At 44.8% G+C, this 71,629-nt stretch overlaps 3 protein-coding genes across 3 annotated transcripts in view; all 3 read right to left on the bottom strand.

Annotated features, from left to right (window-relative positions):
* Positions 1 to 15,598: 15,598 nt before the first annotated feature.
* SLC39A2 (solute carrier family 39 member 2) lies at positions 15,599 to 29,394 on the bottom strand. Its single transcript, XM_053265608.1, has 4 exons — positions 29,280 to 29,394; positions 22,483 to 22,613; positions 21,507 to 21,557; positions 15,599 to 16,195 (listed from the first exon to the last, which is right to left on the bottom strand). The coding sequence occupies exons 1-4, from the start codon at positions 29,392 to 29,394 to the stop codon at positions 15,599 to 15,601; spliced, it is 894 nt and encodes a 297-aa protein (XP_053121583.1).
* Positions 29,395 to 33,742: 4,348 nt separating this feature from the next.
* On the bottom strand, positions 33,743 to 56,631 carry METTL17 (methyltransferase like 17). Its single transcript, XM_053263718.1, has 14 exons — positions 56,331 to 56,631; positions 54,235 to 54,388; positions 53,772 to 53,918; positions 52,655 to 52,754; positions 51,847 to 51,928; positions 48,181 to 48,254; positions 47,547 to 47,641; positions 46,159 to 46,223; positions 44,456 to 44,563; positions 42,830 to 42,898; positions 40,831 to 40,881; positions 39,204 to 39,296; positions 36,829 to 37,013; positions 33,743 to 36,700 (listed from the first exon to the last, which is right to left on the bottom strand). The coding sequence occupies exons 1-14, from the start codon at positions 56,397 to 56,399 to the stop codon at positions 36,583 to 36,585; spliced, it is 1,410 nt and encodes a 469-aa protein (XP_053119693.1). The 5' UTR covers positions 56,400 to 56,631; the 3' UTR covers positions 33,743 to 36,582.
* A 14,730-nt stretch (positions 56,632 to 71,361) lies between these two features.
* The window catches only part of LOC128332075 (ribonuclease-like), a 4,880-nt gene continuing 4,612 nt past the window's right edge, over positions 71,362 to 71,629 (bottom strand). Inside the window, exon 2 of the mRNA XM_053266333.1 lies at positions 71,362 to 71,629. This exon is cut by the window's right edge and continues 1,094 nt beyond it. The gene's annotated coding sequence lies outside the window, so the exon portion shown is untranslated.

Below are 71,629 nucleotides of genomic sequence, written 5' to 3'. Positions count from 1 at the left end.
TGACTTTCTATATCAAAATCTCCTTAGTTTTCCTGAGAACGATAGACCAGAAGCCCCTTTGCCTGCCTCTGTTCGCTAACACATTTGAGTTCATTCCTTCTTGCATTCCTCAGGAAACCCATCAACCATCCTGATCTCTCAGGATTGCTTAGACCCACGACAAACAAAAGAGCCATCTTCCAGTCCAGCTGGGCGATTGTTCCAGCAGGAAAGCCCCAACACCTGCCAGGTGCCAAACTTGGCACATTCACATGTTCTTTACTTAATTCAATTCTACTTTGTCCTGACCCCCAGATTGTAGGGATCCTCTGGAATTTTCCAGACACATAGTTTTTGCCTTGTTTTAGGGGGCTGCATTCTCTCTCTGTCTCTCTCTTCAGTCCTGACCCCAGGTTTGTGACTTCATGAACATTTGTTTTCAATATCCCTTTATAAAATGTATTTATTGGACTTCTTCTATGCCTCTCATTGTCTCAAACAAAACTGCCCTCCCTCCCCATAGGCGAGGGGAACATACACCCCACAACAGGAAATCCTTCATAACAGGAGATCTGTGAAAATCCCCCTGCTCCCTGCTCTGTGAGTCTCTGAGCTTCAGAAGCAGAGCCATTCACAGTGTGCGTCGTTTTGTGGTTTTTTGTTTGGTGGGTTGGTTTGTTTTTGCTGCACATTCACACTATTACTGGGGATGTCAGCCATCAAGAATACCAATGCCAATGCCAGTGCTTGACATTCAAAGCACTGAAGCACCAGTGGAGTGAGAGAGCAGCTAACACAACTTCCCAAACTACTCTCCCATGCAGCATCCATTGATGCCCTCCCTTTGATGCCCTCCCCTTCCCCAGGAAGCCATCGGTGCCATCTGAAAATATGTCCTTGAGGGCTGCAGGAACAGTTGCTTCAGCTGTTCTCTTGCTGCCTTGGTGCACCTTTGCTCTGTGTGTCAGCCAACAATAACGGCAATAATACAAATTAGCTCCTACTTTCACCAATGATTATACAAAAATTAAGAATTAAACATGCCACCAGCAGTCTTACCCAGTTGATTTGAAATCCTTGCTTTGGGGCACTGACTGCAATCGTAGCAACACACCTGCTCCCCGAGACGAACCATCTTGCTGTATCCAGGGTGGCAACTCTCGACACATGTGGATTGGGGCAGGGTCTAACAATAACCAGAAGAAAAAGTTTGGGGCGGAGATCAGCTGATTTCTCCTATAATTTTCAACTATATCTAAGGACTGAACCTGAAAACCTGGCTATGTCATGCTTTTGTGTACTATCGCTGAGCAATGACCTTTCCCTCTTGTCATGCTGGCGATGTCATTTATCTCATCCTCTATCTGGCCTTTATTTGTCATCCTGGTGCTGTCAATTCAGGTGGTGAACTAGAAAAATTGATTGTCATATACCCTGGTTTCTTAACTCTTGTTCTTGTGACAGAAGGGAATGTCTGCAGGACAGGGAGGAAGAGGTTCTGAGTATATGGGGAACAAAGGGCAGAAGAAATTGAATGAGAGTTGTGCATAAAACAAAAGGAGGCTATGATATAAAAGGTGGGGATGCACAAAGCATTTCTACGCTGAACCATTTTGACTTGAAATGGGCTGTTTTGGAACTCTGGTAAAAACTACAAAAGGGCACCAGGTCCACATCTAGGTCATGACATCTTTTTACAGTAGTGCTTTGGTTGTAAGGTATTAATACTCAGCACATGCAGCAGAGATTCTCAGACATGGGTCCCCAGATGTTGTTGGACTACAAAGTTCTCATCTTTCCTGACCACAATGCCTGGAGGGATGATGGGAGTTGTAGTCCAACAGCATCTGGGGACTCATGTTTAAGAACCCTGGATTTAGAGAGTCAATTTCAAACACTGAAAACTCTTCACATACTTGACTTCAATAATCCTCTCAGTAGCCATGTAATGTAGGTTAGTATTATAATCTTCATATTAGATTTGGTGGGAGGAACTGAAATACAGAGAATGGCACTATTCCCATATTTCATGCTGGCATTCTTGCACAAAACTTCCCTTTAAAATAAATGAAGCATGCTGCACAAGTTCTCACGTGAACATGCTTGCAGTAGTACAACAGTAGTCTATTGTCTCTATCCAGCCCTAGCACAACATCCCTCCTGTGGCTGTTGCTGATGTCTATCTTATGTTTCTTTTAAGATTGTGAGCCCTTTGGGGGCAGTGAAGCATATTTCTTTAATTCTATCTATCTATCTATCTATCTATCTATCTATCTATCTATCTATCTATCTATCTACCCACCCTATGTAAAATGCTTTGAGAACATTGATGAAAAGTGATATATGAATGTAGTTGTAGTCTGGGGTGCAAGTTTCAGACTTAACACAAGTAGCTAGTGCAACAGCTTGGCACTAGCACAACGTCTTCCTGCTGGTAGTCAGTTTGGATGACTGCTGTGCAATACTGTGAGCCAGTATTTCTCTGATCTTCTGCAATGGTGGAACCCATAGTTTGGGGTGGGTGGGGGTGGAATGCAATCATTATTGCCACCTGGTTAAATCTGTGGTTCCACACAATGGCACTCCCATTGATGGTGAACTCTTCTCCTGAAGGAGCCTGAGGGTCTATCCTTCCAACACATATTCGAAGGATGGAGTGGTTGGGGAATGTGACTGTGTTGATGATATCGTGTCCTGATGCCAGGTCTCCATTGTCATCAAAATAGATTTCTTCCCCAGCACTACTGTTGAAGCGGATGCTTCAAGTATGGTCTGTTTTTAATTTTATGGCTGTTTTTAAATGGTTGCATTGTTTTAACTTGTATATGTGTTTTAGTTGTTTTTATGTTAACCGCCCCAAGACGAAAGTTCGGGCGGTATAGAAGTTTAAATAAATAAATAAATAAATAAATAAATACCTAGGGCAAGCACAGCACATAGATGTCCGCCACTATGATGGAAGGATACTTAGTGAATAAATCTTTCAAAATTAACAGGGTTCTGAGGATTAATCTGTGCCAGAGATTACAAGCATTTGTTCCCAGAAACAGTAGCCAACATCAAGATTCAATTCAGCATCAGTCACTAATGAATGGAATGCTGCCTCTGAGTGTCTATAAAGGTGAAGTGTGCCGTCGAGTCGGTGTCAACTCCTGGCGCCCACAGAGCCCTGTGGTTGTCTTTGGTAGAATACAGGAGGGGTTGACCATTGCCTCCTCCCGCCCAGTATGAGACGATGCCTTTCAGCAGCTTCCTGTATTGCTGCTGCCTGATATAGTAGCAGCAGGGATTCAAACTGGCAACCTTCTGCTGGTTAGTCAAGCATTTCCCCACTGTGCCACTTAAGGTGACTCTGAATTTCTATAGCATGCCATAAATGTACCATGATGGCCAAGTAAGTAATGAGAATATCATCCCATGACTGCCCACTCTTATTTGAAATCATAACTACTGGTTTTGCTTTATGCCATGTGATGTCATAAATGTGTATAATAAGCTTGAACAAACCCTCTTCCCTTCATAGCAGCCCAAAGTTTGATAAACAGCCTTTTTTGCCTTGGTCTGAGAAAATAAGGTATTTCCCAAGCACTCATTTGGCAAAAACTCATGGTTCTGGTGCTGGATGCACTTTGGCCACAACTTAGGGAACATAGGAAACACTAGAAGCTGCCATATACCAAGTCAGACCATTGGTCCATCTAGCTCAGTATTGTCTACACTGACTGGCAGCAACTTTCCAAGGTTGCAGGCAGGAATTTCACTCCTGCTTGGAGATGCCAGGGAGTAAACCTGGGACTTTCTGCATGCATGGAGATGCTCCTTAAAGTACCTTAAAGCATTCACATTTAGTCACCCATTGAAATGCAAACCATGGTGGACCCTGCTTAACAAGGGGAACATTCATGCTTGCTACCACAAGACCACCTCTCTTCCCCAGGAGTAGGGGGTGTGCACAGGGCATGACCCAAGCCATGCAGAAGCCCATTGCTCAGGCATGGCAGCCTCCAAAATGGCCACGACACTGGCGGGGAGGCCTGAATGGGCCGTAGAATGGCTGAACAGGCCGATTTGGGACCGAAGCGAGGTTGGTGGGGGGGGAGGGGGAACCCATTTTTAAATTTTTTAAAAAACCTCGCAACCCCCACAAACAGGCTGGTGGGGTGGAGTTTAGTCTGGAGTCAGACCAAATGGGTGGTTCGGTTTGATCCCAAACCATCAAACTGAACTGGTTCGACGTTGAACGTCTTTGCACATCCCTACCCAGGAGATTCTTTGTACAAAAACGTTGCAGAATACAGTATTCTTTCCCCCCCCCCACTCCTCAAATAAACACCTTTCAGAAATTAAGAAAATTAGTTTTAGGCAAGCATAAATCCTAGCTTTATCAGGGGAAAGGCCCAGCCAATGGGAGCTAATTTGTGTCTTGAGAAGTGCATTTTGTTAGAGAATGATTAGAGACTCCTACTTGCCACGGATGAGAATTCAGAATGGACTGAGGGACTCTGTCTCCCATTGCTTTCTGTTTGACTCTTGATGAACTCAGGGTATGGAGAGCCTGTGCTACAGCATGAAGAGCATTGTAGATACAGTAGCTCTGGCCAGACATTTCCCATTTCAAACACGGTTCCAGGGAGGTCCCTCAACTTCTCTCTCCCAGTGCAGATTTTTGTGACTCGTTTATTCTCGCTATATGGAATGAATGTACAAACAAATGCAGTGGACCAGAATCGCTGGATGTAATACAGCACAGACCAATGAGGATGTATTGACTCAACAAAATCTTCATAGCCTTCTACAGCATTTGTATGGAGTGTGAATGATAAGGTGCCATTGAAGGATATAGGTGGGAATAGACGTTGATTTATTACTGTTGCAAAATCCCACTGAGAAGTGATGATCCAGACCCTCTCTATTGGGTGCCTTAGGAAAACTTCAGTGTACAATAAAATATATTGTAAGCCTTCCAGATACTGTAAATCCCCATTAACCAGAATTATATTGCTTTGGGTCAATGAGAGAATAGAAACCATTCTGTCCATATGATTGTCAAAGGCCTTTGTTCGCCTCCATAATGCTGTGTGAATAATTGGAATAATTTCTTTAAAAGCAATGCAAATATTGCTCTCATGAAGCATAGGCATGAGAGTCCGCAGGAAGGTGTCTCCAATGTAATCATCTGATACAAGGAGGCCAATCCAGGTCCATCCAAAATGCTTAAGTAGACCAACAATCCCATCATACTTAGGATTTTCATTTGAGACCATCCGATAAAGAGAAGGGAACTGAGTTTTATCACTCAGTGCAGGATCAAAAGAGTTGTAACTGAGCTAAGATAAAACAAACAGATTTATTTTGAGCTGACAAAAAACTCCCATTTAAATAATGTCTTACAAAGGTTTGGCAGAATAGGAGGGTGAGGAGAATTGTTTTTATCAACCATTCAGAAATCTATTAGTCCTCTGGCCAGATACATAATACATAACAGAACACACCAGTAGTGACAGTTTAATTAACAGGGGTTCCCAACCAGTGGTACTCCAGATAGTGCTGGACTAGAGATCCCATCATCCCCAGCTTCAATTTATTGTGGCTGAGGATGATGGAAGTTGTAGTTCAACAACATCTGGAGTACCACAGGTTGGGAACTCCTGGGTAAATATACAAGGATATATTTCAACCTACTCTCATTATAAGACCTGATCATTCTATTATAATAAAATCTAAATCTTCTGTCCTAGCTGCCTGATCATTTGCAGACATCAACTGGGATATCAACTAAGTGATAAGTGAAACCACTCTTCCAAATATGGTGCAGATCTGATAGAAAATGACTGAGATAGAGCAATTTAAAAATCATTCCCTAAACTCTGAAATCCTGCTTTCTCTCATCATAGTCCATGGGAGCACATGGGGCTTCCTTGATCCTGACTAACCTTTTGAGTAGGATCCTTGTGATTTTGAGAATGCAGTCAGGAACTCACTATTGCAAAGAACTGCAATGGAAGGGCAGAATCTTTATTCAACCAGGATGCCCTTGAAAAGGCTCTTGAACCTCACCAGGGAAGAACCTTTCTATATGTCAGCACTGTTAAACATCTCAGATAAGGAGTACAATCATGAGAAACAAACCATGGACCAGCAGTGAACAGAGACAATGGAATAGGGCAAGCAAGCTCTCTTTATCTATATCTATAGGGTTGGACCTACGTTCCCCACTCCCTGATGATCACAGATCCGCTGGTGGTGTGTGGCTTGCATGTCCACATGATCCATGGCTGTGCTGTTCTGAGTAGCATGGATCTCTGTAGGCTCAGGCTGGGAAAGTGAAGCCCAGCCTCCAGATAGCCCTTAATATACTGTGCGAGGAGCGTGGTGCAGTGAGGGATTACCCCTCAAGCTTAGTGGTCCACCTGTAGCCCAAACAGACACACAGCCCTGGACCTGGGCAATGCCTGCTGCTCGTGTTAACAGCCTTTTAATTATTTCCCCGATTTCCCCATCTCCAGATGATTAAAACACCCAACACTATTTTTTGAATCCTACAGACAGGGTTTTTTTTAAAAGGGGGAAACCTCATTTTCTACTGCAAATCCCACTCTCCTGAAACCATTTTAGAAAAAAGGAGGAGGAAGAAGACACCATCATGGCATTCCCATATATCATACTGGTTTTCAACCAGTATATAAATACAGTAGTATTTCAAAAAATGGTCTCAAAGTGCTTTACACAGAAAAATTATAAGGATAAGATGATTACTTGTCTAGGGCTCACAGACTACAAAGAAACACTGAGTAGAAACACCAGCAACAGGCACTGGAGGGTTGCTGTACTGTGCTGTGCTCAATAGCCTTGGGGTTGTTTTTAATGAAAGGCAGTATATAAATTCAACAATCAATTAATCAATCAATCAATCAATCGGGTCACTTGCTCCCTCCCTGCTTCCTCTAAAGATAATCACCACTTTGAACGGCGCCTTTTTGCTCACTTAGTAGGGGTATGCAGCAGCTACTTGTGGAAAGGGTCATGGAGTCTGTCATTCTTAACTATCATGGCTGCACTTCTACATACACTTTTCATCTCACATACCTGTGCAATCTTGAATGTATGTAAAATGTGGGGCATCTGGATGGTGTTTTGAGGGATAAGCCCTCCAATAACAGCCATCAACGTCTTCTTCCTACCACAGTGGTAATTAAGAGGATTCCCTTTTCCGGTGAAGAGGAGATCCATAGTACCTGAAGAAGTTCCAAGGGCGTTCTCATCACTTTCATAGGTTTTCAATGTCAGTGTGCTGTTGGGTAGGAGTTTGGCATTCCTCTTGATCTCATTCATGGCAAATTCAAAGGCAAGTACTTGGTGGTAGTTCTTAGGCAATAGGCTGCAATGATATTTTCACTTTATTTTCAATGAAGAAACGATGCTTTTTTATTGTTAGATGGCACTGTAAACATTCTATACGATGGCAAAGCATAAATATTGCAAATGTGCATCCTTTAAATGATTATTAAATGGCAATCCTTCTTTGCCTTATGTTGTTTTCCATTATGCTTCTAATTTCCCAGTAAGACTATGGCCTCTTTGAGAACTGTGATTCCTTGGCTGTGTATGTTTGAGCTTGAGATTAAAGGATAAAGCAGACTTTAAAAGCTATAACTAGATAAATACATAAACTGTCTTTTTTGCAGCTCTAACTTCCTGACCAGTCTTCTGAAACATCTGTATCTTCTCGTCTCTTAAGGCTACTAGGGGTGTAACAAGGTTGGAATGGGCCCTGGAACATGAATTGAAGATGGGTTCCACCTACCTTCCTATGTCTTTTCTGCAGAGCAACTGTAAAGACATGAGGAAAAACAAATCAGTCTCAGCACACCTTTTTCCTTGCTTCTATGCAAATAATATCACACAGTCCCCATGCACAACAGCAAAGAGTGAGCTGTTGCCAGAAAGCATGTCCCCCTCCCTCAGAGGCCCGAGGGACATCTGTCTCACCCCGTTTAACTATAGCTACACCCCTGAAGCCCTGATCTCAGTGAGTGAGTAAACCTGAGGTTTGGCCATACCACTTCCATCTACAGGTGGGGGAATCACGTGACTGAATGATTCTCCATGCCAACATTCTGCACACAGAAAACCTGCACATTAAGAAAAACTGCTTTAGCCCAGTGTGGCCTCTGGCATTTTTTAAAATAAAGGAGTAGTCCGTCACCCAGCAGTTTATGTCATCAGTAGTGGTACAGCCTGTAACACTCTGTACATGGTTGGAACCTATTTCTGTGTTCATGCAGCCCTGACTCACATAAGCGCTCAGCTTGTAATACATATCTGCCCCTGTAGCTGTCATAGATCTCCATAGATCTATCATAGATCAGCGAGATCTTCAGGCAATGCACCACCAGAATCCATGACTGAAAGCTCCTACAAAATATCATGAAAATATAGCCCTTTATCAGAAGTTTTCCAGTATCAGTTCATTGAGCTTATCTGATTGATTGATTGATGATTGATTGATTGATTAAGTGCTGTCAAGTCAGTGTCGACTCTTAGCGACCACATTCTCTCCAGGATGATCTGTCTTAAACTTGGCCTTTAAGGTCTCTCAGGGGTGCATTCATTGCTGTCATAATCGAGCCCCTCCACCTTGCTTTGTTGGTCGTCCTCTTCTTCTCTTTCCTTCAACTTTTCCCAGCATTATGGACTTCTCAGGGGAGTTGAGTTTTCACATAATGTGTCTGAAGTATGATAATCTAAGCCTAGTTATTTGTGCCTTGAGCTTATCTAGGCATATGCCAACCAAAAGGTTTTGTCGGTATTTATAATAGGATTTTTATCATTGGGCCAACTTAATCCTTCCAACTTAATCCTTTCAAAGAGGATCTTGGGAATATTGGTCCATTTAGCTCAGTATTGTCTACTCTGACAGGCAGTGGGTCTCCAAGGTTTCAGGCAGGAGTCTCTCCCAGCCCTACCTGGAGATGCTGCCAGGATTGAACCTAGGACCTTCTGCATGCGAAGCAGGTGTTCTGCCACTGAGCTGAGGCCCCATCATAAGAGAACTGAAAGCATTAATCCTACCTACCGGACTTTAAATGACACAGTTGGCATTTCATTGAAGGGGAGCTCATTAAATTCATAAAGGAGGAGAGAGAGAAATCCACCAACAAAAAGTTCATCTGTGGAGCCATGGACGTTCTTTGGAATTGCCAGCTGCAACCCTGATCTAGAGTCACAGTTGTTGCTGACAAGATGAGACAGTTGCAGAAGAAAAAGGAGAAGCCACAATGACATCTCTCTGCCTACCGGAATATTATGGCATCTGTCCCACCCACAGCTGGATACCTCCATAATGACACATACATACATCACCAGCACTATTTCCTCAACACTTTTCCAGCCCTGTTTACTGGATCTACATGGCACAAGTTGTTATGAAGGATGAGAGGAGGCATATTGTCAGTTCCTGGGCTGTTTTTGATGTGAATTTCTCAATCGGCCTCTGCTGACCCGTTGAGCATAATGAAAATGATTATGATAATTACAGGGGGAATAAATTGCCTTCTCCAACTTTTTCAAATATATGGAAGGCTAAAGAAAATAAGTTTGATCCATAGCCAGTTGATAGTCATCACCACAGAAGTAAATATATTAAAATAGCAAATAACCTTTCATTTGAGATGACAGTTGGGCTGCTTAACAATGTTCAGATATGCTCTAAAAGGTATGGAAATTGTGAGTTAAGGTTCTCATCTTAACTTCTGTGATCTAAAGACAGTATAATTTTTAGAGCATTTATACAAAGACTTTGTATAGTATTTGTAAAATGTGCTATAAAGTTTGTATAGTCTCACATTCTGTGTTGGTATTTGAAATAAGGCTCCATACACTCATAGTTTACCTTGGCCTAGAGATGTGCATGAATTTCAGTCAAATCAATTCACATAGATTTGGCCGAATCATATTAATTTCAAGTAGTTTCAAATTGATTCAAATTCGATTTGAGTTTGAATCAATTTGACCAAAATTTGTGCACATCCCTACCTTGGCCTTTCAGCTCAATATTAAGCAGGAAAGAGATGAATCCATCAAGAAATTTAACAGGTGCAGCTTCTCCAATCGATTTGTTTAGATCCATCTGAAGATTTTCTGCCTGATGCATCCCTACAGGTCACAGTGCTTCCCACAAAAGCCACCTACTGTAGCAAATGCCCAGGCAGAAATTGGCACTTCAACAGCTTCAACTATCATTTCTCTAGTGACCCTTTCTCCCTGCTCTACTGAAACTGATGGCAATGTAAGATATTGCTTGCTCCTCCCTGCCCCCCAGGCCTGCCTGCCCACTTCCCTCTCCACACAGGGATGAAGCTGTAGCTCAGAAGTAGAGCATTTGCTTTTCATGCAGAAGATCTCAAATTCAATACCTGGTATTTCCAGGTAGGTCTAGGAAAGACCCTGATTGAACCCTGGAGAGCTGGTGCTAGTTAGTGCCAATGATACTGAACTGGATGGACCAGTGGTCTGGGGATAAGGCTGTAGCTCAGTGGTAGAACATCTGCTTGAAGTCTCAGGTTCAGCCCCTGGCATCTCCAGATAGGGCTGAGAAAAATTCTTGCCTGAAGCCCAGGAGAGCCACTGCCAGGCAGAGCAGAAAATACTGAGCTAGATAGACTAATGGCTTGACTCAGTAGATAGCAGCTTCCAGGGGTGTGCATTTTGGAATTTTCTTGTTTTGATTTGTATCCAAATCGAAACACCCCCATTTTGTTTTGTACCCAAATTTTCTGAATTTGAATCAGTCCTGTTTTATTTTGTAGCTGAATTTTCCAAATCCGAATCTGAATCGATTTGGATTTTTAAAAAGGGTACCAGGGCAAAAAGAGTGGGTGGTGCTGGTAGTGTCCAATGGGTGGAAGCTACCACCCAAGTTTCAAAGGAATTAGGCAAAGGGCTGATTTTTTTGTGAATTTTTTAAGTTTACACATCTTTAAGAATTTTCCCATAGGGAATAATGGGGATTCCAGCAAATGTATCGCTTCAAATCAAGGGGAAAGGGATGACCCAGAGTGGAGTGTGGTGGGTGGTAGTGCCCAAAGGGGGCAAGGAAACTTCCAGAATTATCTCAAAAGAATTAGGAACATAGGAAACTGCCATATACTGAGTCAGACCATTGGTCTATCTAGCTCAGTATTGTCTTCACAGACTGGCAGCGGCTTCTCCAAGGTTGCAGGCAGGAATCTCTCTCAGCCCTATCTTGGAGAAGCCAGGGAGGGAACTTGAAACCTTCTGCTCTTCCCAGAGCGGCTTCATCCCAAGAGGGGAATATCTTGCAGTGCTCACACATCAAGTCTCCCATTCATATGCAACCAGGGCAGATCCTGCTTAGCTATGGAGACAAGTCATGCTCAACCACAAGTCCAGTTCTCCTCTCCATTGGGCAAAGGGCTGATCTTTTGTGAATTGTTGAAGTTTACGTGTCTTTTAAGATTTCTCCCATAGGGAATAATGGAGGTTTCAGCAGCCCCATAATTCCACTCGGGGGGCACTGGGGTTTCCCAGAGCGAGGGGTTGTGTAGTGCACATAGGGTGCCAACCACCTCCATACCCACAAGCCCTTGGGGTACTGGGTTTTGTGTTTCTGAGGTGTTCATTGTAGATTCTCTGGTAGTATATGAGATTTTCAGTGAAAAACAAGAATCCACTCTCATATGCTACCAGAGAATCTACACTCAGAACACCACAGAAACAACAGAACCCAGCACCCCATGAGTTAGCAACCCTTCCCCTGGCCAATGTGGGGTCAGTAAAGAGTGGGAAGAAGCAAAAGAGCCAATGGGGAACAAGGAGGGAATTGTCAGCAGGTCAGCCCATGATTTAGGTCACCGATCAGAAGGCTGGAAGGGTGGGAAATTCAAAGAGATGTCAAACACAAAATGGAGACTGACTCAGAGATCACCACAAAATGGAGGTCCAAAACAACAAAACGTTTTGTAGCCGAAACAGGGACGTTTTGTTTTGTATACAAAACTTTTGGATCTGGAAAATGGGTGTTTTGTTTTGTCTACAAAACACCTGAAACATGCTGTTTTGGGTACAAAACGTTTTGTATCCAAAACGTTTCGCACATCCCTAGCAGCTTCCTACGGACTCAGTAGATAGCCAGTGAAGTTTGGACTGGAATTGAAGTGGGGCAAGGCGAGGTGGGCCAGAGGGAGTGCGACAGTGTTGACAGAGAAAAGCAGGCAGGGGTGCAAGAAAGCAAGAGAGCCCACCAAAGATCAGGGGCCTTGGTCAAACCTCTCCAAGACCAAATTATCCAGGCAGAGTTACCCTCTCTAGACATCCTAGCCTCATGGTCTCATGAGAATAGTATTTATTGCTCATGTTAACTATACTGGGATCATAGTTCACATTTTGGGCTCTGCTTTCCGAGTGGAAGACAATTGACATGAATAAGGCCCATTCACCCATTCCAGATCAGGTAGGAGGAGTGCCTAGCCCAAGTAGCAGAGCTGGGCGCCCCTTCAATTGGTGGTTGTATAAACGCAAACAACAAGATAGGAGGAGGGGACCGTGATTGTGCTAACCCCTGCTAACTGGGCAAAGAGGCACCTTTTAAATGGGGTGGTTCTCTTTATTTAGCAGGGGGAGAGTAACTGGCCCTATCCACCCCCAGCACAGTACCTCCAGTGATGGTTGCTGGTGTCTATCTGCATGGTGTAGTGGTTAGAGTGCTGGACTAGGACAAGGGAGACCCAAGTTCAAATCACCATTCACCCATTATACTTGCTGGGTGACTCTGGGCCAGTCACTTCTCTCTCAGCCTAACCTACTTCACAGGGTTGTTGTGAGGAGAAACTTAATATTATGTACACCACTATAGGCTATTTGAAGGAAGAGCAGAATATAAATATAAAATGTAAAGTTTCTTTTTAGATTGTGAGCCCTTTGGGGACAGGGATCTTTCTTTCTTTCTTTCTTTCTTTCTTTCTTTCTTTCTTTCTTTCTTTCTTTCTTTCTTTCCTTCCTTCCTTCCTTCCTTCCTTCCCCTCTCTCTCTTTCTCTCTCTCTCTCTTTGTAAACTGCTTTGGAAACTATTGTTGCAAAGCAGTATATAAATATTTGTTGTGAGAGAAGCAGGAAATGGGTAGGATGGCTTTTCATCCACCCTCAGTAAAACACTGGGGAAATTATCTGGGTAGGGTGTGCCCATCCTATCCAGTTCCCATCTCCCACATGATCACTCTCCTCTCCCCCTACCTTGTTGTTTGGGCTTAGATGAACACTGTTTGGAAGCACACCTGGATCTCCTACCCTGGCTAGGTGCTTTATCCTGATTAGTATTGTGAGAATGAGCCTCTATGTTCCTTTCTGTGCCCCTTTCTGTTTATTGGACAGCCAGGGAAGGTTTCTTGTGTTCTCCAGCAAACAGTATTTGCCATCATGTTCTCTGTTGCTCTTTCTACTGTGTTAGCCCAAAACATTACTGTGGTTGTGGCCTTCATGGCCACCAAGCTGGGAAACAGCATGAGGAAATGGATGGGGAAGAGGCTGACAATATGGGTCATCATTCTCTGTTCTCTTATTCAAACTATCGTTTGTGCCGTGTGGTTGGCAACCTCTCCTCCCTTCCCAGAGCTGGACATGCATTCCCAGAAGAGTCAGATCATTGTGCAGTATAATGAAGGTGCAGCTTTTATGTTTCAATGAAGCCAAGCTGATCACCTTCAGCATGTTGGTCTTCTGCAGAGTTTGGGTGGCTTTCCTCCCAAGCTACCTGAGCACCAAAGGGAAATACATGGAGATCTTCTCCATCTTGGTCTCTAGTGCAGGATTGCTAGGTTGTATCTTTCTTCCCAAATTGTACATTATAGTCTTGAGGCTGAGCTGAACACCAGGGAACAGCTAGTAAGGGAGAAAAAGTTGGCTGCCTGACCATATGCATCTTTTCTTTTCAATTCTTATCTCTCTTCCCCTTTCTATTCTGCCTGACTTGTCATCTTATAGAATACTAGTAAAGGTTCTTGCAATTTCCAAGCATATTAATGTCTTATCTCTACTCTAGACAGTAAAGATCAGTAGAAAATACCGTAGTATTTTTGTAGCTCTATGAGATCTCATTCCCCACGTTTGCCAATGGGAGAGGGCTTTTTAAGATTTTCCAAAATAGTAACGATTCTGTGTGTGTGTGTGTGTGTTGTGCATGAGGTGGGGTGTTGGTACTCTTAGAGAGGTCTGGAACCCATCTACAAAAATGACTTTTTATCTATGGCTCATGTTTCTGTCTGGGATTCCATGTCAGCCAGTGAGTGAATTAGTGAGGGCTTGCACTTTGCAAGTCCATAAACTCTTTCTCTGTCTGTGACTCTAGGCTTTTCCTCACTCAGTCAGGTCTCATTACCCATGTTTTTCAACAGGAGAGTTTTCCCAGATTTTCTGGGAAAGTAGTACATTTTCCTGATTTTTGGGAGGCTTTTTTTGGTCATTGGAGCAAGGTCTGGAACCTACCTGAAAAAATGGCATGTGTCTATCTTTTGTGTTTTGGTCTGGGTGTTTTCTGTCAGTCAGTGAGTCAGTCAGGCAGTAAGGCCCAAGCTTTATATTATGGACATAGCAAAGTGTTTGAAGTTTGCAAGCTGGCCTCCAGGCATTAGCGTTTCTGTGTGTTGTGTCTGCATTTGTGTGAGTTTCTGAATTAATGTTGTATGCATGTGTTTCTGTAGTGGTGATGAGTGTGTTTGTGTCATGTGCATTGTGTTTGTGAATTTGTGTGTTGTATCACACTTTCTGCGTTGCATTTGTTTTTGTGTTTCGCATTTAGCATCTGTGTTTGTGTGTATGTGAGTGTGTGTTGCAAAAGAACCAATGTCCAGTCACTCTCCTGACCCCTCAGCTCAGCCTAAAAGCCAGACAAGACAATACCTTGAGCTTTTATTTTCATCCATACAAAAACGCTATAAGTGCTTTATATCCCATTCACCCAAAGTTCCTTGCAGGAAGGCTCTCTATATTGTATATTGACCCTCAACATAATGGTAACAAACTCAACGGAAAACATGATTGCATATGGAGATCTTTTGGTCCTGCTGCTGCTGACATTGTGCTGGCCATTATAGACTTCCAGTAGCTTAGAGGAAGATGGTAATGTAACCCACTATGTTCTTGCCTCTCAACTATGTGGTCTTCAAAGGGGGAGAGCAACTGTCCATATTCAGCCCGACACAGTCAGTGTGTCTCTCAGGGCTGTTGTTGATTTCTCCCTGGTGTTTCTCTTTAGGCTGGAGCCCCTTTCAGACAGATAACTGCTTTCTTCATTTTTTGGCTATGCCTGGAGTTCCCAACCTGTGTTACTTCAGATGTTGCTGAACTATAACTCCAATCATCCGAACGCGTTATTGCAGTTATAGTTCAGCAACATATGGAATAGCCCAAATTGGGACCTCATGGGCTATGCAATCCATTTTGCAAACTGCTTTTGCATTATTGAAAAGCAGTATATAAATATGAATAATCCTTGGAGTAATAGGAAATGGGCATTTTCTCTTGGGCTTTTTGCCCAGACAACTGCAGTTATTTAGGCCATGACTATCTCGTGGGTCACCATGACGATCATAGCACCTCCAACCCTTTAGGCCCAAATGGCGATGATGGCCATGATGGAGAAGCCAAGGCTGATGAAGAAGAGCTTGGCGAGGGGACTTTCATGAGACTGCAGCTCATAGGGTAGGATCTCCAGGAAGGTGACATAGAGAAAGGTCCCTGTGGCTACGGCTTCCAGCACAGCCTGAGCCAAGCCAGTCCCATCGCTCTTGGTCAGCGATATGCCGATGCCCACACCAATGCCAGCAGGGGACATCAGAGCGAAGAACACCAAATACAGCAGCCTCCACCGGGCGGGAGTACCACTCTGCACCAACTTCATGGACAAGCTGAAGACCACAATGGCTTTGTGGATGAGCACCGCCAGGCAAAGCTGAATGGCATCCGCTTTCTCCTTCTGCACACCAATGGCCAGGCCCTCGAAGACGGAGTGGAAGGAGAGTGAAAGAAAGAGCACAAATGCCCGGAAAGAGCTGTGGGATTCTGGCATGCCCTTGTGATCATCGTGGCTTTCGTGGTCACCGTGTGCATGTACAGCCCGAGGGCAACAGTGGAGCACAAAACTTTCGATAAAAAATACCAGGAAAAAACCAAAAGAAATGATGAGTTCCCCAAATGGGTATACCTGCATTTGGATATGGAGGGGAGAGTGAAAAGACAGGAGGGGGGAGAAAACGAAGGAGAGATCATTAGAAGTGGTACCTGCAACAAAAATGATGCAGCAGATCTGAAATGTTCTAACTCCCTCCCACACCTCCTTCTCTCAATTATTGCTCTCACTTTCCTCCCTGAAAACTTCCAGGTCTTTTGGCTGTGCCTTGTTGATTGACAGGAGCAGCAGGACCTCCTTTTGGAACCTTTGTGTGAGCATTCTGTGGATTCATGTGTATGTGTTCTCTGTTTCTTTGGAGGTGGTTCTTATTTGGGGGGAGGGCAACATACAGGCTATCCCCAAAACTGACCTTACAGGGCATGCCTTGTGGTCCCTTCCCAACAACCCCAAATGCATCCCCCCATTAATAGAAGCTTGCAGCAGCTCTGTGCCTATCCACACACTCCGCTAGCAGACAGCAATATATTAAGAGATTAGATTCAGTTTTCCCCTTGCTGCTCGAGGAGAGCTGGTCTTGTGGTAGCAAGCATGACTTGTCCCCTTAGCTAAGCAGGGTCCACCCTGGTTGCATTTGAATGGGAGACTACATGTGATGTGAGCACTGCAAGATCTTCCCCTCAGGGGATGGAGCCGCTCTGGGAAGAGCAGAAGGTTCCAAGTTCCCTCCCTGACAGCATCTCCAAGATAGGGCTGAGAGAGATTCCTGCCTGCAGCCTTGGAGAAGCCGCTGCCCATCTGTGAGGACAATACTGAGCTAGATAGACCAATGGTCTGACTCAGTATATGGCAGCTTCCTATGTTCCTATGCTAGCCCTGGGCCTCAGAGAGACAGAAATGCTTGTCCACTCACTCACATGGCTGCCATACCGTCCAGAGAGCTGCAAACTCAGCAGAGCGTTGGACATGTGTCCTATGGGGTGTGGCTTCCACACCCCATGACAAATAGCCATGTAATGCCACAACTAGACAGGACACCACATCATTCACCCTGGGGTTCTTGCCTTTTATTGTATAAAGAGCATGGATCTGATCCATGGTAGGGAGCAGGAAGACGTTAACTCTGGATCTGTCTCATGTGCAAGCTATTCTGACAAAGAAAGAACTCCTTGGAGTCAAACCTCCTTTTTCTTGTGGGAGAATATGTTCATGCAGGAAGGGGATCCAGAAAAGAGACAGCTGTCTTCTACTGAGACCATTGGTGCATCTAGCCCAATATCACCTAGTCAGACTGGCAGCAACTCTCCAGGGTTTCAGGCAGGAGTCTCAGCCCTACCTGGAGTGAACTTGGGACCTTTTGCACACAGAACAGATGTCCAACCACTGATCACTTTCCCTATGGGGTCATGGGAGACAGGGTGTAAAGCCCCCCATGCCCCACCATGGATCTGATCTGGAACAACCTGCCTGCACATGCTACTTACCCAAGAACTTCTTTTCCTGTCATCCTCAGGAGAGGAGAGCTGGTCTTGTGGTAGCAGGTATGACTTGTCCCCTTAGCTAAGCAGGCTCTGCCCTGGTTGCATATGAATGGGAGACTTGATGTGTGAACACTGTAAGATATTCCCCTTAGGGGGATGGAGCCACTCTGGGAAGAGCAGAAGATTAAAAGTTCCCTCCCTGGCTTCTCCAAGATAGGGCTGAGAGAGATTCCTGCCTGAAACCTTGGAGAAGCCACTGCCAGTCTGAGTAGAAAATACTGAGCTAGATGGACCTATGGTCTGACTCAGTATATGGCAGCTTCCTATGTCCCTAACAGGCAAAGACAGCAGAGCTAATCACATGACTGTCGTCATGCTTCATTTAGCCCTAAGACCACTCAAGTTTCAGTCCCCACTTATTGTGCAGTGTGTGTGTGTGTGGGGGGGGTGCGGTGTGTTTTTGTCGGTGTCATCCTTTTCACACTTTATGTCCAACACTCATACAATCCCTGTGCAGTGTACACAGGTACAGATCTGAACACAGATAAAGTTCTTCACATGCTATTTTGAATGAATATACTTCATTCAATATAACCCTGAATGAAGTCTATTCATTCAGTGTTAGGAAGTACATTCAGCAGTATACTTCCTATCTGTAGTCTGCATTTCAGGAGGCTTGGACCCAGGTTCACAAAGGAACACAGGTATAGTCATGCAAACACATTTGAATCACAGAATGTCTGAATAGGGATTCTATGTGTGCTTTTTTAAAAAACTTCAATTTTTGTTTTTGCTCTCAATTAATGCAAAAGCGTTAACTGAAACTAACAACTTTGGAAGTCTTCAAAGGAAATATTCACCGTTAGTTTTTAAAGGTTTGTAGGTAGCTATTCTAAAGCTGCACCAGCAGGTGGCAATCAAGAGCCCCCAGAGGATTTTTCCCCCCTTGATAGGCAGGAGGAGGTCCTGATGATGGCAACTCATTCTTAGGGTTACCTACATACACAGAAGTGCAACCTGAGGTGAATATGCGCCTCCCCATTCTCTGAAATTTCCCTGAAATTCTGAGAAATTTCTACTGGGCTTTCAAATATTTTCTGAAAAACTGTCATGCCTTTATTTTCAGAAATACGCCCCCCAACATCATCCTCATTCTGGGGAAGAAAATGAAGAAACTGTTTGGCAGATATGGCCTGTGCACGTTCAGAAAATTTGGACTCCGATTAGAACCGATCATACATCGAGGTTTTGATTCTATGGGCTCTGGTGTTGCCTAATATGGAATCAGATTCAGAATCTGAATTATGATTTAAATTCAATTTTTTCCCATAGTGGTCATTGGGAAAATTAAAAAAAAATCAAAGCTCACTGGTTGCTAATATATCTTTGAAAGTTTCCCAAAAAATGTGAGGAAGGAAGTTACGGGCCCCTTTAGTGAATTTGAAAAGAATTAGTCAGTTTCCTGATTATTGGTGAATTTTGAATGTTTTTAACGAGTGGCTAAAAATTGTGAAATTTGGCTTGCTCCAAACCAGAACTTTGCAAATGCTTCTGAAACTGAAGACCTTCCTTGGAGCATCATTCCACTAGCATGTGGAGGCATCTGCCTTCATGAAAGGGGGTAACAGCATGCCCCCCCCCTTTATAATGGTTGGGCAATATAATTATGAAATCTGGCACAAATCGAGTCCACATTGGCGAGAGAGAGAGTTTCAAAGCTATGGGTCAAAGCTCTTCTGATTTTTTGGTGAATTCTTGAAATTTCTTTTTAAAAAGCTAAAAAGGGTGAACTGTTTTGAAAAGCCAGAACTTTTTGAAGTTTTGGATCTGAAACCCCTCCTTGGACCACCACTCCACCCCCCATGTGGAGGGAAAAGGACATTCGATTCCTTTGATTTTAAATTATTTTCCCCCATTGTTTTATATTATTTATATTATTTTCCCCCATTGGCAGACATTTTAAAAGGAATTGCACACTTTTTAATCCCTTATAGGCTACAAGGGGAAGTTAGAAATTCTTTCTAACAACCCCCCCCCCGCCTCCGAAACATTCAAAGGACTTTCACTTTTATGGACTGTGTGCTTTTGCAATGGGGAAGGGGGGGGACCCTCCTTCCCCTCATGTGTGGCATGTTTCAAGGACCAATCTAGGGCCAATCTATGATTTTTGGTGAGTTTCCCCATTCACCTCTACAGGGGAAAATGGCATCAGTTTGAGAATTCTGAAATTCTGGAGTATTTCTGAAATTAATTTTGATATTTCAGAATTAATTCTGACTTTACCAATCTGATTTTTTAAAAAATAGTTTCAGACTGTACCCATTTTTATCGATTCGGGGCAATTTCAGATAAAATCCAAATTTTTGAATCTGAATTTGGATAGGCCTAGCAGATGGCCCAGTTTCTGCTTGAAAACTTCTGGTAATAGAGAGCTCACCACCATACAAGGCTGAGTGTTCCACTGTCAAACAGCTCTAACTATTTGGAAATTCATCATAATGTCTAGGCCAGAGGTTCCCAACCTGCGGTGCTCCAGATGTTGCTGACCTAGAACCCCCGTCATCCCCAGCTACAATTTATTGTCACTGGCAAGGAAGGGAGCTGTGGTTCAGCAACATCTGTTTCCTTGTAATTTCAACCCCTTGTTTCTAGTCCTGTCTCTGGGATCAACATTTTTGCATTTCTATCTCATCCATTTGCCAAGGAACCCAGAGTGGTGTGGATGGTTATTTTTATCCTGACAACAACTCTGTGAGGTAGATTACGCCAAGAGATTGGCAGCTGGCCCATAGTCACACAGTGGGTTTCATGGCTGAATGAGGATTGTTAAATCAGTGTCTCCCCCTGGTCCTAGTCCAGTTTTCTTGTTTTGGACAGAACACAAGCAACACACAGAATGTGGTGTTTTCAATTTCACAAGTGTGTGTGTGTGTGTGTGTGTGTGTGTGTGCGCGCGCACAAATGAATAACAGAGAGACCATTTGTAACTGTATTCTCATCTTCATGGACTAGTCTGGTTCATTAATGCTAACCATTACATGGATGTAGGTGTGAAGATTCTGTAGTCTGGGCATGCTGAGATTAATTGAAAAAAAAACCCCAAAATTTTACTTTTGAATCAGGCACGCAAAGGAGACTGTCTCACAGGAGATATTTTACTGGAGACACTGAGAAAGAAGAGACAGTGCTAACAGGTGCTAAATAGCTGGTAATCAACCTCCTACTGATGTGTAAAGTTAGCAGGTCCCATGAAAGGATAACCTTTACATCTGCAAATGAAGCTTCTATAGAAACACCACAGAAGCAGTTTTGGGCCCTGAAGGGATATGAATTGAATTTTTTCTTGTCAAAAACTTGATGGGCGAGAAAGACTTAATGGTGGATTAATTCTTGTCACAATTATTTCCTGAACTGTTTCAAGAATTAATCTGTCATTAAGTAATTCTCGCCCATCAAGTTCTGGAAAAAGATGGATTCAAGTGACCAGAGTAGCCCAAACTACTGTGGGGCCTGGAGCCAGGCTTTCCCCCCATTGCCCTGATGTGGGCCAGCCCCCTTTCAAAACCAGCCTTTGAAAGTGGCTCAGAGGCTGGGGAAGAGATAAGGTTGCCAGCAACCTTCTCTTCTCTCTTTGTGCTTATCAAACTTTGCAAGGAATATGAGGTTCTCCTTGCAAAGCTTTCAAGGGCCAGATCAGGACCAAAATTTTATGTATTACATATCTATGCAGCCAGTTTATAAAAGTTCATGGTGGTTTACAATTTTTTTTAAAAAAAACAGAGTTGCTTCAATAGTAGCAACTAGAGTATCTTGCCACCCTGCTGACATCCCAGTCATCTACCATCTGAGGCAACTGCCTCATCAGCCTCATGAGAGAACCGCTCCTACAAGAGACCAACACTCACCTCGGAATCATCATCTTTAGAAGTACTATTCTGCTTCGGGACAAAACCTCCCTGCATGTAAACAAAACCACAGAGTTGGAAACAGTTCAAGGGAAAGCATGGTAGGACCAAGGAGCCTAATGCACACATGAGTCCAAAGTTCACACCAAAATTTGCAGCACAATGAAGGAGGGGATGGGCTCCTGAGACCACTGAGCAGAAGGTGCACCACTGGCTGTCTCTCAGACCCCATCAGGGAGGTATAGCATGGGTGTGTGTGCTTGGGGGTGACAGGTATGTACTGCTGTGGTGGCTCCACTGAAGATATTTCCCCTTGTAGTGGCACCCTAGCTTTCAAGGCCCACCACAGTGACCCTTCCGATTATCACTAGCAATGAGTGAGCTCAGCCATTTTCATGGCTAGTTGATTTGGCAAGTGAACTGTGACACGGCCAATGGGTTGTAAACAAAGTGCATCCTGACGAAGCACCAATCCAATGAGACAAGTTCATTGTGACAACCTCAAGTCTCATCTGTTTCAATGGACTTTAGTAGTTCACTTTTCTTTAGGCCCAACCCAATTGCTATTGTGGAAGTGAAATAGAGCTACGAACCAATTCGCCCCAGTTTGGCACACCCTTCATTACAATTTGAACACAGCTTTTAAAGTTGACTTCAGCTGCTCCAAGGAGTAATGTACCATAGAGGCAGGGTATAACTATTTATAAGAACAACAACACTTTAAAAATGGAACCTTTTTGCCTGTTACTGTTGACATTTACTTTTGAAGAGTGGATGTTTAATAAAAGAGTAGATTTTTGAAGAGTGGATGTTTAATAATAAAAAGGCCCCCTTTATTGAGGGGTTTTCTTACCCACTGTCCCCTTTGGTGGAATAGCATCTTTAACTATAGAGAAGATGGGGGGAGGGGGCAGATTTTGATAGCATCTAAATGGCAGGCAATTAAACTGAGAAGGCATCTAGTGCAAGCATTCACCTGTAGTTGTCGCTTTTTTAATTCCTCCTGAATATCTCCCAGAGCATCAGCCATCATGTGCATAATGCAAGCCCCAAGGAATACGCCGGCTGCAAAGCAGCCAATGAAACTGAGAATGCGCCGGTGCTTGCCTAGAAGAGGTAGGGGAGAAAGATGAAATGGGGAAAGGGTTGTTTCAGTTATATAAATATACAAAGAGTTCAGTGAAGCCAGAGTCAATTTCCTAAAAGGGAGAATTTACCCATAACTCAGTGACCCCATCAACATCAAAGATATACACTGGACGTGTGATGGAGAGCCCTGCCCCAGTCCAGCACCATGGACAGAGTTCTTCCCTTCTTTTTGTGCTGCTCAGTGAAATGCAAATTTTTTCACTTTTGGTGGGTCATACATTCAGGTTAGGGAGGAACAAGATATAAATGCTTAAGTGGGCAAACTTGGCCCTCCAGCTGCTGTTGAACGACAACTCCCAGTTTCCCAGCCACAATAAACTGTGGCTGAGGATGATGAGAGTTGTAGCTCAACAACAGAGAGGAGAGGAGAGCTGGTCTTGTGGTAGGAGGCATGACTTGTCCTTTTAGCTAAGCATGGTCTGCCCTGGTTTGCATATGAATGGGAGACTAGAAGTGTGAGCACTGTAAGATATTAAGGGGATGGAGCCGCTCTGGAAAGAGCATCTAGGTTCCAAGTTCCCTCCCTGGCTTCTCCAAGATAGGGCTGAGAGAGATTCCTGCCAGCAACCTTGGACAGCCGCTGCCAGTCTGTGAAGCCAATACTGAGCTCGATAGACCAATGGTCTGACTCAGTATATGGCAGCTTCCTATGTTCTTCTGTAACAGCTGGAGGGCCAGGTTTACCCACCTCTGGCCTAGGTCAATCAATCTTGTGTGCAGTGGCTGAGGTGCAGTGCCTCAGGCCCCTAGAAGCTCCAGCTGGGCTGCAGTCCTCTCTGGGCAAACATGGAAGCCAACCTTGCCCTTAAAGGTGTGCAGCCCACTTGGAGATGTCACTGAGCCCACTGCACTCACCCAAGCAAAATGCATAGTCCAGCTGCTGCAGTGGGAGCCATGCTCTGGGGCCAGCCACGGTGGAGAGCCTCCAGGAAGAAATCTCTGCATCCCGCATCCTCTGAGCAGCCACCATCGCTGCTTCTTTTTTGCCAGGATTACATGACTTGGAGAGCCCCAGATGTGGGGGGAGTGATGCCGTGGGGTTGGGATAATGTGGGGGTGTGGGGCCTGGGCCAATTACCCCAATCCCCTCAAAAAAGGACAGGTTTGAATGGAAGTGTAATACATCACTGCGCTCACCACATCAACTGAATGACATCTGTGAACATCTCCTCCTGTACCATTAAGATTGAAACCATCTGCTTAGCATCAGTCATCACATGAAACGGATGGCCAAGAAACTTAGGATGGACAAAAAGGAAGGACCTTTTCATACAACATATAATTAACCTATGGGATTCTCTGCCATAGGATGTGGCAACAGCCACCAGCATGAATGGCTTAGACAAATTCATGGAGGACAGGTCTATCAATGGCTACTAGTCTGAGGGCTATTGGCTACCTTCAGCCTCAGAGGCAAATTATCTCTCAATACCAGTTGCAGGGGAGCAACAGAAGGAGAGAGGGCATGCCCTCACCTCTTGCCTGTGGACTTCCCAGGGGCATCTGGTGAGTCACTGTGTGAAACAGGATGCTGGACTAGATGGGCCTTGGGCCTGATCCAGCAAAGGTGTTCTTGTCAGATCCAAAGGGTTCTGTGTAACTTGAAAGCTCATACACTGTATTGTTAGAAATGGATGAGCCAATCAATGCATCATTTTTACTAGTCTTTTTAAAGTTTAAGTATTTGTTTTGGGGGAAAAGAGTATCTGTCCCCAATGTTTTGGAATTGGAGGACCATAAGTCTAAGATATGCAAGCAAGCAGGCAGGCTTTAATCTCTGAGCCTCAGTGCTTGCCCAGCTGTGAAATAGCACTTTGTGCTTAAGGGTGTGCTCACAGTGGGCAGCTTCACATGACACACCAAAAGTGGAACCTCTGGTTCCTGGTTTGTACACATTTCTTTTGCAAGCTGCAAGTTCTGGTCCTAGCGGGTCATCTGAACCTGCCAATGTTGGGTTGCTAAAGTTGGGTTCACTCTACTACCCAACACCTATAACCTACATTTTAAGTTGCGCAGCAGATGTCGGGTGGTGGAGAAACCCAACATTGCACCATTTTGGGTTGCCATTCAGAAGACACGCCAAGACTGGAACTTGTGAGTTGGGAGCACACGCTCACCAGGAATTGGCAGTTCTGTTTTTGATGTGTTGTGTGAAGCCACCCAACATGATGGTCTTTAAAACTGCAAGTACAGGAAAACCTCTTCTATACGTGGTTGTGCGCTAATTTACTTCTTGCTCACTTTCAAAGTTCCTATATATTGTGAGTTGGATTCGGTTACTTTTGACCATTGTGCAGCTCTGCTGGCCAGTTTCAAAGTTTTTATGATAGAATCTCTGAGCCATAGTACACCCAGATGTTGAGGCCGATCACACAGCCTCATATGAAAAACTGGAATCGAGCCCAATCCTGGTATTGCCCTGCCAGGTAGCCTAGGTTTTTGCCCTGGGCTATTACCAAGGTAAAAGGGCCTGTTTTCTTAGGCTTTTAAGTAATTAATTTTAAATTAGTTACTGGTGGATAACTGGCCCTATCCACCCCCAGCACAGTACCTCCAAAGACTGTTGCTGGTGTCTATCTTATGTTTCTTTTAGATTGTGAGCCCTTTGGGGACAGTGATCCATCTTATTTATTTATTATTTCTCTGTGTAAACCACCCTGAGCCATTTTTGGAAGGGCGGTATAGAAATTGAATAAAATAAAAATAAAAATAATAAAATAAAATAAAATAAATGGCTTGTGTTATATTGTCAAATTGTTTTCATCACTTTATCCTGTTTTATATTGTTTTATTTTAACTTATGAACACCACCTAGGCTGGGATACATAGATAGATAGATCTGGTTCTGCCACCCACACATCTAGCCATTATCTTGCACCTGGCCCCATATATGAGTTTTGGGGGTCTAGTAAAAAAATAAAATAAGATTCCTCAAAGCTGCCCACCCCCATCTGTATAATTCTATGAGGGAGGCCAGCATCAGTATGCCCATAATGCAGCTAGGGGATAATAAATACTGAGGGCTTGTGAACCATTTATTTATATCTCCCAACATCCATCTATGGAGGGCTCCCACATAAGCTTAAAAATAAAATCCATGAACAATTTTCAATGTATTCAGGAGTACATTGGTGTGCCTGTGGGACGTGGGAGAGAAGAATCTGTTCCGGCCCCTGTCAAGTGGTGATTCTAATCGTGAATTCCAATGTTTTGAAAATGAAAATAGGGATAATTTTGTTACTAGGTGCATCATCTCTATACATGTGGTTAGCAGTAATCCTGTGTCTCCCACACGATACCAAAAGGCTCTCCTCCCTTGCTGTGTGTTCTACCTCTTTTGCAACAGCCTGTCCCACAGAGTTTTAAAAGCAGAACATCTTTGCCCTTTTGGTTCAAAGATATTTGAGACACTGAGACAAACTGTCTGACTTTGATCAACGTTCTAAAAACGGACCTCACAAGCTGCAGCATGCAGACCCAACAACACCTTCATCTGCATTGATGTGTGTGTGTGTTACAGTTAAGATGCAAATCAGCTTTAATTTCTAGAGGTGCAATTTTAATTTTTGATGTCTAGAGGTGTAAGGAAGTGACAGAAGCCTGAAGGTCCTTAACAATTCCTGCTGACCTTTTTAAAAATGCGCCCTGTCAAAAATGCATATTCTCCCATTCTACCTTGGCCTCCCTCCTCAGTGTTCTTCACATCAAGTTTTGGATTGCAAGCTCCTCTGGACAGGGATCTACACATTGTAAAACAGAATGTAGATTGATGGTGCTATTCATAAGAACATAAGAACAGCCCTGCTGGATCAGGCCCAAGGCCCATCTAGTCCAGCATTCTGTTTCGCACAGTGGCCCACCAGATGCCTCCAGGGAGTCCACAGGCAAGAGCTGAGGCATGCCCTCTCTCCTGCTGTTCCTCCCCTGCAACTGGTACTCAGAGGCATCCTGACTTTGAGGCTGGAAGTGGCCTGTAGCCCTCAGACCAGTAGCCGTTGATAGACCTCTCCTCCATGAAGTTATCCAAATCGCTCTTAAAGCCATCCAGGTTGTAGGCTGTCACCACATCTTGTGGCAGAGAATTCCACAAGTGAAGTTGAAAAAATACTTCCATTTGCTGGTCCTAAATTTCCCAGCAATCAATTTCATGGGATGACCCCTGGTTCTAGTGTTATGGGAGAGGGAGAAGAATTCCTCTCTATCCACTTTCTCCACACCATGCATGTTTTTATAGACCTCTATCATGTCTCCCCACAGTCGACTTTTTTCTAAACTAAAGAGCCCCAAGTGTTGTAGTCTTGCCTCATAAGAAAGGTGCTCTAGTGCCCTGATCATCTTGGTTGCCCTCTTCTGCACCTGTTCGAGTTCTACAATGTCCTTTCTTATTCATATAATGAAGCAAGAAGTTCTGGTAAGAACTAATCTGCCTCCTTTCCTTTCACTGTAATTCTAATTGATAATTGCCATCTTCCGCTTCATGCACTCTTTGCTGTTAAACATGTAGTATGTAGACCACCTAATGGCACAGTGGGGAAATGAATTGCCTAGCAAGCATGAGGTTGCCGGTTCAAATCCCCTCTGCTATGTTTCCCAGACTACGGGAAACACCTATATTGGGCAACAGTGATATAGGAAGATGTGGTCTCCAGGAGTTGACACCGCTTTGATGGCACACTTTACCTTACTTTCTATGAGGAAAGTAGGCTATAAAGCCACCCTCCCCAAATACCCAATAGGGACAGCCAGCTACTAGGAAATCAGGACTTTTCCTGCATGTATGGTCACCTATTAAGTTTATGGCCAATATAATATTTGAACTGCGACTTCCTGGTGCAATGCCCACTCTCTCCTCTATGTTAGCTCTAACGTTTGTAGTACAGATGGCCCTCATTATTTGTCCTGGCCTATAACTTTGAATAATGAAACTGTGGATAATGAAACCTTAAGTCAATGAAAAGGGAAGGGGGTAGGTTCTGAAGCCCAGGAAAATGACCCCCCAAAATCACAGAAAAGACAGGGTAAAAGCAGAAAAAAATGATGGAGCCTTATCCTCCAGCAATACCCCCCGCAACTTCTCCAGTAATGTGTAATCATGGTGTTTCCTCACCCCATTGTTGTTGAAGTCCAGGACTTAGCAGCACAAGCCCCTTGGCCTGATTGGTTGGTTGGTAGGTTGGCCGGCCAAAGAAGCAGCACAAAATTAAATCCAATTCAAGTAAAACACACACAGAAGAGTGTGTGGGAATCAAGGAGTAAGAGGTGAATCAATTTCCAATGGATAATTAAATTTTTGATCTTAATTAAATTTCTAATCACCATCTAAATTCAATACAGTACTGTAATCAATTTTTTTAAAGACATGCAATTTTAATGAAACAATTTAATCAAAATCAAATTTATAAAAGTGATAATTAGCACAAGAAGAGCCACAGGAATGGCTCAAAAAGGCTCCCCAAAACTGCACAGAAATGGTTCCATAAAGTCTCCAAAAGCTTCAGAGCAAAGGCTCCCTAAGGATACCAACTGCTGCCAAATGCTACCCAAAATGGCTTTTAGAAACACAAAAAGCTCTATAAACATGCAGACCAAAGCACTCCGCTGCCTGCTTCCAAACTCCTCTCAAAACCCATGAGCCCATTCAGCAAGAGTATGACCACGTAAGGGCAGAATTGTGCTGCCCAAACTGGAAAAAGCTGCATACCATGGATAACAAGATGGGGTATATATTGCCCAACTGCAGGTACCACCCAGCTCTCATGTTCCAGCTGAGGTGGCCTCTCCCTCCCCGAACTGCCACCACAGAGCGACCAGGGACCATCTTGCTCTTAGGGGAGGAGAAAGAAGTGGCCAAACCTAAAGATGACCTCAACATATGAAGATCTAAACATGTGGCTTGATGTATGATTTTTTAATTGAAGCTTTTATGTAAACCGCTTTGGGAGGTCTGCCTGAAAAGTGGTATATAAAAGGCAAAAATAAAAAAATACATATGCAAACCTGCAGATGAGGGCCACCTGCACTCGTGAGAAAAGCTGATCTGATACATATGTTAAAGTAAACATTTGAGGAGGAGAGCTGGTCTTGTGGTAGTAAACATGAATTGTCCCCTTTGCTAAGCAGGATCTATTTTGGTTTACACTTAGATGGGTGACTACATGTGAGTGTTACGCAATATTTCCTTTAGAGGATGGAGCCAGAGCTCAGTGGAAGAGTATCTGCATCCTTGCATGTAGAAAGTCCTAAATTCAATCTGGAGGGCTATAGGCCACCTCTAGCCTCAAAGGCAGGATGCCTCTGAGTACCAGTTGCAGGGGAGTAACAGCAGGAGAGAGGGCTTGCCCTCAACTCCTGCCTGTGGCTTCCAGTGGCATTTTGGTGGGCCACTGTGTGAAACAGGATGCTGGACTAGATGGGCCTTGGGCCTGATCCAGCAGGGCTGTTCTTATGTTTAATCCCTGGCATTTCCAGACAGGGCAGGAAAGACTTGGAGAGCCACTGCCAATCAGTGTAGACAATACTAAGCTAGATGGACCAATGGTCTGACTCTTTATAAAATGGCTTCCTATATAAATCCAGTCCTTCCAAAGAATAGGCTGTGTCCCCATTCCTCCACCACCTCCTCACCTCTGGCCATGTTGATCTGGAACCATTTGATCTGGGCTGGGACGAGGCCGCAAAGAAGGGTGATCACTAGTAGACCTGCTAGGCAGCCGATCTTCACCACCAGCAATGAATCCATCTTTGCGGCGTAGGGTGGTAGGATCACACCAGGAGGCCAAGAGAACGCAAGCACCAACGCAGATCCCCAACGTTGACCTTTTGTCCTTGACTTCTTTCAGACCCAACTGATCCTGCAATCTCTCTCCACCACCCCACAGCAACCAGCCTGAATCAGAAGGGTCCTCAGGACAAGTCACCAGAATTCACACTCTTCCAGTCTAATGCAACTCTTCTTTCAGGAGACACCAGTGGAGCAAATATTAGAAGCTCATCTTCATGTTCTGGATGTCCACATGTGGCAAGATGAAAGGTATTTAGATATCCCAGTTATGGCCTGATGTATTGTTCTTTCCACTGTCAGGTGCACTTCATGCTGTCTCCCTCCACAATCCTGCTCCCCACTCTATTGCCCCATCTGTCCAGTTTTCCACATCTCTTGTCCAATCCTGTTGTGCCCTCCCTCTTCCATGCCACCTGTGCTCTTCTCCACTTCCTGATCCCCAGCTGCCTCCCTCCTTTGCTTCCTTCTGTCCCTGCTCTCTCCAACTTCTCCTTCCCACCTTCTTAGCAGGCAGTGAGTAATTGCCCTGATACTCCAAACAAGAAAACTGCCCTCCCACTTTGGTCCCAGCCCATTCCATTCCCTTCATTATGCAAACACATAATTCCAGTCCGTAAACAGTGAGACTTTCGTCATAATTTAAGGTCACCAGGCCACAGTAGCTGCAACTGAGGGCTCCGCCTCAAGCTGCTGGATAAAAGCAATAGTTAAAAATTGCATCCTGGTCTATGTAAAGATAGTGTCGCTGAGATCATTGGACTTCAGCTGGTTCATTCAGGCCCATGAGGTAGGGGGAAGCATCATGCACTGTGGCACATCATCAGCTGCACTCTTTTTTGTGCAGGACTGGGGTCGGGGAGGGGAGAATGAGACAAGGCAATCTTATAAAGGAAAAGAAAATACATTGTGGGTTGGGGTAAATGTTAGGATCCATGTCTGAAAAATGCCACCCTATCCACACTTTATGTGTAATGCACATACAACCTGGGGGATCCCAGAGCATGGTCTTAGGCACACATTACAGCCACTTTGCTGAAGCTAAGGTCTTTGTCAGTGCCTGGATGGGAGACTCATGTATGCCACCTTTGGAGAAGGGGTTACAACTCAGTGGAAGAGCATCTGCATGCGTCAAACCTTGGCATTTCCAGGTATGGCTGGGAAAGACTTCTGCCTAAAACCTTGGAGAGCTACTGCCAATTAGTGTAGACCAGGGAGCTCAACATTGGGTCTCCAGATATTATTGAACTTCAACTCCCATAATCCCCAAGCAAAGGCCACTGGGGCAGGGGATTATGGGAGTTGAAGTCCAAAAACATCAGGAGACCAAGTGTTGAGAATCCCTGGTGTAGACGATACTGAGCTAGATGGACCAACCATCTGACTTGATATAAGGCAGTTTCCTATGTTCCTATGACATATCATTTATTGCACGGCTGATAGGGAACCAAGCTTTGAAGTTTCAAAGGAGCCATTCTATGAAGCTTGAAAGAGGGTTGCTCCATCCGGCAATTCTTTAGTACTGTTTTCATGATAGAGCAGATCCTGTACAACTGGTATTTATTTATTTAACACGTTGTTATACTGCCCAAACTCACGCCGTAGAGCCTGCTCTTAGTTAATAGTGGCTGCTGTATTGCTGCCCAGTTCTTAAAAGGTGGAGGGGAAATAATTAATGCATGCTTTCTGCACTCCAGTGATCCAACACTTGGTCCAGCCTTTAAAGTGCAAAAAACCCAACAAAGAGACCACACAAGGTTATAGGCATGGAAATGGTGGGTTACATCTTTCATTATGAAATTCAGTAATTTAAGAGATGTCGATCCCACACTTTCACAAAAAGCCCCGAGGTGGTATTCAACAGTGTTGACCTGCGAAACAGATGTAACTACATATCCTGGTGCACTAATTATAGCCATTGACACACTAGTCGAGAATGAAAAGCTGTGTTTTGCCAGTGAAAAAGAACAGGCTGGCAGAACGTGGCATTGCCAATAGGAAAAGAAAGGCACCTTGAACCTTCACAAATAGCCACAGAGGACATATGGTGTTGACACAAGTGATTCCAACGATCTAGAAAGGTCCCACCAAAAATGATAGGTTTGAAAGTGGCTGAGACATAGGGATATGATCAGAACCGATACAGTAATTGATGGGGCTTGGGGTCTAAGATATTGAATACAGAGTTTGAATACACCTTCATAAGGTGTACACCTGCATAAAAACAAAACACAAACTATTAAGTTTAGTCCTGCAGCCAAACTCTGATCCAGTCTGGCCTCCTTTGCCATCAAGACTGGTTCAACAAGCTGGATGGGACCACACCCAAGCGTGCTCGCTTTCGCAGCCTAATCTTTTCATTTTATGGAGAGCAAGCAGACATTGGTACACAAGTTTCCTCATTAATCCACTGCTGAAACCAACTGAGCCTGCCTGATCACCTGTCTGATGGGCAGAAAAATCTAGCATCAATTCCCACACTTCCCCCTGCAGCTGCCAGGAAGTGAACATGAAGTTGGGATCTTCTGCATGTAAAGCAGATGCTCTACCACTGAGCTATGCTCCCGCCACTGTTTCTACGTTTTTACTTGGGAGTATCATTACTAAGCATGAACAGATTCCTCCCCTTCCAACATACCAACTTTGCCTGTTAATCTGGATGTCAACCCTTAAATTTGGCTCTTCTGGCATTCCTTAGGGATCCCAGCTGCATGCTAGTAACACGGAAACAGATTACACACATTGCAATCAGAAAAGCAAAAGCATAATTCGTTTCCATATTTTTTGATTTATTTTTTTTTACAGTTTTGATCCTGCAAGGAAAAAATTGAAGAACATTTACTTAAAATCCTGAGTTTTAGCATTTGAAATGGGACTCTTTGGAAGTGTCCGTGTCCAATTTAAAATGGTTATTGGGAGTAGCGATTTCCACCACCAAGATCTTATTTTACTGATTTTTAAATTTATATTCTGCTCTTCCTCCAATGAGTCCAGAGTGCTGGGCATGGTTATGTTTATCCTGCAATAAACCTGTGAGATAGGTTAGGCCAAGAGATAAGTGACTGGCCCAGGCCCAGAGTCACACAGTTGGTTTCATGGCTGAATGGGGGATTCAAACTTGTGTCTCCCCAGGTCTAGTCCAACGCTAACTACATCATGTTGGCTCTCTTCTTCCACTAATTCACCACTTTTTGTCTACAACATTTTCTCTAATTGCCTAGAATTTTAACTTTTTAAATTTCCTTCCGGCTATTGTATGATTTCAGAGTTGTCCAGTCGCGTCATGTTATTGTGCAACTACACATTAGCAGGAAGCACACAAAAAGAACTTTGAAATAATTGCCAACATTCAGGATTTTATATATCTGAAGTCATCCTGCTATTGTGAAAGTATGCAACAACAGAAAGATTTTTTAAAAAACATTGAAATCCCAGATATCAACAATGAAAGGAAAAATTGTGATTTAAAAACCAAAATGCAAAAGGGTAGAAAAAGAACTTGGAGATCTCAGTGGTTGGTTTTTATTGGCCATTTTAAGTCTTGACTCTGCCCTAACTAGGCAAAGAGAGACTTTTTTCCAAATATGGAGCAGAGAGTAACCAGCTCTGTTCAACCCACCACAGAATCTATCCAGTAGTTGTTGCTGATATCTCCCCTTGTGCTTCTTTTTAGGCTGTGCACCTCTTTGGGACAAGGGAACCACCTTCCAATTGCTTTTGCTATATAGACTGCTTTGAAGGTTTTGTTGTTATTGTTCCTAACAAATGCTGGAAATGTGGACACTGTGAGGGAACTTTTTTTCATATGTGGTGGTCTTGCGGGAAGGCAAAGGCTTTCTGGGATATGATATATAATGAGTTGAAGAAAATTTTTAAAATGACATTTCCTAAGAAACCAGAATCCTTCCTGCTGGGAATAACACAAGGAGAGTTTTCCAGAAGGAATTTAACAATCTTTATGTATGCAACCATGGCGGCTAGAATAGTATATGCACAGAAATGGAAGAAGAATGAAATGCCCTCAAAAGAAGATTGGCTGATAAAAACTTTGGAACATGCTGAGAAGGCAAAACTTACAGTACTGATAAGGGATGAAAACCTGGAATGTTTTAAAGAAGATTGGAAACCATTCTTACTATACTTAGAGAACTATTTCTCTAATATTGATTTTTCAGCAGGGTTTGAAATTTAGTAATTATAGCTGGTTGAGTAGAGTAAAATCGAGTTTGTAAGGTATAGGATATATGTTTTGAATTACTATAGCAATGGTTGAATTGTATAATTAGTGATTCACACAGATTGGCGAGCGGGAAGTCAACATTTGTTTAATATGATGTAATGAGATTGTTAAGATATTGTAAAAACCAATAAAAATTTTAAAGCAAAAAAAAAAAAGAGAAAAGAAAAGAAAAGCAGTGTGTGTATAAGAACGAACACACAGAAGAATGCTCAGAGCACCATTTCAGATGTCAAAATCAAAGTTTTTTATTCTCCTCCCCCACCTCTTCTGCAGCATCACAATTACACTCTTACTCACTGGTGTTTTGCCCCACCCAATCAAAAAAATATTTTTTAAAATAAAAGCATGCATTCCATAAACTCTGATCTGGAAGAATCACAAATTGCTCCACACTGCCAATCACTGAAGCATCCACCATCAAGGTTTGCCTCTTCAAACCATGATCAGTGTGAGTGAGGGGGTGATGCACTGGGTGGGACTTCTGAACTGTCTCTTTTGGGACACCTAAATGTGGCTTCAGTGTCCCAACTATCTGTTGTTCTTTCTACATCAAGTGGAATCCAGATCCTATTCAGAGATGGAAGCTGGACATGGAATCTTTGATTTCTCTGTGTGGCATTCAAATATTGGCCCAAAGAGCACATAGCTAGGGTCTTCCTAGCTGCTTGCTCCAGCTTCAGGGAGCGATGGACACAGTTTGAAATTGGGTAGGAAGCTACTGACACCTCTTGGGGAATTATGCCTTCAAGGGCTGCTCCCTTAAGGACTGCTCCAGGACAATATCTGAAAAGCCACGTGGCTGGGAGATCTGGTAGCTGGGCCTGTATAAGCAGGAATGCTTTTTAGAGCCAAAAATCAGTGAGGCTCATCTCTTATTGCAGAATTCACTAAGTTTACAAACCCATTTTTAATTACCTCTGTCCCAGTTAATCTCACCCCTCTGTATGTATGTTTCTTTTCATCTGGATAAAATGTAACACTCAGAAAGTTGAACAGCAGATGTCCCTGGTAATGTAGTAGAGAAGCTTGCATGTCCTGCTTTCAGAGAACTTTATTCTAATCAGTAAATAATAAACTTATTCTTGTTTTAATTTTATACCTCAAGTTTTGCTTGATTTATATCCTGAACATATGCCTATCCTGTGCTCACGAGGCTACACAGACGTGTTAAGAACCAAGAGTAGGCTAACAAAGATTTATATGGGAATGTGTTTTTTTTGTTTTTTTAAAACTGAATAAATTCCCAGAAGACTAAATCCCTGGAATTGAGAGGGGGTGTCAGGGAGGGATCCTAGCATGATCTGCAGGAAACCGGAGTCCTAGTTCTCACAAATCCTATCTCTTGTCAACTCACCACCCCAGCTTCAGAGCAGAGAATAAATCCAAGCTGTCTGTAGTCCTAATTTAACTCACTCCACTTCCTTTCCAGAGCTGGGGTTGAAACTAGTATGTGTGTGATCACACCCTTTTCAAGCTGAATTAAAACCAGAGACTTCCCACCACCGTTCTGGTTTCAGGCTCATCCTCAATAAATTGAGAACTTTACTCCACCTGTTTACGCACTGAAAGAGAGTGGGCGAACGCATCTGTCCTTTCCCCTCATTCTTTTTCAATCTGATTGCTGAGTACAAAACAAGTGTATTGCTCTCTACAGCACAGATCTCAGAAGGGGTCCCCTCCCTGTCTCTCACCCCCAGTTCCTTCCAAACTCCATTAGGCCCTCCAAAGGCTTGTCCATCACGCTTTAATTACACGGGCAGGTATATTCAGCCCATTAAAACATGGACCTCGAACAGATAAGCAGAAAGTCCACATGAGCTAGCCTGCATTCTTTTTGCACTGCAGATGGGAGATGTAAGGGGACAGGATACTTACATGCTCCATCATATAAAGATCTCCTGACAAGTACAGAATAAGGGGAAAGGTTTGGGGCTAACCTCTTCTCAGATGTGCTTGTTTTCAGCGTGAAGGCGACATATTACAAGAGGGAGGGGGGTGTCCCAAGTGTCTGACTCCCCCACTTGCAGTTCAAAGTGGTACCACCCAGCTTCTGCTCATCTTCTTTTAGCTCAAAGATCCTTCAGCACCCCCTTGATGGGCAGCATGAGTGATAACAGGTGGAGAACGCAACCCGAGTACGTAGCTACTAGGACTGTGCAGTCGGAATCTGTCAGGATCTCTGACACGTGCTGCCCGCCTGCGCTGAGGTGGGCACTTCTGGTGCAACCAGTGCCAGACAGTAGTAGTTGCTGTTTCTGGAGCAGGGGGTGCCTTTGGATCGGGACTGGTAACCATACTGGGAAGGTGCCCAGGGAGGCCTCAAGATGCCCTTCCTCCCCGCACCTTGCTTAAAGGGCTGGAACTACAGTCCCCAGGGATCCCTGCATGCCTTCCCAGCATTCCGTGCACACCTTTCCAACCCCCCCCCCCCAATGCACCCTCCTGGCACCCCCTGGGCAGCTTCCAGTTCTGGCACACACGCATACACACGTGTGTTGGAAACAGCTACTGTCTGGAACTGGCCGCACCTACCTCCGCATGGCACAGGTAGTGTGTATCAGAGATTCCGCCACATTCTGACTGCACGGGCACGGTAGCTACTACAGCCGGGCTCATCAGGCCAAAAGGGAGACCAAACACAATCCAGCACACACTGGCGCATCAAGAAGGAGCAGAGAGATCACTCTTAAGAAGTTGTATCATCCATGCAACGTGGCTTGAGACATCGATAAACACAATGCTTTAGGCCACCACTCTTTCCTAGCCAGGTACGTGGGCGTTTGGCTGAGCGGCTCCAATCTCTCCAGCCAGCTAGTCAATTCCGGCATGCTGGCTAGCACCCCCGCGGCACAGGCATCTCTGAGAGGTTACAGATTGTTCTGGGAAGAGGCTGGTTGCATTGATCTCCATCAACTCTGATCCTCATCCATGGGACCCTTCTCTTCTTCCAAGGCCAGTTCGCTCTCGGGGTTCAGAACAGGCAGGCGGTCGCCACATGCACTGTTCCGGGCACAGCGGTAGAGATCTCTGCAGGAGGAAGCAAATGGTGAAGAACCCTCCGATTTATTCACAGAGCCAGTTATCACTTCTGGCCTGCTAACCAGGAGATCCGAGCAGGAGTCCACGGCCCTCCCTCCGATCACCAAGACCAGTACCTGCCATGTTTCCTTGGAGTAAGAACAGCGTGCTGGAGGGTGCCGTTGGCACAGCACAGGTGGACGTGGACGTGGCGGGGTCGGCAGAGAACAGGCTGGGTGATCCTAGGCCACGGCTCCTCTTGCTCCCCTGTCTCTCGGCGCAGGATGAGGAAGGAAAATTTCTCCTCCTTCCGTGATGGATTCTGGAGGAGGAACAGATGGGGAGGTGGGAGGGAGGGATTTCCGTAGTACTTTTCAAACCCCTCACTCCCAAGCAGTGGGATAGCTCAGGGGCAGAGCATTTGCTTGGCATGCACAAGGTCCCAGGTTCGACCTCCAGGGAGGGGTGGGAAGGGCCCGACTGAAACCCTAGACAGCCACTATCGGTGTAGACCAGGGGCTCCAGATGTTGCTGAACTACAACTCCCAACACCCCCAGCTACCATTCATTGTGGCTGGGGATTATGGGAGTTGTAGTTCAGCAACAACGGGAATACCACAGATTGGGAATGCCTGGTGTAGACAATACTGAGCTAGGTGGACTAAGAGTCGGATGTGGTACAAGGCAGCTTCCTATGTGCCTTTAATCTACTGGTCTCAGCTTCAACTCAAGGATGAGCCCAGCCCGCTTTCAAGAAGCTGTTCCCTACAGCCTTGCGATCTACCCCACATTCACCAAGCTTGAGTTAACCTCTAGCACTTGGATCACGTGACGACCCATTCAGTTCAGCATTTCCTTTCCCTGATCCTCCCAGATGGCAGAGGTGGAACTAGATGGATGGGCTGGATTCTCTCCCCTCCCCGGCCCACAATGAAGAATCTGGGGCAAAAGACCCACGCTAATAGCCTACAAGGAACAGGATCTCCTATACTAAGAAGTGTGGATAAGGCTGCCACAAAGCATCAAGTCCATCCCAGGACTTGCAGCAAGCCAGGCGTGGGTGAACCTGTTAAAGCAAGGATGGTTCAGCCATCTTTTAAGGTATAGTGTACCAGCATAGTGTAGTGCTTAGAGTGTTGGACTAGGACCAGGAAGATCTGAGTTCTAATCCCCCATTCAACCATGAAACTCACTGGGTGACTCTAGGCCAGTCATGTATCTCTCAGCCTAACCTACCTCACAGGGTTGTTGTAAGGCTAAAAATAACCATGTACAAGTGGGATATACGTTAAATAATAACAAAAACATCTAGCTTGGCCGGGCACAGAGCATCTTTGCCTCTAGCTGCCTGCCCCACCACCACCTCCCCGCCCGCCACCGCTGTTTTCTCTACTGCCCATCCCTGCCTTCTTCCTTACCCTGCCTGTGGCCTGCCTGCCACGCGGCCGCCATCTTCCCCAGCTGCCATCACTGCCATCTTGCCCACCCGTCCTGCCACAGTTTTCTTTAACTGCCACTGCTGCCATTTCCCCCCCCTCCCACCCATCCCATGGCTAGCCTATCCGGCAGCTCTCCAAACTCTCGTGAGATCTGTCACACATGGGATTAGCCACAGGTATGCCTTAGAGAATTAAATATATATAGATAAATAAAAGTGATCTACAGGTCAACTCTGGGCCCAAATCAGAGACAGAAGCCACCAGAAGAGAAAACTCCCCTGTTGCCATTTATCCTCCTCTGACAGCAAACAGGCCCCTCGGGGAAGGGAGGCTAAAAACCACCTATAATCAAAGAGATGCCTCCCCTTCTCTGTCTAAGCCGCCTCTCCACACAGAGAGCTGCATATCCCAAGTCAGCCCCGTGGTCCATCGAGCCTGGTACTTTGTCTCCAGCACAGGCACTTGACAAATACAATATAAAATAAATCAAAAGCTAAGCACTAAAAACTAAAAAACCTACCAGCTATAAGGAGCGGATAAAACATTTTAAAACCTCTCTAAAAAGAGGTCTTAAAAAACGAGAAGAGACTGAGACAACGATACTGCTTAACTTCTTTTCATTTCAATGGGACTACTATATAAACCCGTCCAGCTTATAGTATAAAAGAAAGAGTCCTATATAGTTACAGGAAGTATTTATTCTCCAAGCCCTTCACCCCTTTTCTTCTTCTTGGCAATACTTACAACTCCTCCATGTAGCTTACCGTCATATTATAGACAGGAGGGACACAAGGCTGATCGAAAAAGCGGCTTGCTTCAGCCCAACCAGCTGAGTCAACAGCTTGTGCGCCTAACCCTGGGTCGGGGTGGGGGGCAAACGTGACTCTTCAGCTGCCGCTGAACTACAACTCCCGTCACCCCCAGGAACAACTTATTGGGGATGATGGGAACTGTAGTTCAACAAGAGCTGGAGGGCCAGGTTTGCCCACCCCAGGCTTAAGCGCAGGCTCACTAACCGTGAGCATCAGTGGCTCGATCCATGCACAACCTTGCCAGGCAGGGCGCTTACTTACCCAGTGGAAAGGCAAAGGAGAATAGGCCTGGATGAAGTTACAGGGCAGGGGATGCTCCCGTGTCAAGCGGGGGCACGGCAAGTGGTGCGGACACTGAGGAGGATGGGAAAGAGAGAGAAGGCAGAGAGAGGGGTATGATACTGTGGCAAAGCAATCTGGGCTCTTGGCAGCAATCACAGGGTGCCCGCTCTTCCCAGACTGAAAACTGTCTCATCATCATTGGGTACTTTCACCTCCTCACAACCGACAGGCCTTCATAGCACCTTTGTTCCTATCACTAGACAGAGATTGCTGCCACCTTCCTACCCAACCCCAGCACAGCATCCCCCCAGTGGTTATTGCTGGTGTCTACCTTGGGCTTCTGTCCCTTAGGGGACAGCTGGCCCCGCAATTTATTTTTCTATGTAAACCGCTTTGAGACCTTTTGCTGGAAAATGGTATAAAGGAGGGCCTCTTTCTTCATAGGGGCTCCGTTCTTGCCTACTATTGCGAAAACGGAAATGGCGGAACAAGGAACCTTGAGACTATGGGGATTGGGGGCTTAGATTCCTCAGCACACTGAAGTGCTAAAATTGCCAAAAAGTGTCCAAAAAAGCAGAAAAATGTACAAATACAGCACAATACCTGGCTCTCTGGCAATACTCTCCAATGCCCCCCACCCCCGCAATTTTCAACCTTTAAAAAAAGATTTAAAAGAGCCACAAAATGGCTCTACACTGCCTCTAGGTTGGAAATGACATGGGAAGTGACACCAGAAGTCACTTCCCGCCCCTCAGGAACCACAAATAGATGAAAATAGCTGGAATTTATTCCTTTGAAACTGAAACAAGGTCCTTTGGACCCACCTGCAAATGCCAAAAATTGTGAATGGAGAACCCTGAGTAACAAGGGTTACTGAGTAACGAGGATTAACAAGAGAAGCTTGTTAATCACAGACCTGGCATTCATGGTTGCGCATATCCATGCGGTCAGGTAATTGCCACCCAACCTTGGTATAAGTGGAAAAAATAGGCAATTAAAGGGTTAAGACATGTGTATCCATGGGTTGGGGATGGGCGGAAATGACCTCCAAGGTTATTTCCGTCCACCATTTTGAGGCTCAAGTTTTTGAAAAAAGAAAACACAACATTTTTTTAAAAAAAATTGGGTGGCTCTGCTAGACAGCTGGGGACAAACAAAGCACAGTAGGGCACCCCCCCACCGCCATTTTCCCCATTTTGAAGTCCATATTTTGGCTGATGAGAAGGGGACCTTTTGCCCCTTTTTCACCCTTTTGTCCACTTCGTCAGGAACCTAACCCCACAATTCCTATTGCCCTAATGCCGTTACCCCCAGTTTCACTATCCGCACCCTTCCTTCCATGGAACGGAACCCCCGCAGATAACAAGGTTCTCCTGTAGACATATTTGTCGTCATAAGAATCTTCTTCTTACACCCTTGTTAATGCCTCCTCTTCTTCCTTGAGTAACCCTAGATTACGGCTGTCGAAACTGGGCCCTCCAGCTGTTGGACTACAACTCCCATCATCCCTATCCACAGTGGCCAAGTCAAGGATAATGGGGATTGTATTCCAACATCTGCAGCAGGGCCAAAGCTGGGCCGCCCTCTTCTAGTTCTCAGCACTCACCGGGGCAAAGACATAAGCTCCTCGGGGGTCGTGAGTCACTTTCTCCTTGCCCTGCACATGAGGAGGAACACAAATCATTAAAGCAGCCTTCATGTTAGTCTCACACTCCTGCCCCCTATGCAGAGGTCTCTGAGCAGGGGATGTAACCTTTGGGAGACAGATACATGGGCCAGATGTTAAATGGACGGAGCGAACAACAAAAGCAAATGCCCACAAATTTTCTCTTCTCTTTTAAGCAAGTTAATAAGGCTGTGGTGGAGAAAGACTCACCACACAACATCATGGGCCCATTAAGAGGACGATAAGCACAATTCTCCCCATTTGAGGTAGGTGGAAAGAAGCCTCTCTCTCCTTAATTAAATCACATTTTAAGAACCTCCGTGCAAATGAGAGTGATAATTTTGGAGCATTTATCATAATTAGCTGTGTTTGGGTTTAATACCTTTGAGTGGAAAAGGTTTATGAAACACAACCAAAGTGTACTGTATATGGGGCAATAAATACACTCTCCCTGCACCCCACAAAGTTTAGTTACATCAGTGCCTTTAAGGAAAACCTTTTGTCATACACATGAGTGGCACAGAGCCTCTCACCAGCCTGAAAAGGTTGATGGGATGTTGTGCGCTCTCTTTCTTAGTCTAATTTCTAAATGGAAGAAAGCTTTTAAGATCAATGGCCAACATCCTGCACAGCAGAACGCTGGCACTGGGGACCTACTGGGGCTGCTGTGCAACTTGAAGCATAGCCCTGACAGAGTTGCACAACAGAAGGAATGTAGCATGACTGTCTGGAAGTGGTTTTGAGTTGTCCCACAGCTGCTGCACCATGCTATACCAGGGCTGCACAAATTTGGCCCTCGAGGCACTGTTGGACTACAACTCCTATCGGTCACCGTGGCCGATAGGGATGATGGGAGTTGTAGTCCAACAATGGCTGGAGAACCAAAGTCGTGCGGCCCAGCACACTATCAAGGATGCCTTTCAAGTTGCACTGTAGCCCTGGCAGGTCCCCAACTCCAATGTTCCACCACATGGAATGTGGGAAGCTATGTAAACTTGCATATTTAAGTCTGAAACAAGGCACATGGGAGTGGGGATCCTACGTAAGAGTCGCCATGTTAAGGAAGTGGAAAGTAGTAGGGATGTGCACGAATGGTCTTTGGCACCGGCGGGGGTAGTACTTTAAGGGCAGGGGAGGGTGTACTCATACACCCCCGCCGCGTTTTCCCTGCCAGCGCTCTGTAAATTCCAAGCCCCTCGGGGCGGCAGCGTTCCTCCCTGCCGCCCCGTTCCCCCCGTCGCAACTTCCGGCCGACGGGAGGGGGAATGGGGCGGCAGGGAGGAACACTGCCGCCCTGAGGGACTTGGAATTTACAGAGCGCCGGCGGGGGAAACGCGGCGGGGGGGGGGGTGAGTACACCCTCCCTCACCCTTAAAGTACTACACCCGCCAGTGCCGAAGCACCGAATACCGTCCCAGTGCCGAAACGTTTCGGAGGCCTTTACAATGGCCTCTGAAACGTTTCGGGCACATGCCTAGAAAGTAGGCTCCATTAGTGCTACTGACTTTCCACTTCCTTAGCATGGTGCCTTATTGTTTTCTGCTTTTCTTCGTTAAAAACATCATCGTCAACATTTTAAGAGTCGTGGTGAGGGTATTCTCACAATCACTGGAAAGCGGGCCAAGGGAGCTTAGCCCGCTTTCCAGTCATCGTGAGAACTGAGGAGATCCCCGGCCGGGAGGTTGCAAGCAGCCTCCCGGGCTCGGGGGTCTCTCCAGGATGCCCTGCACACTTGTACTGGAACTTCCGCGCACTGGAACTTCGGGGGGGCCGCGCGGCCCCCGATCCCCACAGTCCATGTTACTGCCTTGATCGTCTGTGGGGAGAGCAGGCTAAGCCCACTCTCCCCACAGAACCCCCTCTGGCGGGTCTCACTGATCGTGAGACTCGCCTCAGTGTGTTCATTTAGGCAGACTGCAAACTGGTCAAGTTGCCCCACCTTCAATATGACATCTCGGGCCTCCATGAGCATCTGATGGCCTTCCTTGGTCCCGTTCTCTATCAGAACCTGAAAGAGAAAGGTGAGATGCAGCAACTCCTCTAACAGAAGATGGCTCCTGCACTGGATGGAACCCAAGGTTGAGTGAAACTACCTCCAAGTGGTAGGCCCTATCCATCATGGTTCTAGGCACATAGATTTTAGAAGCTGTTCCAAAGCACGGTTGCCACAGAAGTTCACTGTGTTTCAGGACTTCTTCCTGCTGACACTTGCACAGGCTAGACAATCCACTGAATTGTCCCCAATTCAGTTATCCTGAAAGTCAAATAATTCTGGGGGAAATGGGAATCTCTCAAAACTGAGCAAAAATGTCCAACAAGTTTTTTTGGCCTGGAAGAGGGGCTTTGGAATCGTGGCATAGTTTTCTCATTTTTTGTACATTACTAGAATACGTCTACAATACATCTTCTTTGCTATGAACCGTCCCACCCATTGAGATCATCTGGAGAGGTTCGTCTGCAGTTGCCACCGGCTCGTCTGGTGGCAACTTAGGGACGGATCTTTTCCATTGCTGCCCCAAGGCTTTGGAACACACTTCCTGCTGAAATAAGAGCCTCGCCATCTCTTACAACTTTTAAAAGGGCAGTCGAGACACATTTGTTCACGCAGGCTTTTAATTACTTTTAATTTGTTTTAATAGTTTTAACTTTTAAACTTTAATTGTTGAAATGTTAATCTTTTTATTGGTTGTTTTTATTGTCTTGTAAACTGCCCATAGAACTTGCCAGAGAACTTGCATTTTGGGCGGATTAGAAATGTGTTAAATAAAATAAAATAAATAAATAAATAAATAAATAAATAAAAATAAAAGAAAATAAAATAAATAGAAAGGGGGCAAGCATTATCCTCACTTCAGTCTGGCTTTGGACATCTTGCAACAAAATTTAATTGGCTCTGTAGCATTGTCATGAAGTCAAATCAGAGAAAGGGTAGTGCTTCCCGCCCTCACTGGCACTATGCAAGGAAAACAAGGAAGAGAAACCAGAAGTTCTAGTAAGAACAAATCCTCCTACTTCCCTTTCACTATAATTTCAAATGATAATTACTATCTTCACATTCATCCATTCAAATCTATGTGTCGGTAAACACCAAATGCAATATGCAACATACAATAAGAACAGTAGTCGCCAAAGCCTCGTCTGTAAGAGGATGCACCACGCAAAAGTGGAGGATAACGCCATTGAGATGTCCCTATGTGAGATGCACCACAACTGTACTAAATATGATCCAAGTTAGTCCACACACTCTAGGATGACCTCTTAAGACTACTTTCCATGACAGAAGTAGGCAAAAAAAAAGGGGGGGGGGAGATGATGAGCATGGTCAGAACTGCTTGAGAATCTTTCACAGCTGGGTAAACAGTTTGCCTTGTTCACAGGGCCTCCCAAAACACTGCTGGTGTGTTTGTGTGTGTTGGGGGCAGGTGGGTTGCAGCCCTGGAAAGCAGATAAAGTTGGGCACACTTTCGTTTAGCCTTAGGGATATGCACACAGGTTAAAGCTTGAGGGAATCCAGCTGAGATCACATGAGAGACTGAACCAAATCCAGGAAAGAGACGACACCCACCAGAAAGCCATCGGTCTTTCTCCAGAGAGTCTGCACAGTTTCTACTCTTTGAGAATAATCTGAGAGTTCATTAAGTGAGAAAGCAGATACCACAAGGTCAAATTTCACCTGCAGTAGAGAAGAGAGATGACAGTTGTTTCCATAGGTCCAAATACTTTTTTCACTAAGCAATCAGTTGTTTTTAAGTCTGAACATTGTATGTTCCATTGGTATGGAGCCAATGCAGCATAGTGGCTCGAGAGCTGAGCTTAGACAAGGAGGTCTGAATTCAAATCCTCATTCAACCAGGGACTTCAAGCTACCTGCATCACAGGATAAAGGGGGTGGGGAGAGGAGGTCCAGGCACATTGCCCTATGCTTAAGGGAAAGGTAAGGTAAACAGGTGTGCTGTTAATAAAACACAGTTCAGTAAACTGGGTCAATACTCCCCTATCCTCAAAATCTAAATACTATTAAAGATGCATTGCTTTAAGAAGTGTAAATCATATAGATCTGGTTCCCAACATTTTCTTGTACGTGGATCATTACACCGTCATCAAAAGCTTTTGTGGAGCACCGTAGGAACAAAGTGTTCTAAACATTTTTAACACAGCCAATGGCTGACAGAAATTAAACTTATGTATCAAGGTAGATGTATCAAATTATGTAGCAAATGTTCTCGAATTCTTTTCATCTGTGTGCGGAATGAGTTTTGCTCTGGGCGGGAGTATCAAGGCAGTTTGTGCACACATGCATTCAGAATGGGGGCCTTCCTGATTCAACCTGAGCGGGATCTAAAATTAACTGAGCAGACAGCAAAAAACTTGTGAGCACAGGCATGTGTGCCCGCCATAGAGGGAACACTGATCAAATGCCTAAATTATTTCTAACAATTTATTAAGCTAGCTCAGAAACATTTTATTTTTACATGTATATCCCACTCTCCCTCCAAGGAAGCTCAGAGCACATGGTTACATTTCTGCTCACAACTACCCTGTGAGGTAGGTTAGGCTGAAAATATTGCACTCATCACAGTACATTTACCTGCAGTAGGCCTACCAGTAGGAAACAGGTAGAGGGCATGCCCTCAACTCCTGCCTGTGTGGCTTCCAGCAGCATCTGGTGGGCCACTGTGCAAAACGGGATGCTGGGCTAGATGGGCTTCCTTGGGCCTGATCCAGCAGGGCTGTTCTTATGTTCTTAACAGGTAACACCCAATGAGAAGGCTGATGTTGATTAGATTATCTCCCCCCCCACCCCATGGACCACCTGCAGTACCCTCACGGACCACTAGTGATCCATAGGCCACAGGTTGGGAACCACTGGCATAGATTGTACAGATTGACGTTTGTAAAAAAAACCCTTTTTATGATATTAAAATTTGTTGCCTTTTGAGGCCTTTTAGCCTGAAAGTTGGGCTTTTTTAAAATAAAGAAATCCACCCTGAATTTGGACTGGATTCAGCAATTAAGCGGTGTGTGTGTGTAGGAGGGCAGACAGTGGAGGGAGAAAATAACAAGCTGCGGAGTGTAACTAGGCCAAGTGGGAACTCTTTGTGCCACTCAAGAAAACCATGCCAGGAGAAGGGCTATCTTAACAGTCCCTAAGGCTCCTGAACCACCCAGACCTCAGATGGCTGAACAGCTCTTAATGAGGTCCCGCTGGACTTTGCTGGCTCTTACAGCAGCTGCTGCTGGGAGGAGATGAGGCAGAGTGGCTTTTACCTTGGGGGACACAGGAAGGAACTGCCGGAAATAGACTCCTGGGAAGCAAAGCTGCTCACATGTCCCTGGGGAGGAAAAAAAACAAAACAATAGGAAGACGCATGGAGAGGGAAAAAGGGGCTTGTGGGGAAACACTGGGTTGACTTTGAAAGGTGGGTGGGACTGAACTGCAACTTGGAGACACCTGAGCGGATGGGAAGAGGGTTATCGTTTAGGGGCAGCCCACCTGAGGCTCTCCAGCTGTTCTCTAGTCACAAGCGTGCAGCAGGGAATGATGGGAGCTGTAGTCCAACAGCAGCTAGAGAGCCTCAGGTGGTCTACCTCAGATTAAAGTCTATTTTCCACACAGTTGATATTTTGGAATGTGAGAAGCAGAGGTTTGGGGTGGTTTGTTTTAAAATCAGGTTTCAAGCCTTTAAGGCTGCAAAAATTAGCCGGGAAATGTGTGTGGGTAACACTTGGTTAAACCTCAGTGCCTGTGTGTGATGTCCATTGGTCAGGGGATAGGGCATTTCTTCCCTTGCACAGCTCCTTGACCTTTTCCCCACAATGAGCAGATGCAGGATTATTCTGAGTGAGAAAGGATACTGAAGTGTCATTTGGACAAACGGCTTTATTTGTACAATCTGAAAAAGATTCAAGGATTTGCCTTCTATTCAGAGAGTCAGCGTGGTGCAGTGGTTAGAGTGCTGGACTAGGACCAGAGAGACCTGACTTCAAATCCCCATTCAGCCATGATACTAGCTGGGTGACTCTGGATCAGCCACTTCTCTCTCAGCCTAACCTACCTTCACAGGGTTGTTGTGAGGAGAAACTCAAGTATGTAGCACACCGCTCTGGGCTCCTTGGAGGAAGAGCGGGATATAAATGTAAAAATAAATAAATAAATAAGCTAGAGGACCACAGCTGGAACCTTTTCCAGATGAGCTCGTTTTTGTGCGTGTTGATTTTTTTAAAAAAAACTTAGCATGGGGACTCGGTGAAACAGCCTACGGAGTAACTATTTCAATGAGAACTATCCCTTAGATAAGATTACAGTATATCGTTCTTTGCAAATTCTACAGCCAGCCCTGGGGAGCTGAGTCAGTAAGTGGAGCTAGAGACTAGCAAATCTGGATATCAAAGGCACAATCCATGAGTAAGTTCTCCTGCTCTGGGTCCACTGAAACAAAGGGGAACTGTGGATGGAGGCCAAGCACAGCTTTATTTCAATGAATCCTACACATTTCAATGAATCCTTCCCTGTGGATTGAAACCCAATACCCTACCTATAAGATGGGCAAAAAGCATAATTCAATAGGGTTAGCTGGGTTCCTAGACATCTGGCTGAGTGGGACGAAATACATGCACTCTGTTTTCCTCCTCAAAGTGCCTCGTATAGCTCTCACCTTTCATCAGCTTCTCAGACAAGGCTAACATTGGAGCAGAGGAGTCGATGTTCATATATTCCTTTATTGTCTTTCCCCAAATGCTGTGTGCTGCCCTATAGAGGAAGAAGGGGGAAAGTGAGACGTCACACCTACTGTATTTACCTGAATTTAAGACAAGGTCCCCACCCCACCCCCACAGTTCTTTAATGTTAAATATAGGAGGGTCATCTTGAATTCAGAGTCTTCTCTCTTTTGGTATAACTTGTATTCAGCCTGTCTTTTAAGGCAGAGAGAGAGAGAGAGAGAGAGAGAGAGAGAGAGAGAGAGAGAGAGAGAGAGAGAGAGAAGGGAGAACACGGGGAGAGAGAAGGGAACATGGTGCAATGCACGGCTACAAAGGGAGGGCCAGCCAAACATATTCTCCCAACGAAACCCCAAGAAGTAAGTAAACTACCACACAGATGCTCTGTGCGGGTTCAGCTAGCTGTCTTAAATTCAGAGTCACTTTCTATTTGGGTAAATACGGTACATCTCTGGGATGAAAGGTTCCCTGAACCTAGGGTCCCAGCAGATGGCTCCCTCCCTTCTTCCCTCTAGGAACTTCTCCATCACTGCTGAACATCCTTTCTCTCCACTCTATGGGTTTTCTCACCAGCTGACGGTGCCAGTCCCCGAGCCAAAATCCAACAGGGTGCAGGGCTGGAAGTCTGGAACTCGCTTCTGGATCTGAAGGAAACAAAAAGAGGGAAATCCCCTCATAAATCATAGAGACTTTGATTGACTTAAAATCTGAGATGTGTTTCTAACACTGAAAACCAGTGTTTTATATATATATATATATATATATATATATATATATATATATATATATATCTATCTAATCTATTTTTCCATGTCAACATCATCAGAAATCATAACCTCCCTAAATGTTTGCCTGGAAGCAGTGATGGGCTAGAGCAGGGTTTCTCAACGTGTGGGTCGCCAGATGTAATTGGACTTCAACTCCCATAATTCCCAACCAAAGGCCACTGGGGCTGGGGATTATGGGAGTTGAAGTCCAATAACATCTGGGGCCCCACACATTGAGAAACCCTGGGCTAGAGGAGGGATAGCCTGAGAATGAATCCAAATAAGATGGAAGTACTTATTGGGGGGGGGGGGTAATTCAAAAGACAAATTTGATCTGGTGGTTTTGGATGGGGTCACAGTTCCCCAGAACAGGCACACAGTCAGGGAGTGCTTCTGGATCCAAATCCCTCCCTGGTGTCTCATACTGAAGCAGAGGCAGTGGCCAGAGGTGCTTTCTATCAGCTTCGGCTGATATGCCAGATGCATCTGTTTCTTGAGAAGAATGACCTAAAAACAGTAGTACATATGCTGGTAACCTCCAGACCAGACTACTGCAATGCACACTATGTGGGGCTGCCTTTGTATGTAGTCCAGAAATTGCAGTTGGTACAGAATGCGGCAGCCAGGTTGGTCTCTGGGTCATGATGAAGAGACCATAATAAAAGAACTACACTGGCTACCAATACGTTTCTGGGCAAAAGACAAGGTGCTGGTTATAACTAATAAAGGCCTAATCAGCTCAGGCCCAAGGTATTTAAGAGAACATCTTCACTATGAGTCTCATCGCCCATTGAGATCATCCAGAGAAGTTCATCTGCAGTTGCCACCAGGTCATCTTGTGGCTATACAAGGATGGGCCTTCTCTATTGCTGCCTCGACACTCTGGAATGCACTCCTAAAATAAGAGCCTCCCCATCCAAGACAAAAATAAGAACACTACTACAATAAGAGTCTCCACGTCTCTGAAAACATTTTTAAAAAATATTCCTAAGCTGTTTTAACTAGACTTTTTTCTTTTTCATATTTTTATACCACCTGATATGCACACCTCTAGGCGGTGTACAAAATCGTGGCTGTAAATTGTTTTAAGGTTTTAATTTCTGTTTCATGTTACTGCAAACCGCCCAGAGGCAGAAGTTTGGGACCACGTAAAATTTTTTATTGATTGATTTGATGTATTTTTGTCAAATATGAACAAACAAACAAACAAACAAACAAACCAGGAGTTTCCAAACTGTGGTCCACCAGATGTTGCTGAACTACAATTCCCATCATTCCCAGGCACAACTCATTGTGGCTGTAGTTGAGCAACATCTGGACCACCACAGGGTAGGATCCCCCAGTAAACACCATATATCAAATATACCGGAGATATATATTAAAACATACAAGAAAATAAAGCCATGAAACAAAGCAATGATAGAATAGCTGTCCTCCTCATTAGTAAATCAACACCAGAAACGGGCTACTTTGCATGTCTTAAGGCAGGCTGGTTCAAATTCTAGGGGGCACAGCAGTAAAAGCTCTGCTTCTATCCCAGTTTTAATCTTTCACAAGGAGGGACGATGAGGTAGGGTATGACCACATGACTGCCAGTGGTATATGGGCTAATACAAGGTGTGGCGGTTCCTCAGGTATATGGATCCCAGGCCATGGAAAGAAATTATGATATCTTAAGTAATCGTCTCTTAAAGGTAAAGTGTGCTGTTGAGTCGATGTCGACTCCTGGTGACTACAGAGCCCTGTGGTTGTTTTATGGTCTACTAATGACTGACTTGTGATCTGAACATTTGGAAAGCAACATATCTGTTACTCATTCAAACAACGAGAAACCCTGTAAACCAGGGTCCTCGAACTTGGATCTCCCAGACGGTGGACAACAATGCCCATCATCCACAGCTACAATGGTCAACTGTGGCTGGGGATGATGTGAGTTATAGGTTCCCAGATGTTGCTGGGCTACACTTGAGAACCCTGGCAGTAAGCCCATGAGTACACTGGAATTTTAACTGTGATGGGTATAAACATTCTGAGGCAGTCAAGGAAGAAAGACTGAGACTGTTATGTTTTATCATATTTAGAAGATGACCACCTTAAAAAAAAAGAGAGGTGTTAAATACAAGTTATACCTATATTTACCCCAAACGAACAGCACACTGAATTAAAATACACTCCGCCCCCGGCAATTTCTAACTTCAAAGAACTTGAAAAAAGTTTGACTAACTCTAAACCCAGACTTAGTCAAATAAATAGTCTGAGAACTGTCTATGAGTTACTGTTAACACATGATACTATCTAGTTTTTGATAAATCACATCACATTTTTAAAATTTTGTTAATCTCTGGAGTGCAATCACTACCTAAATTCCCTTTGAGTTTGGCAACTGAAGCTAAAGGGGAAATTTTAATTGTAAACCACCCAGGGATGCAAGTGTTGGGAAGTAAAGAAATATTTTAAATAAATAAATAAAAATTAAGATCCCAAGTAGCTGGCACCAGCAAGAAAGAGAAAGCTGGAAGAGATTCCCCAAAGAGTATTATGCATACTAAACAAGATCTACTTTTTGCTGAAAGGGAGTTGCAGCAGAGATATTGTTAACTTGCTCAAAGGCTACTAAAGCCCCACTGGATTGGGACCTGGGCCTCAAGTAGCTAAAGCATCGCCCCTATCTTGAATTCAGTTACAGATATAAATCAGAAGCAATGCTTTTCAATGAAAGAGGGCTGGTTTGGAGGACACTTTGCTCTACCATGTGATAAAGACATGAGTGCACACATCTCTCTCCCCAGCATGCTACTGCCCTGATCGCAGGGGTGGTTTGTATGAAGCATTCCTACACACATGCTCCAAATGAACTACTTTGAAGTCACATTTGTAGCACCTACAGAGGGACTCCCCTCATGCGAGGAGAGCTGGTCCTGTGATAGCAAGCATGAACTGCCCACTTTGCTAAGCAAAGTCCATCCTGGTTTGCATTTGAATGGGAGACTAGATGTGTGAACAGCGTAAGATATTCCCTTTAGGGGATGGGGCCGTTCTGGGAACAGCACCTGCCTGCTTGCATGCAGAGGAGTCCAAGTTCTCTCCCTGGCATCTCCAAGATAGGGATGAGAGAGCCTCCTGCCTGCAACCCTGGAGAAACCACTGCCAGTCTGTGTAGACAATACTGAGCTAGATGGACCAATGGTTTGATTCTGTATATGGCAGCTTCCTATGACTGCTTGGATGAACCATGCCCCCATGCAATAGGCAATCGTGCAGTGAAAATGGGGATACATGTGCGCCCAAGACACACATTTTCATCTGTGAGTGTGCTGGTTGGGCAAATGAGCCCAAAGCAGGCCATTGTGTGTGGGGCAGAAGGCGAAAGATCTGGCCTTTTGTCATCTGATGTTGCTGAAAAAAGGATTGCTCATTCCCACCCGGTAATCTTGAACACATGTTCCCAAACGTTGAAGGAGCAACTCACCTCATGGAAAGCCCGCGACACAGCTGCAAACATCCCGTCCATGCGGGCTACCATGTACACAAAGCTGAACTCTTCAGTGTAACTAGAAAGGACAAACCAAAGAGAGTCAAAAGGGAGTGCTGCCTTATTACAGGCACTGGCGGGGTTTTTGGAGTACCACAGGTCAGGAGCCCCTGGCCTATGGTACCATACCTTCCAGTCTCACATGCTGGCACCATGGGCGGGGCCGGAACTTCCCACTAGATGTCTGTGTGCAAAAGGTTTTACAAGCAGTATTTAAGCTTGGGCTGCTGGTATCTGTTACCATAAAGGAAGGGATCTCTTTCATGTTTCCCAAATTTGATTCAACCTTCAGAGAATCTCAGCTTTCTTTCTCCAAATCAAGTATTTAATCCTTATGGCTGCTCAAAAATAGACTGAACATGTATGGACAAAGATAGGTGAAATCTTAACAGCTGAACAATGGCTGAGAAGGGTGTGTGTATGCATGCTTAGAGCATGAAGATCTCCCTTATGGTGTGTATAACCGTCCTGAGCCATTTTTAGAAGAGCGGTATAGAAATCGAATGAATAAAGGATGCATGTGCAAGAGCACATGTTTTACTATAAATTGATCTGGAATTGAATCCCTGCTTGCTGTGCACACACTAAGGTGCACGTTATGAGTTGAAAGGGAGGGAGGTTGTGTGAAAGAGTGTTTCATGGGTAAATCTGCATTCAGTAATCTAGACACAGCATGTTCTGTTTGGAGAAATCTTCCCCGGAAATTGGGCCCTTGGATCCTGGAAGCATAGCCAGGAACACTCACTTCAGTGGCTTCCAGTGGTAAGTTGTTTTACGGATGGCATACAAGACCCTTTTCTCCAGCTTCTTCTCCTCTTTGGCCTCACCCAGATGGGCCAATGCATCTGAGGGAGAGAGATTTTTATGGATGTATTATCCTGCATTAGCAGCCGAGGGCGAGTTGTGGTTAAAAAAAACAACACCACAAGGCCTAAAACAACAAAGTCTTTTTAATATGAACTCCCAGTTCTAAGTCTTTTTAACATGAACATCTACCAGATCAAAATAATGACGAGCACAAACATTTTTTCTGGTCTTGGAAGCCAGTCCACAACTTGTAGTTTCTAAACTGCCTCCCAACTCTCTGGCATGCACATTTGAGAAGTGAGGAGATCTCTCACCTTACACCAGGGTGGCATAAGACCTGCTGCCTTCCAGACTGGCATAAAGAGAAAGTCTCCTTCTTCCTGCTCCCCAGTCCTTCAAATGGGCAACTCATATCGTGTTGGAACACCCTCAGCAGAGGTCCACAAATTTAGGGTTAAACTCACCAGCCATCCATTATTTGTGGCTGCCACCAATCCCCTCAGATCCTTTTGTGGCACAGGAGAGAAGCGGGTCTTCTGTCATTTGCACTGGGGTGTAGAGATGGTGAGAAACAGTAGGAGTCCTCTCCTCCTGCTCAGAAAGGATTCCTGCCATTTCTTACTTTTTCAAAAATGGCAGGGGAAACGAGACCTCTGGAGAGGATATCTGTGTGGTGCTGGATGTCCTGCTCACCAGAAGACTGGGGAGAACTTGCCACTGACAAGCTGGCAAGTGGAGCAGTAGATGTCTGACCCTCAGAAGTAATGAAAATATTTCATCCCAGTCTGGCAAGAAATGAATGAAGGTCGCTTACTCTTCCAGAGGACTGAGAGATGGAAAGGGCCAACCTTTGCCCTCATGTTAAGCTAGGAGACACTCAAAACCAGGGAAGACAAGGCCTCACACTTCTGAGTGCCTCTAGAGCATGGCACGAGAGGTTGACCCTTCCCTCAGGATCATTCATTCACCTCTCGCTGAGCTAGGAGGTGCTTTGAAACATATGGAAACAAAATGGCCAACAACCACGACAAAGTTACTCCCAATCCCATGTTTACCTTTCTCGTGGGCCAGCTCCTCCTTCAGTTTCTGCTCCACCTGCTGGGCCTGCCTTTGCAGGTCTGCTATTTCCAGAGGGCGTTTGCGGCTCCACAGATAGTTGGTGAGGGCCTTGGCCTGTTGGTCCAGGTTGCGCACAGAGGATTCTGGGAGAAAGAAAGTAATTCAACATGAGGGGCACTCACAGCAGCTCCCTCTGTGTGGCCACAAGCACATCCCTGTTTTGTTCATGTCTATACAGCATCATCCACATATGTGATGCTTTATACAAAAGAGAAGTCTATGCAAAAAAAATAGGCTCCCGCTCAGAGGTGCTTACAATTTAAGTTTCAACACTGGTGGAGACAACAGAAAAAGAATGGGAAGAGAGAAGAGGATGAGACAGGAGCGAGAGGCAGCAGATATGTGGTGATGCAGTACCCTCCCCCCACCATACTGTTATCTTTTGAGGGTTTCACTCACGGGCCACCAGAAAGGAAGCTGCCTCTACCAACTCAGGCGGAAGCTTGACGCTTTTGAGGTGAAGGATCCCAGGGTGCTGGCGGTGTGGAACATTTTCCAGAAAATGTGAAGAATTATCCACTTGAGTCACCTTGGGAATGACAGTGGCCAGGCCCTGATGGGAGACAGACGACAACCAAGTTAGCTGTGAGATCCAAGATACAATCATATTCAGGCAGAATCTAAGGACTACAGGGACCAGTGTGGGTCACCGAGAATGAGAAAAATCATCAGTACAAAAAGCTAGAACAGCTTTTCTATGGGAGCCTTCCCATGGTCCTGGGAAGTACATACCAGACCAAATTGTTAGTGTCTAAAATGTAATATCTTAAATGTGATGCTATTATGTGCTTATTATTCTTTCAATCTTTTGTTGCAAAACAGCATGAACATCTTTTGAGTGGAAAACTGGTATATAATTAGAAAAATGAACAAATAAGATAGATATTATGGATATAACATTCCAAAATATTGGTATCAGCGAAGAACCATCAGAACTTTGAAGTCTTCCTGGGGTTCAATTTGCTATTCAAGGTTCTAAGGAAGATAATCTGCATATTCTCAGAGACACCTCTTTTTTCATCATTTCACAGATTTCAGAGATCAGGTCTGACTGTGAAAAGCTGCAAAGATTAAAATTAAATCAAAAACGAAGAGGGAGAAGAATGGGTGGTTAATGCAAGGGCAACCTTGTTAGGTTAGATAATATGGTCACCTTACTGTTAAGTGTTTTACCCCCTCTAGCAAGCACATTCATTTTAACAACTGCAATTTTTCTATGGTTCAGATTGAACATAGGAACCTGCCTTCTACTGGGTCAGACCACTGGTCCATCTAGCTCAGTACTGTCTCTTCACCAACTGGCAGAGGCTTCTCCCAGGTTTCAGGCAGGCATCTTTCCCAGCTCTCCCTGGAGATGTTGCCAGGGAATGAACCTGGGACCTTCTGCATGCAAAGCAGTTACAGTGCTCAATAACCTTCTCAGTAATTTTCCCAGCAGGACTGGCTGCAACTTTTGAAATCCTGCACGAAATGCAGATGTTAAGGGCACTGAAACATCTTCTCTTCTTTTCTTTTTAAAGAACTTGACAATTTTAGCTCTGTGTTGAACTTAGAGAAGACAGTAGGGAAGAATGCATAAGATCCAACAGCTCCTGCAGGGTATGTATGTTAGTTGCAAAGAATGCCAACAACCCTGTATTTTTAATAGAGCTGCAGAAGAAGGAATATCAGCTGGAGCAGCTTTTCTTACTCCTGCCCCCAAATTAGACTCTCTGCAGGTCTACTAAGAATACAGGAAGCCTTGTCCTTAAATCTTGTCACCTGAACACATTCCAAATCAATATAGATTATTTGCTTTGCCCCCTTTTTATGGTGACACAGCTTCATGCTAGAGCATCTGCTTTGCATGCAGAAGATCCTAGGGGAGTTCGTTCCTGAATCTGCAGCTGAAAGGAACTCAGGTTGCATTATCCAAGAGCTGTGCCAGACCTCCTCAGTCAGGGTCCAATTTTCCATCCAGACCCCAGACCCTGAATGAGGAGGTCCAGACTTTTCCCCTAATGGAAGAGGTTCCACTACTGACAACTGAATCAGAGCAGAGTACCAGGGCCTGCGGGGCCATGCCGGGGCAACCAGTACCACTTCTGTCCCAGTTGCCCTGACTGACCCTCTGAAGTACTTTAGGCAGAGCCACAAGAGGGTCCGGGCCCTCTAGGAATGTCCTCAAGATCGGATCATTCTCCATTCCTAGAGATTTTAATGATTTGATGACAATGGGGAATTATAAGGGTGGGTGAAGTCTCCAGAAATCGCTTTAGTTAAGAGTCGACTGGCTCAGTACGAGGCACCTTCATCTATTCACGATCAGAGCAGTTTCCCCCTCGCATGCATTTTGAAAAGCGAGTAGACAGGCCCACCCCTCTCCTGTTCGTGTGAACAGAAGGAAGAGTCGCCACCGGTTTTATTAAGCGCAGTCATCCTAGTGGGCGCCCCCCTCTACGTGCAAAGCTAACTATTCCTGCAGGACAATCATTGCCTGCAAGGGAGGAACTCACCCTAAACGTCAGAAAGGAGTCGGGCGCGGCAACCCCCCAAGCCCTCTGCAAGCACCTGGCGGCAGCCATCTTGGGAAGGGAAACAGCGGCGCCGGCGGGCGCCGCGACTCAGCCACGTGACCCTCGCGCAAGCGTCTTCCGGCAGCCCTCTTAGGAAAGGACTTGACCTACTACCCGGGCGGGCGGGGAGGAAGTCCGGCTTCTTCCATGGGCCAATCCACGCAGAGAAACGGGCAAGCCAACCGCCAACCACGCGTCGCTATGTAAATGAGGAGAAGGAGGCGAATGATGACACAACCCTGCGAACCAATCAGACGCTTGCTAGGCGTAGCGTTCGGAGAATCTTCGGCGCTTGCTCCCTCGGATTCGTAAGAGAAGTGTAGCGGCGGTTTCTCCTTTCCGAATCCGAGGGAGCACGCGGCGAAAACCTCTCCCAACGCTTCGCCTAGAAAGCGTCTGATTGGTTCGCAAATAGCCTATGCATCATCGGGACTTTCCCGAACACGAAAGGGAGAGTTGTATTTGCATACTGTGAACGGATTGGCTCACTTACCATTTTTATGCAACCTTCTGGGTAAAACGGGGCAGGTGGCCGCTGTTGCCTAGCGCCTTGGCTGGCGGAAAGTTTACTCGCTGACTTTGTTGTTTCACGAATCCTGAGCGCTGAGCTTTTATTTAATTTTATTTTTTCGTTTGGAAACGACGCGGGGGGGGGAGGCATTTAATCCCTCCCTCATTATTTCCTTTAGTTCAGGGGCTCTCAAACTGCGTTACGCCAGATGTTGGTGAACTACAACTCCCATCATCCGCAGCTACAGTTTATAGGGATGGTGGGAGTTGTAGTTCACCAACTCTGGAATGCCACAGATTGGAAACCTCCCAAGTTAGAGGAGCTCAGGACTGCGTTTGAGACAGCTAGATTTTTCTTCTAATTAGAAGCATTATTATTTTAATGGCTTTATGTTTCCATTATCAGCTGTTGTGGTGCAGTGGGGAAGCAGCTTACCTAGGGAGCAAGAGGCTGTTAGTTCGAATCCCTGCAGGTGCTGCATCAATATATATATATATTTGTGGTTGCCTATATTGGGCTGTGCAAACCACCTAATGGTGCAGCGGGGAAGTAACTTGCCCAGCGAGCAAGAGGTTGCCAGTCCGAATTCCTGGAAACCCCTATATTGGGCAGCAACGATATAGGAAGATGCTGAAAGGCATCATCTCATACTGCGTGGGAGGGGGCAATGGTAAACCCCTCTTGTAGTCTACCAAAAAATTCACATGGCTCTGTGCTTGCCAAGAATCAACACTGACTCGGCACAATCTTTTCTTTTTCCAGCGTTTCCATTATTTTGGGTGTTTTGGGGTTTTTTGGTCTTATTTTATGAGAATTTGGTTATTCTCACCAAGAAAAAAATAAGCACATAGGAGGGAGCCAGAGCTCAAAGCATGACTTTGGAGCGAACTATGAAAGTCACTCCTATTGTTACTTGGAAGTAAGTTCTATGAAAGCTAATGGCACTTACTCATGTGTAAACATAGGAGGTAAATGTATGAGTAAACACATATTTGTGAGTAAACATGTGACATTAGTTTCCATAGTCCTATGGAACCTAATGCCACAAAGGCTGCAATCCTTTGCATCCTTCCTTAGGAGTGAGACGCACTAAACATAGGGAGACTTACTTTGCGGCGGGATGAAAAGGATCAGGCTATGAATGCAGCAAACTCCATACATGAATGAATCAGATTTATTTGCCAGTATGACAGGACATAACAAATTATGCAAAGCAAAGTCAGATCATATAGAATAAAACAATTATCATGTGTGACACTCCTGAGGAGGAGAGGAATGTGCCAGCCAGGAATGTATGCTTTATCCCAGTTGGGCATCTCGCCCAACAAAATGAATGCCTCTGGTCCTAGGCTAAGCTAGGCCAAGTGAAAAAAGAAAGAAAAGGCATTCTTGTCAACCCTAATATCTCTTTTATTGCTATTAACAACAGAGTAACACAAGCAGAACACAGAGTTGAGGTATTCAATTGCAAAATACAGTAGTGATGTGAATTCCGGTACGTCCTTGGGTCCGCTTTTTAGCCAATCAAACAGACTCAATGGGAATCAATTAGAGGCAATTTTATTGCACTGCAGTTGCAACAGGTAATCAGAGGGCTTTACGCTCTCAAACTGAATACAAATTGGTTATAGGTGCATCTTACATTTATACAAACAATCTGAATGATGCTGATACCCTAGACATAGTATACGTGGCAACAAAATGGTGGACTAAGTATCTAGTACACATGCGAATGATGTTCATCTGGTGATCATTCCTTATTTGGTTACATCCTGTTTTCTTAACTGTCAGCAAAAGAACAATGAGAATCCTGTGAGAACCAAGTTCCATAGATACATTTTAGTGGAGAGAGATAATGACGTTGATCATGTGAGGCCGTGATGGCTCTGAGCTGAGCTGGGGTTACTTTAAGTCAAACTGAGGTTTTCTAAGTAAAATGGAGTTACTTTGGTTTTCTAAAACACATCAGTAGCAAGTAAGCACATTGAACAAAAATGCCTCAGAATAAAATGCTGTCTCCCCAAGGGCCTACTAAACAGCTTTCTAGTTTGACTTCTGCTCTAGATGTTTCCAATCCACATTAGCTCCATGTCTCAGGTCCTTTCCTTTTGCCTCAACACACTGCTTTTTCAGGCCTTAGTTTCACTTTCCCTCCTCGCAATTCAAAACAAGAAGTCAAGTGTTGATGATCTCATGCTCAGTCTTGTTTTGAATGTGAGTGAAGGCCTTATGCAAAGTGCACAACAGGTGCTGTTCTCAGCAAAGACTGTCTCACAGTAGGATTGCACAAAATGGTTTTTCTTGCGTCAAAATGGCTCTGCTCAGGCCCTTCTGTCAATTTAAGCTCAAACACCCACCAAAATGGAGTGCTGTGTCCAAAGCACAATCTAGGGACATTAAAAATGTCTCTCCAAGTTGAATTTCAACAGCAAAGTTTGACACAATATGCAACTGCAATTTGTAAATGTTGCCAACATGTCAAATTTCTGCAAATTTGCTTGGCAGATAGTTTATCCTAATAAACTATCTAATAAACGGACAATAAGCTCCCTAAATACTGTAAACAGCCAACTAAAACAGTATGAAGATAGAAGGTCAGCAGGGGAAGGGGCACTTCCCAGTGTATTGCACAGAGTGCCACATGTATGACTATTTGCACCAACGATGTGGGGAAATGCAGTCGGGAGGTCCTGGAAACCAAATTTAGGCTGATAGGTAGCATTTTGAAGTCCAGGACCCCCAAGGTAGCATTCTCAGAAATGCTACCTGTTCCACGTGCAAGTACAGTGAGACAGGCAGAGCTGAGGGGTTTCAATGCATGGATGAGACGTTGGTGCCGGGAGGAGGGGTTTAGACTTGTTAGGCACTGGGACACATTTTGGGGCAAGCAAGGCCTGTACAAAAGGGACGAGCTGCGCTTGAATCAAGATGGAACCAGACTGCTGGCGCTTAAAATAAAAAAGGTTGCAGAGCAGCTTTTAGAATGACACCTGGGGAACAGCCGATGGGAGCTGGGCAGTATCCCATTTGGCAAAAGCCATCCATTAAAGTGTGAGGCTGCAAAGAATTCAGATAAAATAGAAGGGGACAGAGCAGAACCGCATAAAGAGCAGACGGGAGCCTGTGCCAGCAGGTCAAAGAGTCAAAAGAATAGCATACATCCGGGGAGAGATTCAGTGTATAGGTGCTTATATGCCAATGCCAGAAGCCTCCGAGCCAAGATGGGTGAGCTGGAGTGCTTGGTTGCTAATGCAGAAATAGATATAGTGGGCATAACAGAAACATGGTGGAACAGTGAGAACCGGTGGCATACTGTTATCCCTGGGTATAAACTCTATAGAAAGGACAGGGAGGGCACCTTGGAGGAGGGGTAGCACTGTATGTTAAAGAAGGGATAGAATCTAACAAGCTAGAAAACCTAGGTGGACTGGAGTCCTCCACAGAAACCCTGTGGGTGACTATACAAGGCCGGAAAGGGTACGTGCTACTGGGGACATGCTATTGCCCTCCAGATCAAAATGCCGACAGTGACTGGGAGTTGCAGGAGGAAATCAGGGAGGCGTCAAGGAGAGGCCGGGCTGTAATTATGGGTGATTTCTACTACCCACACATAGATTGGGTAAATTCACATTCAAGTCAGGACAAAGAGGTCAAATTTCTAGATACGCTAAATGACTGTGCCCTAGAACAGTTGGTCATGGAACCGACCAGAGAGAAGGCGAGCTTGGATCTAATTCTGAGTGACACCCAGGACCTGGTGCATAATGTCAGTGTCATCGACCCTTTAGGGAACAGTGACCACAGTGCCATCAAATTCAGCATACATGCGGGGAGAGAATCACCAAGGATGTCTAACACAGACATTTTGAATTTCAGAAGAGGAAACTTCTCCAAAATGAGGAGTATGGTGAAAAGAAAGCTGAGGAGGGAAATCAGGAGAGTCACTTTGCTCCAGAGTGCATGGAGTTAACTCAAAACCACAATACTAGAAGCCCAGTTAGATTGTATACCCAAAAGGAGGAAAGGTACCACTAAGTCCAGGAGGATGCCAGCATGGCTAACGGGTGCCGTCAAGGAAGCCATAAAAGGGAAGAAGACTTCCTTCCAAAATTGGAAGGCCTGTCCAAACGAAGAGAACAGAAAGGAACACAAACTCTGGCAAAAGAAATGCAAGGTGACAATAAGGAAGGCAAAAAGAGAGTTTGAAGAACATTTAGCCAAAAGTATCAAGGGGAATAACAAAAACTTCTTTAAGTACATCAGAAGCAGGAAACCTGCCAGGGAGGCAGTTGGGCCATTAGACCATGCGGGAGTGAAAGGGATTATTAAGGAGGATATGGAGGTTGCAGAGAAGCTGAATGAGTTCTTTGCATCTGTCTTCACGGCAGAGGATACTGAGCATATACCTGCTCCTGAACCAGGCTTTTTAGGGATAGAGGCTAGAGAGCTGAGTCAGATAGAAGTGACAAGGGATGATGTTCTAAACTGTCTGGAAAAACTGAAAGCTAACAAATCACCAGGGCCGGATGGCATCCATCCAAGAGTCCTCAAAGAACTCAAATGTGAAATTGCCGACCTGCTTGCTAAAATTTTTAACTTATCCCTGAAATCAGGCTGTGTACCAGAGGACTGGAGAGTAGCAAATGTAACACCAATTTTCAAAAAGGGATCCAGGGGCGATCCGGGAAATTACAGGCCAGTTAGCCTAACGTCCGTTCCAGGCAAATTGATGGAAAGCATCCTCAAGGATAAAATTGTAAAGCACCTAGAAGAACAGGCCCTGCTGGGAGTGAGCCAGCATGGCTTCCGCAAAGGTAAATCTTGCCTTACCAACCTTTTGGACTTCTTTGAGAGTGTGTGGATCAAGGTGATCCAGTTGACATAGTCTTCCTGGACTTCCAAAAAGCTTTTGACAAAGTTCCTCATCAAAGACTCCTGAGGAAACTTAGCTGTCATGGGATAAAGGGACAAGTACATGTGTGGATTGCTAACTGGTTGAAAGACAGAAAACAGAGGGTAGGTATAAATGGAGAGTTTTCACAATTGAGGGAAGTAAGAAGTGGGGTCCCCCAGGGATCTGTACTGGGACTGGTGCTTTTTAATTTATTCATAAATGATCTAGAAGCAGGGGTAAGCAGCGATGTGGCCAAATTTGCAGATGATACCAAACACTTCCGGGTAGTGAAATCCAAAATGGATTGCGAGCAGCTCCAAAAGGATCTCTCCAAACTGGATGAGTGGGAGACAAAATGGCAAATGCGGTACAATGTTAGCAAGTGTAAAGTGATGCACATTGGGACAAAAAACCCCAACTTCAAGTATATGCTGATGGGTAGGGGTGTGCAATTCGGGGATTCGGTTCGGGACCCAAACCGAATCACCCCTGTTCTGTTTTGTGCCCGAATATGGGCCACCCAAATCACCCTTGATTCAGTTCGGATTCGGATTTAATCCGAATCCAAATCGATTTGGGGGGTAAAAAGGGGGCCCAGGGGCAAAATTTTGGGGTGAGGTGGTAGTGCCCAATGGGTGGAGTCTACCATCCCAATTTCAGGGGAATTGGGCAAAGGGCTGATTTTTGGGGAATTTTTGAAATTTTAGTGACTTTGGGGCAGTTCGGGGGCATAGCATGGGATCTGGGCAAAAGGAGTGGGGTGGGGTGGTAGTGCCTAATGGGTGCAGGCTACCACCCCAATTTCAAGGGGGTTGGACAAAGGGCTGATTTTTGGTGAATTTCTGAAGTTTTAGTGACTTTGGGGCAGTTTGGGGGCAGAAAGTGGATCTGCCCCAAAAGAGTGGGGTGGGGTGGTAGTGCCTAATGGGTGGAGGCTACCACCCCAATTTCAGGGGGATTGGGCAGAGGCCTGATTTTTTGGGAATATTTGAAGTTTGGGTGTCTTTGGGGCAGATTGGGGGCAGAAAGTGGATCTGCCCCAAAGGAGTGGGGTGGGCTGGTAGATAGTGCCTAATGGGTGGAGGCTACCACCCATCCCCAATTTCAGAGTGATTGGGCAGAGGGGTGAATTTTGGTGAATTCTGTGGTTTGTCTTCATAAGGTGAAGTGTGCTAAATTGATTACTTCCTCATATTCATAGTAATTGAGAGTGTGAAAAAGTGAAAGTGGGGTCATGAGAGTTGTCTAATTGAAAAAAATCTCATTTGCTATGATAGAATGAGAATTCACACCTTTCTGACTCTTCTGGCTCTTCTGGCAGGGGCGGGACTTCCTTCCATCAGGGGCATAGCTATAATTGAGTGAAAGGGTTCAAAGAACACGGGCCCCCAGTTCCTGAGGGCCCTCCAGATCCATCCCTCCCTATTTTCTTAATTATCTCCCTCACTCTGGGGGGTTGCCAGAGAGAGGGATGAACACGCCCCCCCTGTCCCCTAGCTACACCCCTGCCTACCACATCAGTGATGTGATTGTATAACGTCTGAATGAGGCTGGAGTCCACTACCTTTTGAATGATGTAGTATTTTACGTGAGCTACCAAACCACTTTGTTTGTTTTAGCTGCTGCCAAGCTTAGGACGCCTCTGGTATCTGTAGAACATAAATGATGATAAACATAAGCTGTAGGCCTGAGATCTGAAATTTTGTTTTAGCATTTTGTATATTGTTAAATTATTTTACTGATACGAATTTTTCCCCCAGAAAAGCACCTTCACATGATTATATACGGTACATTGGTATTTTCTCCTCTATCCATGCACATCCTTGGAGGCAAAATGGCATCCATAAAACAGCCCACAGGTGAATGCGGTTTTGTCTTTTAAATATTTTTATCCCAGGTTTCTTCCAAGGAACTCAGGGTGACATACAAGGTTCTACCCATTTTATTCTCAGAACAGCCTTCAAAGTAAGTAAGGGCGAGACAGAGTGACTGACCCAAAGTCACCCAATGAGTTTCATGGTCCAGTGGAGATTTGAACCTGAGTTTGCCACGTCATAGTCTGAAAATAATAGGTCAGTGGAACAGCATGTGCCTTGCTTACATAAGGTCCCAGGCTCAATTCCTGGTATATTGAGTTATAACAGGTGCTGGGGAAGATATCTAGTACTGGAGATCATGGAGATAGACACCTACTCAATGTTGTCTCTCATTGGGGAGATATGAGGGAGATAAGAAGATCCAGATTTCCTTTCTCATAATTTGTTGTCCACCTCTGCTACTTTCCATGATTTCTTCAGAAGTGGACATTATAAAGGCTCTTTGTAGTAGGGCCTAATATATATATAATATAAATAAACATTCCAATATTATTCTCACCTAGCTGGGCCAGAATGTCAGCATATAACATAAAGAAATCAGAACTAAATGATGTGTTTAAGAATATACTGTATAAGTATTGCAAACTCCAGTGGGTAATTAAAGTGCAGTAACAGCTATATTTTGATGGTATGTTTAAATGGTATGCTGAGATTCTCGAGCAAAATGTAAAATCTTTTCACCTCAGATAGCAAAGAGGCCAAGGTTGACCTTCTTGGTGGTTAGTTGGCCCTGAGAAGGCACTCAGCTAGGGTTGCCAACTCTGACTGAAGCAATTGCTGAATATCCCCCGCCCTCCAAAAATTCTTTTTCACTATATCAAGCCATTAGGATTTCCAGGATTGCCTTCAAAAGGCACCTGGAGTTTGGTACTGGTCCCTGGAGCCTCCAGACCAATCGTGGAGGTCCTGCAACAGTATACTGGTTCTTTTGCTAGGGGTGTGCACAAAACCGGCTTGGCCTGTTTGGTTCAAATTTGAACCCAATTCTAACCAGGGTGTGTAGGATTGGTTTTGCTTTTGTTCTAACCTGCCTTGGTTCAGTTCGAATTCGAACCCAACTTGAACCGGTTCTAAAAGGTTCTACATAGGGTATAATGTAGGCCGTTATTCTCAAACCAGGCCGTTATTCTCTATGCAGAGCACCCAGGGGCATAAAAGTGGGAGAGTGGTAGGAATCCATGTGTGTCTACCACCCACCAAACCCCAAAGCAACCAGACACTTCTGTGATTATATTGATGAATTTCTGAAGATTTTTAAAATTTTTGCATTCTCCCCATAGGGAATAATGGGGATATGAGGATGCCCCAACTGCCCCCCTGTGGGATGCCTGGGAACCAAAGTGAGTTTGGGGGCAAGGAAGTTATGGGCACAACTCCCCCTGGGAACCTCAAGTCAGTGGGGTTCATTTTTAAAAATTTTTTTTAAAAAAGATGTTAACCTGTTTCAATGCAATGAATAGGAATTGCAGCTCCATTCATAAGAGTAGAACAGTGTGTGTGACCTTAATTGCTGTATGTATGTACAAATTCACAAATTTACAAATCTACACATGAAAAATATACACAGTGCTACACTGGCACAACTGCCTAGTGTTTGTGTGTGTGCACACAGCCCTCCAAGTGCTGCTGGCCAGGGTGATGTTCAGCATCATGGTTTATGCCAGTGGGTGTGTGTCACAGCACTAGTGGCCACACTGCGACATGGAAGAAAGAAGCTGAAGAAAGAAGCGGGGAGGATAGAGATGAGCAGAAGGTGACCAATGAGCCAGCGTGGTATAGTGGTTAGAGTGCTGGACTAGGACAGGGGAGACCCGAGTTCAGATCCCCATTCAGCCATGAAACTAGCTGGGTGCCTCTGGGCCAGTCACTTCTCTCTCAGCCTAACCTAATTCAAGGGTTGTTGTGAAAGAGAAACTCAAGTATGTAGTACACCGCTTTGGGCTCCTTGGAGGAGGAGCGGGATATAAATGTGATGATGATGATGATGATGATGATGATGATGATGATGATGACGACACCATGGGTCAACCGTGGGCCAATCACTCGCCGAGCTCAGCGTCCAGCTCGGGGTTCTTCCAACAGGGGGAGGTTGGCCCTTAAGGAAAGTCAGCTGCTCCACCAAGCCAGGGTCCAACCAAGACTGAGAGGGTGTTACCATGTTGCCAGCATGTGAAAACACCCGCTCACTCTGGACGCTGGTTGGTGGGCAGGAGAGGAGGTGTGCAGCAACCTCTGCTGGGTCCGACCAGACTTGGCAGTGGGTTGCCCAGAACTGCGTGCAATCCATCTCAGGTTCTTTCTCCACAGACTCCTCCAAGTACTGGGCAATGCATGGCACAGCACTAGTGGGTCTCATAGGCTGAGGCTCCCACAAATCAGGCAAGGCACACTCGCTTAAACCACTGGGCTGATTTAGTGGGAGGAACTGCCTGCTGCATTGGCACCTCTGCCTGGGATGCCATACTGCTGGACTGGGAAGAGGAAGGGGTGGGGGATGAAGGCCTGGAATTGGGGGTGGGGAGCCAAACAAAGAACCAGGCAGGACAGACCTCACCAGCACAGCAGAGGCCACACCAGAGAGCCAGACCCAAAGCCAGAGAAGCAGGAACAACAGCCACAGCTCTCACCTCAGCAAGGAGTGATTTTGCAAGCCCAGGAACTGCCTTTAAGTAGAAGTTGAATCTCCCTCCTTTGGGAGCCCCCACCCTTGCCCTCCCCCAGGACCAATAAGATGCCAGTTCTACAGGACTGGCAGCACTGCAGAGCCTACCAGAGAACCAGACACATCTGGCCAATCAGGGAAGCAGGAGCTCAGCATATCACAGCAAGCAACACAAATGTCACAAAATGGCCACCAGAACCTTAAATGGAGGTTCGAGCCTTCGAGCCTCTTCGAACCAGGCTCTGCTTTGTTTGAACGTGGACCAGCATTTCCAATTCAGTGCCCTGTTTGGTCCGAGTTTGAACATTCGAGCCAAACTGGTTCTAATTCGCACTGGTTCTAGTTCGCACATCCGTATATTTTGCTCCTGTCAACTCTTTGGTTCTTTTCTCCATATATCAACTCTATGATTATTGTTAGTAGACCAAAATTCCTTAGTAGACCATTCAGGATGCCTTTGAGTACCAGTTGCAGGGGAGAGGGCATGCCCTCAACTCCTGCTTGTAGCTTCCAGCGGCATCTGGTGGGCCACTGTGTGAAACAGGATGCTGGGCTAGATGGGTCTTGGGCCTGATCCAGCAGGGCTGTTCTTATGTTCTTAAGTTTCATAAAACATGATGGAGAATCCATTTTGCAGAGAACTCCAGCTCTATAGAATTAATCTGAAGTGCAAATGCCTGGTTACTTACTGAGGTGATCCAAATTCTTGACATTCCTGAGCAACTCAGCTTAGTGTTGATCTCAGGTCTTGTTCTGAAATGGGAAAACATTGTCTCTCTGCTCAGTTTCCATTGAGTTAGTGAATATTTGGCCACTGATAAAGAAATGGCAAGCAAGAACCATCCAGTACAAGCAGGACTCTCTAGTTAATCACTGTCTATTGTTTATCATCTTGTTGAACCCATTCTCATGACTACTCTTTCTCTTTTACCCGATCCCCCATTTGTTATCCCAAAGGTCAGGGGAAATCCACCCAAATAGGAGAGAAAGCCTGTTCATCTCATCAAAATATACCCAGCACAAACAGGCCATGGGCATATTTCCTCACTTTGAGGGGCTGTTTCTTCTCTAAGAGGGGCTTTAAAGAAAGGAGTGGAAAACCAACAATCCCCCTATAACCAGCAGAAACTTCTAGAACCTTCTTGCCAAGCCTAAGTGGCCTGTGTATATTTTAGTGCATGTGATAGACTATTTGAGTTAGGAATCCAAAAGTTGGATAAGAGCAGTTATTTTCAGAAGCTTTTACCTACTGTACTTATGCTGAACATCTTAACTAAATAATAATAATAAGGAGAAGGAGGAGAAGAAGGAGAAGGAATAGAAATGCCCAATGGAAGCAACATCAAGAATCTGAAAAAAAAAGAACGTTACAAATACTTGGGCATTCTCCAGGCTGATAACATCGCACACACTGAAGTTAAAAGAAAAATTGGAAGTGAATACATCAGGAGAGTTAGAAAAATCCTCAAGTCCAAACTCAATGGTGGGAATACCATACAAGCCATAAACACCTGGGCTATACCTTTTATTAGATACGCTACAGGAATAATAGACTGCACTCAGGCAGAGCTAGAGACACTAGATCGTAAGACCAGGAAAATCATGACCATCAATTATGCTCTGCACCCCCGCAGTGATGTAGATAGGCTATACCTCCCTCACAGCTCTGGTGGAAGAGGAATGCTGCAAGTCCATCAAACAGTAGAGGAGGAGAAAAGAGGCCTTGAAGACAGTGAAGAAGATTAACTTAAAATGGTCAGTAACGAGAAACTATTAAACACCAATGAAACAAAGCAGGCCTACAAGAAAGAACAAGTCAAGAACTGAGCAGAAAAATGGAAAAATAAGCCACTGCATGGTCAATATTTGCACAATATAACCGGAAGATCAAACATCACCAAGACCTGGCAGTGGCTTAAGAATGGCAACTTGAAGAAAGAAACAGAGGGTTTAATACTGGCTGCACAAGAACAGGCACTAAGAACAAATGCAATAAAAGCAAAAGTAGAAAATGCAACAACAAACTGCAAGTGCCACCTTTGTAAAGAAGCAGAACCTAATCAGCTGTTGTAAAAAGATCACACAGACTGACTACAAACAAAGGCATGACAAGGTAGCAGGGATGATACACTGGAACATCTACAAAAAATACAAGCTACCTGTAGCCAAAAATTGGTGGGACCATAAAATTGAAAAAGTTGAAGAAAATGAAGATGTAAAAATATTATGGGACTTCCGACTACAAACAGACAAACATCTGCCACACAATACACCAGACAGAACTGTAGTTGAGAAGAAAGAAAAACAAGTCAAAATAATCGACATAGCAATACCAGGGGATAGCTGAACAGAAGAAAAAGAAATAGAAAAAATCACAAAATACAAAGATCTACAAATTGAAATTGAAAGGCTGTGGTAGAAGAAGACCAAGATAATCCCAGTAGTAACTGACACCCTAGGTGCAATTCCAAAACACCTTGAAGAGCAGATCAACACCATAGGGGCCACAGAAATCACCACCAGCCAATTATAAAAAGCAACTTTACTGGAAACTGCTTATATTTTGCTGCGATATCTATAATAACAACAACATATTGACAATAAAATTCAGCCATCCCAGGTCCTTGGGAAGAACTCGATGTCTGGATAAAACAAACCAGTCTATAACACCTGTCTGACTGTGTAAACAAGAAATGATAATAAAATAATTTAATAATAATAAATATAAAAATTCCTCAGTTACATTCATAGTAGCCGGCGGGGGGGGGAGGGATTTTTCCACAGGATATCTTTAGCATGGTTGGGGTTATCAGGAAAATGCACCCTCAGGCATGGGGCTCAGAACTAGGCAGGTCAGATGGGTCACGTTCGGAGCACTACCATATTTATAGAGCTCTGGCTGGAACCCCTGATATTTAGATTAGAACCAGGTGTTTTCCTGTTCTTAAAAAGTAGCTCTCATTCCTTGAATGGAAGTTGTCATGTCACAAATTGAAAAGGACTGTTTTCAATCAATTCTTAACATTTGATTTACAGCGTTCTCACAAAAGTGATCAAACTGTGTCAGGGCTGTAGCACTTCAGAGTGAAGGTGGAGGTTCATAGGTGTTAAGAGTGTCAGGAAGAAGCTAGCCTAGTTGTCCAAACAGAGGGTGACAACTTTTTCACACTAGGGCCATTTCTTATTTTCTGGTACCTGTTCCTGATGAAATACTGCTCCTATCTTGTCTTTTGGGGAGGGGTTGGGGATGCCTTTTCAAAATGCATGCAAGTGTCCTGGAGTTCCTCAGGTCTCAGTCTTCCTGTAGGAATGTAGAAAAATGTGTTTGGCTGCAGAATGCCAGTGTACTGCCCCACCACCACCATCTTCTCCATCACCATCTATCCCAGTAAAGGCTGCTGCATGTTAGAGTGGCAACTATACTGGAACCAGGTTCATTGTGGAATTACGTATTCTGCTAAACATTTTTTAGTTTATAAAAAGAAAAAATGATTATGGTTAGTTTGCTACTATGCTCTGCTTAAGAAGACAGTGCAGGACTGCTGAGATGAAGTTAGAGGTGTTTATTTAAACAGACTAAAGTATGCATAGAACAGGCGTTTCTGATCTTGTGGCTAACACTCACACTCAGGACAACAAGAAAGTTCTTCCCAGACCCCTCTGGTGGTAGAAGCCCCTCCTGCAACTATTAACCCTAAACCCTGCAACTATTAACCCTAACCCCTGCTAACCGAACAAAGAGGCACCTTTTAAAAGTGGTGATTCTCTTATATTTAGCAGGGGGAGAGCAACTGGCCCAATCCATCCCCAGCACAGCATCCCTCCAGTGGCGGTTGCTGGTGTCTACCTTAAGTTTCTTTGTAGATCGTGAGCCCTTTGGGGTCAGGGGACCATCTTATTTATGTATTTATTTTTCTATGTAAACCGCTTTGAGAACTTTGGTTGAAGAGTGGTATATAAATATTTGTTGTTGCAGTGGTAGTTCCCACAGTTGTTAAATACACTTTACTATAGGGACCAGCAGAACCCACAGAAGCCATCCTTTCATGCTTCTTCCTTTTGACCAGGTTGAATCATGTTTAAAGAGACCTGTTTTCATCTTGCAGGGGTACCGTATTTTATGGACTATAAGACTCACTTTTTTCCTTGAAAAATATCCGCCAAAATTCAGGTGCGTCTTATATGTTTTAACAGTTTAATATGTTAAAACTCTGAAAAACTGGATTAAAATTAAGGTGCGTCTATATGTATGTGCCAGACACTCCTTATTGCGACATGTGAGTTTATGCCCTGCGACAAATCCAAGAATGAGGAGTGATTGACACACGCATATACATATATTTCATGACGTGAGGTAAGACAGTCTCCTTAGTTTTTGGATTATGGGGAAACCAGAAGGGGCAGCAAGGTATTCATAACTAAGTCAGAGTAGTGCTTTAAGACCCATCTGACCCTTGCAAGGAACGCCTCTCCCCACATTCCTTGCAAAGCTTGCAAGAAGGATGAGAAGTGGGGGCTGTTGATGACCTTCCCTCCTCCCTACCACCCTCACCACTTGTAAAGCTTGGAAAGGTCCGATTTAAAAGGGGGCTTGCCCCCACCAGGGTCATGGGGCAACGTGGCATTTTGTGCCTCAAGCACTGACATGAGCCATTATGAGCTCTGCTAGCTGCATTATCAGAACAGCCTGTTATGTACTGCTCTTCTCACATATTCAATACAAAGCAGGCACCCCACCACTGAACTGTGACCCATCTACCCCAGTTTGGCCTCCTCTGACTGACAGCCCCTCTCTGGAATCTCCGGCAGAGCGTTTGTAGAGCTCTGATTGGAACCGGAGACAGCAGCGATTACATTGGAGAACCTGGGCATGCATCTTGGGATAGCATCGACTCCACCACTGAGCTCCGACCTGTTCCCCAGATTTGCTGCTTCCCATTGGGCAACTGAACCCTGGTCTCCTGTTTAGCAGTGGGAATACTCACCACTATGCTAACGAGTAACAATAAACAACAACGTTATGACAATTCTACATGCATACAAAATGGTTTTATTGAAAGAAGCTGCAAAAGAAGGCCATCCAGTCAGTCACAGGGTCCAGGTCTCAGACCGACGAAAACCCTTCCTCATGTCAGCACGTTCCATCCAATCCACGGCACAATATTTGGGTTATCATGGTGGACCTTTGGCCAAAGACACAGGACACAGCTGCATCCAAGCAGGTACCAAACCATGCAATTTATTTTCATGTATACAATTTCCAAATCTATCAAAGCACAACAGAAGAAGGATTAA

Source organism: Hemicordylus capensis, chromosome 6, assembly GCF_027244095.1.
Source record: "Hemicordylus capensis ecotype Gifberg chromosome 6, rHemCap1.1.pri, whole genome shotgun sequence".
In the NCBI taxonomy this organism is placed as follows: Eukaryota; Metazoa; Chordata; class Lepidosauria; order Squamata; family Cordylidae; genus Hemicordylus; species Hemicordylus capensis.
This window is presented reverse-complemented; position numbering and strand designations above follow the sequence as displayed.

Bases quoted from the DNA above. Each gene is read 5' to 3' on its own strand.
- SLC39A2 (XM_053265608.1), bottom strand. From the start codon at position 29,394: ATGGATTCATTGCTGGTGGTGAAGATCGGCTGCCTAGCAGGTCTACTA. The intron at 22,614-29,279 runs GTGAGGAGGTGG...TACCTCTTCTAG, and splicing joins CCAGATCAACATGGCCAGAG to GCAAGCACCGGCGCATTCTC. The intron at 16,196-21,506 runs GTGAGTGTTGGT...ATCCAAATGCAG, and splicing joins CTAAAGATGATGATTCCGAG to GTATACCCATTTGGGGAACT.
- METTL17 (XM_053263718.1), bottom strand. From the start codon at position 56,399: ATGGCTGCCGCCAGGTGCTTGCAGAGGGCTTGGGGGGTTGCCGCGCCC. The intron at 53,919-54,234 runs GTGAGTGAAACC...TCTTTCTCCCAG, and splicing joins AGCTTCCTTTCTGGTGGCCC to AATCCTCTGTGCGCAACCTG. The intron at 51,929-52,654 runs GTGAGTGTTCCT...TGTCCTTTCTAG, and splicing joins TACCACTGGAAGCCACTGAA to TTACACTGAAGAGTTCAGCT.